This window comes from Protopterus annectens, chromosome 1.part1 (assembly GCF_019279795.1).
Source record: "Protopterus annectens isolate FY-2018-M chromosome 1.part1, PAN1.0, whole genome shotgun sequence".
Classification (NCBI taxonomy): Eukaryota; Metazoa; Chordata; order Ceratodontiformes; family Protopteridae; genus Protopterus; species Protopterus annectens.
In genome coordinates this window covers 1,691,963,315-1,692,035,403 of record NC_056726.1, presented here as the reverse complement: position 1 = coordinate 1,692,035,403, position 72,089 = coordinate 1,691,963,315, and positions in this window count along the sequence as shown.

Here is a 72,089-nt window from a genome sequence, read left to right as displayed (position 1 = left end):
TATAAGGCAGCTGTTTAATCTTAGCCTTACCACAGGATACGTGCCCAAAGAGTGGCATACGGCAACTGTGGTCCCACTCCACAAAGGCGGTACCTCTACGGACCCTGGAAATTACCGCCCCATAAGCTTAACAAGCCTGGTCTGCAAAGCTATGGAGAGGATCATAATGGAACTCATAAACAAAGACATAGGGGACTTGCAGACATTGGACCCGACCCAGTTTGGCTTTGTCAAGGGCAGATCATGCCTTTTGAACTTGGTCGACTTCTTCGAAACAGTCACCAAGGCCATTGATGAGGGAAAGGCAGTCCATACAGCCTACCTTGACCTTGCAAAGCTTGACACAATACCCCACTCGGGTATTATAGAGAAACTTACCAGCTTAAATGTAAACCCATATGTCACAAGATGGGTTGCAAACTGGCTAAAGGACAGAACCCACAGGGTTAGAGTTGCTGGCGCCATGTCAGACTCCAAGCCGGTCACAAGTGGGGTCCCACAGGGCTCAGTCCTTGGCCCCCTGTTGTTCGGCATCTGCTTCTCAGAAGTACAGGCAAACATAGGAGGACTATGGCTGACAAAGTTTGAAGATGACTGCAAACTGGGCGCCATAGTGGAAAGTACATCGGACACAGATATCCTTCAGAGGGGTCTCACGGAAACTGATAACTGGTGCCAGAGCCATGGCCTGAAGTTAAATGCCAAAAAATGTATAGTCATACCCTTCGGGGAAAACAAGGTAACCCCAAGCTACCATATAGGTGGGAATCCATTAAGCACAGAAGAGGTTATCAGGGACCTGGGGACCCAGGTTGACAGTGGCCTTTCTTTTGACACTCACATTGCTAAAGTGGTTAGAAAGACCTTCTACATTGCCCACCTGATCATGAAGGGATTCACATCCAGATCAAGTGAGGTCATTGTTCCCCTGTACTCTTCACTTATCAGACCAATGATCGAGTACAATGCCCCATTCAGGATGTATCTCACCTGACACCTGCAGCAATTGGAGAGACCCCAAAAGTTCCTCACCAAAAGGATAAAGGGACTCCAAAATCAGTCATATGCTGCCAGACTGAAGAAACTCCAGCTCTATTCAGTCGCATACCACCTGCTCAGAGGTGACCTGTGCCTGACATACAAGGCCATGTCCAACCCGGAATTAATGGACATGCTCCACCTCAAAAAATCCAAATCTACCAGATCCACTAGAGCAAGTGACTTAAACCTTAGCACGGATATAAATAGGACATGCTGGAGGGATAGATTTGTCACCCAGAGACTCCCTATGCTGTGGAATAAAATCCCAGTCCATGTGAGGCAGAGCACCTCGATGGCTCTGTTCAAGAGAAATCTTGACCGGTGGATGGGAGTTCGTAGGTTTACCCCGGGAATCATCTCTGTGTCACTGCTGGACAGAGGCACAACAAACTAATGGGCACAGTATTTTTTAACATAAGGGGTGGCGTAAGCCACAAAACTTTGGGCTAGGCTTATAAATGCCTTAGGGCAGATAGCCTAGTATAAACCTATGAACCTATGAACCTATGCTACACCTGATCATCAACAACATGTGGACTATATGCTCCAGACCAGATGTGTATCCCTCGCTGGTAAGATGACACCATAGACTACTCTCACTGTATATTCACATACCAAATGCAGCCTTTGCACAGAAAACCACCATCATAAAGTTGTGTAATGTAAATTCCATGTATTCACATGAGGCAGGCTTCAGACATGGGAACTATTTAAGGTCACAGGTACATATGTCTATGTGGCACACACATACCTCATGTGTGCATTGACATTACTGATATAATCTATGTCGTACAATATTAAGGGCAACACCCCACACACATGGACAAACTGTGTGACAAAATACACATGGCATTTGTAGGATTCAAACCCCTATCTAACTATGTTATGACACTTGAAACAGACACATTAGCAGAGTGCGCTATTTGCATTACTGGGAGGTTTTCCTTCTCCTGCTGTACTTATAGGGTGCTGACATCATCAGTGTTTAGACAGAGGAATGTGCATCATGTAGTGTGTTCTTCTAGTTGCCAAAAGGGACATTTCTTTCATACATACTAACCCCCCTCACCCAAACACACACACACTGAGCATTTGCAGAATTCAAACCCCTACCGAACTATGTTATGACACTTGAGAGAGACGCATTAGCGGAGCGCGCTATTTGCATTACTGGGTGGCTTCTTTTCTCCTGCTGTACTTATAGGGTGCTGACATCATCAGTGTTTAGACAGAGGAATGTGCATCATGTGGTGTGTTCTTCTAGTTGTCAAAAGGGACATTTCCTTCACACAGGATTGCACACACACTAACCCCCCCTAACCCACACACACACTCAGCATTTGCAGGATTCAAACCCCTACCTAACTATGATGTGACACTTGAGAGAGAGACACACTAGCAGAGCGAGCTATTTGCATTACTGGGAGGTTTCTTTTCACCTGCTGTACTTATAGAGTGCTGACATCATCAGTGTTTAGAAAGAGGAATGTGCATCATGTAGTGTGTTCTTCTAGTTGTCAAAAGGGACATTTCTTTCACATAGGATTGCACACACACTAACCCCCCTCACCCAAACACACACACACACACTGAGCATTTGCAGGATTCATCCTCTACCTAACTATGTTATGACACTTGAGAGAGATGCATTAGCAGAGCGCGCTATTCAAATTACTGAGTATCATTTCTTCTCCTGCAGTATTTATAGGGTGCTGACATCATTATTTATAAAGAGGTATGTACATCTATTACTATCCGTCAGTAAGGGGGATAGCATATATATGCATTAACTTTGCAGAGGCACAGTAGCCTACTGTACTGTGGAGGCAGACACCAATTACACTCTGGATAAGCTTATGTATTCCCTAGGGCAAACAGCCTAATATTGACCTCTACAGCCATATGTTTAATTGTCAGATGCACAATATCTGTTGCTGATAAACTGTTTGCAGTTCTTTATTGCTATAGCTTTCCCTGTTTCTATGAACAACCTGTGTATCTGTGGAAGATGTTTGAATATGAGGGATCCAGTATTTTACTTATGTCTCTGTTGTCATTTAACTGTGTGCACTGGGCAGATTGCTGTATTGTGGGAGGTTCCTGGATTAACACATACAAATGCCAGATATGTGTGGGCAACTGCTAAACTGAGACATGGCCTAAGTGTGTGAGCATGCCCAGTTCAGGCTTTACATAGCTTGTTGCCTGACATATGTCTCATTTATCAAAATGTGTGAGCATGCCCAGTGTGAGCTTTCCATATGTTGAGATCTGAGGTCCACCACATTTGTGGATGTGTGTGAGCTTCATCTATATTCCACATTTACAGTTGTGTGTTGGAAGTCATGTTGTGTTCTTACTACCCCACTGATTTGTGTGTGAACCTAACAGGGATTATGCTGTGCCTGCAGGGTTTCCATGGGATACTTTGCATACAGTTGTCAACATCCTTTCATACTGACCAAACACTGTACTATCGTATAGTGTACTGGTTCAGTTCTTTCACTGTGGTGGACAGTATCCTGGGTTTCAGTCCTATCACTGCTGTAAATATTCATAGTGAGCACACCAGACTGGTTAAGGGCCAGTTGTGCAAATATAACCATGTTGCATTTTGTTCAGATATGGACGGCTTAAACCAGGATTGTCCAACATTGGTAGTGTATTCCGCAACTTGGGTGGACATTGACAAACACTGGCTATGTGCCCTAGGCCATTTCTAATGCTAGTCAGAGAGTGTGTTTGTCCTTCAACACACATTTTAACTGGAGTTTGCCATGACATATTTCAAGGTTAGTATACTGTGCTTCTGTCTACCCGTGACATAAAAGTGATACCCAGGGTAGACCGACCATCTCCCATCCACTCATCAGGATTCCTCTTGAAGTGAGTCAATGAGGGACTCTCTGGCTAACCTGTACTGGGAGTTTACTCAAGAGTGGTGGGAGCTTCTGGGTTATGGATCAATCAGTACAGCATGTCCTATTTATGTCAGTGCTGGGGTTCAGGTCTGTGATGTGCATAGGTCACTAGCATTCAGATTTTACAAGGTGTAGCATGTTCATTGATTCCAGCTTGGACATGGCTTTATACATCAGGCACAGATCACCTCTGGGCAGGCAGTATGGCACTGTGTGGTGCTGCAGTTTGTTTAATCAGGCAACACATGGCATCTGTTAGAGCTTTTTGATCCTCCTGGTGAGGTACTTTTGGGGTCTTTCCAGTTGATGCAGGTGTCTGCTAAGGTACATCCCACAAGGGCCATTGTACTCAATCGAGAGTCTGATGACGGCTGACTGGAGAGGCACGATGACCTCCCCTGATCTAGATGTGCATACCTTCATGATTAGGTGGGTATATGGTATGTTTCTGTAAGCACTACAGCCACATGGTTGTCAAATGCAAGATATGTATCAACTTGTGTCCCCAGGTCTCTTATTACTCCTAAAGTACTTCATGGGTTAACACCTATGTAGTAATTGGTGGGCACTTACTGTTTTTCCAAAGGGGATGACTATACACTATTCTGCATTAAGCCTGTTGACATGGCTGTGGCACCAGTTGTCTGTTTCTATGTGGCCCTTTTGTAGGATGCTTGTGTCAGCTGGAGGGTCAGATATGGTGGCCAGTTTGTATTCATCTGAAAACCTGTTCAGACACAGTCCTTCCATGTTGGCCTGTACCTATGGGAAATATATACCAAACAAGAGAGGTCCCAGGACCAAGCCTTGTGGGATGCCAGTTGTAGCTGGTTTGTAGTCTGACATGGCTGCAGCATTTCTGACCATGTCAGTTCTGTCCTTGAGCTGGTTTGCAACCCATCTACTTGAATCTACTTTATATTTAAGCTGGTGAGCTTATCTGTAATGAATAACTGGCGTATTGTATGGAAGGCTTTTGCAAGGTCTAGATAGGCTGTGTGGACCACATTCCCCTCATCAATGGCCTTGGTGCCTGTTTCAAATGAGTCAAACATGTTTAAGGGGCAGGATCTGCCCTTCAGAAAGCCACACTGGGTAGGGTCCAATGTGTGTAAGTCCCCAATATCTTTATTTCTGGGGTCCATGATGATCCTTTCCATAACTTTGCAGACCAAGCTAGTCAGGATTCTGGGGTGATAGTTTGCAGTATCCATTCAGGCACCACCTTTGAGGAGAGGGACCACTGTTGCTGTACACTGCTCTGTGGGTACATATCCTGTGGTAAGACTGAGATTGAGCAGTAGTGCTATATGGTGTTCCATTCTTCTTAGAGTTCTTGTTGGACGCAACCCAGGACACCATCTTGTACCATTGATGCTGTGTGTTTTGCTTTGAAGATGTTGGCTGTTACCTCAGCATCTGCAATGTCAGGGGGCCAGCACTCTGCTGGGATAGATATTTGGCATTTTGGTGGTGGTGGGGAGTTTGCACTGAACCTGTCAGGTTGGATGTTGGCAATGTGTGTGGGTTTGGTGTATTGTTTGTGATATTTGAGTAATGCAGAGCATATCTGTGAAGTCCCACCAAGGTTACTACCATCAGTTAAGAAAGCCATGTGATTATCCTTTGTGTCCTGCACAATTTGTATCGCCGTAGGTTCATAGGTTCATACTAGGCTATCTGCCCTAGGGCATTTTTAAGCCTAGCCAGACTGTGTGTGGCTTTCACCACCCCTTGCAATGTGAATATTATGCACATTTAAGGTTTACTTTACTAGAAGTGACACAGAGATGACCCCCGGTGTAAATCTACGATCTCCCATCCACTCGTCAAGTTTCTCTTGCAGAGAGTCAGTGAGGGGCTCTGCCTAACATGGACTGGAATTCTGTTCCAGAGTGTATGGAGCCTCTGGGTTATGAATCTGTCTCTCCAGCACATCCTATTTATTTATGTGTTGAGGTTCAAATCTCTCACTCTGGTTTCTCTGATGGATGTGGATTTTCTGAAGTGGAGCATGTCCATTAATTCTGGATTGGACATGGCCTTGTACGTCAGGCATACATCGCCTCTGAGTAGGCAGTATGCAACTGAATAGAGCTGGGGTTTCTTCAGCCGGGCAGCATATGACAAATGTTTGAGACCCTTTATCCTCTTGGTGAGGTACTTTTGGGGTCTTTCTAACTGCTGCAGGTGTCGGGTAAGGTACATCCCAAATGGAGCATTGTACTCAATTATGGGCCTGATAGGAGAAGGCCACAATGACCTCTCTTAATCTAGATGTGAATACTTTCATGATAAGGTGGCCAATATAGAAGGTCTTCCTAGCCATCTTGCCAATGTGAGTGTCACATGAGAGGTTACTGTCCACTTGTGTCCCTAGGTCCCTGATTACTTGTTCTGTACGTAATGGATTACCACCTATGTGGTAATTTGTGTGTACCTTGTTTGGTATTTGGAGAGACATTCATACTCTGCAGTGTCATCAGGAAGGCTGAATGGGGTTCCTGGGTTTGGGAGGGTGGTCTGTAGCAGGCTACAAACTGGGAGGCAGTTTTAGCCGCTGTTACTTGCCCATGGATAGTCCATGCTGCTTCTTGCTGTGGTACCAACCTGGGGGTGTGGTTATCCTTGACAATTATTGATAGCCACCCACCGATTATAGTTTGTTCCATGTTTTTGGGCTGTAAAGCCTGGTATAAGGTGTAAACTGGTAGTGTTAGGGTGCTCTTGTGAGCCTTGACCCAGGTTTCTGTTACAGAACAGATATCAACATTCTCCATGCTGAGGAGAGTTTGGACTGCATGCATCTTGCAGTTTAGACTTCTGGCATTGGGTAGCATTACATCTAGGTTTGTATCCCTTGTGATACCTATGGAGGTGGGTTTGTGTTTTGAGCCTTACCTATTCAAGGCACGGTGGGGGTGACAACAGCCTTTGCCAGTATCCAAAAGGCCAGGTGTGATGGGTGCAAGCCATCCCTAGCAGGTGGAGCATCATGTCTTGCTCAGCATGTCATCCCAGGCTGACAGGCATTGGATCCCCTTTGACTAACAACAATACTTCAGCCAGTTATTGTAATTGATCATCTTGTCTTCATATTGTGGCATCATGCTTGGTGAGGGTAGGATGTTAGTCAGGGTCATCAAGTTTGCATATACTAGATGGTGTTACATTGCTTAACAAATGGCAACCATGCCTCAGGTGGTGCTGCAGGGCTGCCTATGTTGGATGCACATACTACACTCCCTGTACATGTTTGAAAGCAGGTTGTGTCAACTTAGGCATCCCTTTCACTATATGTGTGAGTCAGAGAGGTATCATTCCCAGGGTTCCTACTGAGCCAGTGTATGTGCTATGCGTTGCCTCTTTGCCAAGGCCAAGGCATACTGGGCATACCTCCTTCTGCCTACTGGGGCAGCTCAGGTTGTTCCTCCTCCAAGTCACACTCTGCCTGTGATGGCCTTGACAATGGTGGGGGGCTGTTTGGCCCGGTCCTATGCTGATCCTGCTGCAGCTGTTTTTGCAGAATCATATTATGTAGCATAGCACATACCATGACAATTTGGGTACATGTAGTTGGTGAGTACTGTAAGGCTCCATCAGATGTATCCAGGCACCGGAACCGTGACTTGAGCAGCCCAAACACATGCTCGATTACATTTCGTGTTTGTGCGTGTGCCTCATTATGGCATTCTTGTTCAGGTGTGTGTGCATTTCTGATGGGTGTCATCAGCCATGGCTCCAGTGCGTAGCCAGCACCCCCCACTAGGTGACCATGTGGGATGTCCCCACTGGCAAATGTCTGGTACAGCTGCATCAGATGCCAGATATGGGAATCATGGTAGATTCCAGGGCAGCCAGCACACACATTCAGTATTATGCCCTGGGCATCACACACGACCTGGCAGTTGATGGAGGGGAAGCCCTTGCGGTTAATGTAGGCCCTACCCCGCTCATCAGCTGGTGCTTTGATGCGTATATGCGTGCAGTCTATTTAAGAGTAACAAATAAAACTTCATAATCCAATATTTTATTATTGGACCAAACATACAGTTGTAAAAAATCATTGGAATCTAAAATAAATCTCTGTGAGAGAATTTGAGTATTTTAGTATACTTTCCAAATAAATCAAAACAAGTTCTGCAAGCCAACCCTACCCTGATCCAATAGGTCTAATGAGAGACGCACTTAGGCTCTTATGCACCTTGGGAAAACTATAATAAATAGGTGTTACGGGATCTGAAAAATGAAAGTAATTTATTAAGTCCAAAGTAAGTGTCCCATTTATATCCCTAGAGTAAATATTAACATTTAATTCATTTTTCAGGCAGTCCAGTTGTCTGATATTAATCAATGTGTATGATGTATATTTGATAATTTATTATTATATTCAATATAAATGCATTATAGCTATGGCACCCCCCTTAGCTGATTTAATTACTATTTCTTAAATTCTTAAGTGTTCTCATTTCATTTTCAGATAAATTATAATATGAATAAGACAATTTACCACCTGAAATGCTTTATATAAATCATTTTCACATGCTATTTGAAAAACTTGCATTACCATATTACTAACAGGGTTTAAAATTTGGGATTTTGTTAAAATATGACTATAATACATGGTATTAATAAAATAGTTTTTGAAATGAATGTCTGTGTGAAAGTCCTCCGTTCAGTCAGTGAATCCAAAATACTGCCATTACAGGCTTGAATAAAGGACATGTCTTTATGCAAAAAAGAAATCTCATCTAGAGATAAAACATGACTGGATAAATTTATAACTAAGTCATCCTCACACTTTGAGAGATTGTATGTTACTAGACCCTGGTGACTCCTGCTTTTGCTTCTTCTTGTGTCTTCTTGTTTTCTGACATTGCTTCATTCCTTTCTGATCAGAAGGTGTGGTCTCGCTATATCTGTTGAGGTTCCAAAAGGTCTAGTGCTGTAATGGGGTTAACACTGACAACTGTAACATGCACAATTAGTGTTTGCGTCATTTCTTTTACATCTGTCTTAGATGTGTTATTCTGTAGTGATGAAAGTGAGTCAGCCAGTGGAGGTGAAGGTTGCTGTAAAATTGTTGTTTTTTCTCTTCTAGCCCAGGAAAAGACATTTCCTTTTATAAAGTCATTCTAATCTCTCTTCAGTTTTCTCTTCTTAACCACAATGTTTTTTTTGTTCAAAATCCGTAACTTGACTAACCATATCTTCAAAGTGCTTCATATTAGTTTCAAAGATTTCATGCACCGTTAATGAATTCTGAAGTTTTTTTGTGTCATCCAGAAGTTTTTTCTATAGGTTTGAAAAATTCCATCAGTAACTTCATATACTTTTTCGCTGATAGTAAATTAAGTAGCTTCCATTTCCTCAAAAGCTCTGGGTGCTTAGTTCCATACAGTGGCATTTTCAAAATGCAAAGACTTCTTGGTGCAATGTTATATTTCAGATAAGCTTCAAAGCTATGAAATTGCCACTGTAAACATTTACATTATTGCAGTTTGCGTTCTAAGTCATTTATATGCACTTCACAATTGGAGGCATTCTTGTCATCGCTTTCATCATTAAATTGTGCCGATTCCACTAGTAAAGGGTTAATATCCATTACCAGCAATTTATGCATCTTCTATGTAATAAAGTACTCACTGACTGAGAAAATATTGAGACAAAGTGTTACCTTTGACTACTTTCATGATCTGTGAGCACTTGTATAAAAAAGTGTAAACAGACAAATGGAGACAGCTCAGATAGATGAAGATTGAGCTAAACAAAGCAAGACAATGAAACAAAGCAGTAGCTACTCAGACCACCACAGAAGCATTTTTAATAATACACAGTACACAAGCTTCACATACAATTTCAATGTGATTTCAAAAGAATGCTTCAGAAAGTGTGACAACACTCCTGTGCTCCATGCACCCAACAAAGGTAACATTTTTTTTATCTCTGACACTCCTTGCAAATTATTTTATGAATTAAGTACTCCTAGTTCATTCTAAAGTTATTCAACTTTTCACAAGTTGAAAAAAATTATCTCCAGTCCCCTTCATGGTCTTGTTCACTCCTCAAGGAACATTCTTCATAATCTAATGTGTAAAAATATTTATGGATGCACTCTCACATAAAGATTCTTTACATACTTGACTTAGTATCTATTTAAGGAGTTTTATATATTACAGTCTGGCTCCCTGTTGAAATATCAGCACTCAAAACACTGAGTGTCGAAAGACCAAAAAAAAAAAAAAGATCGGAAATGCAGAAGAGTGAATCTCAAACATCATTATTCTCTTTTAAACTGTACCCCCTAAGTGAGGGGCAAGCCTTACACACCTCATGCACTTATATATATCTACTGAGATTGCAATACCTCAACGAAAAGGGAATATTCTGTGAAATGGTCATCTTGGACTTAATATATGTAAGTACATTTTTTAAGCCATTCAGTCTTTATGTTTCACAACTCACTCTAGCCGGTCTTGACATTTCAAATGCTTACCTTAATTTCCATGTTTAAATTTTCCTGCCGTCTCAGAACATGACTTCCTTTCCTCTTCCAAATATCATTAATTAGGGCCCTGTGCATCTTGTTCAATATGTTGCTGGTTATTGCCTCCTTCATTCAATATTCTACCAATATCTTTAATATTTCTGTTTTTCCTAATGTCCTTCTACTAATCTTTGCATCATGCTTTGCCAAAATCTTGTACAACTCCCTATATCTCAGGACCTTCTGGCTGGTACATATCACATATTTCTCTCCATTCCAATCCCCCCCCCATATGCATTCCCAGTAGTGCACTCATCTCTTCCTTTCTACCATCTCCTTGTTATATCAACATTGATTGCAAATTGCCACTTGGCTAGTCCTATGGGTCACATTTCTAGCTTCCATATTTGATAATCTTTCACCTTCAAAAATGTCATTATACTGTTATACGCATTTTCTAGCTGACCCCTCGTGTCTTCCCTGGTCACTGTTTGTGACCAAATATTTATTTTTTCTACCAAGCCGTTATTTCCTGTTTGTCTTAATATCATACCTTTCCATTTTGATGTATATTTTGGGTTTTGAAAATAATATAATATTCTAATCCATGTTGCCCTAAAGTATTCATATGCATGTTGTACTGTTAACCATTTCCTAGCTGTCCCCTCTCATCTTTCCTGGCAACTGTGTGTGACCAAATATTTTTTTTTTCTACCAAGGCATTATTTTTTTTTACTTTAATATCAACCCTTTCCAGTCTGATGTATACTCTGTGTTTTAAAAATAATATATTAACTATGCTGCCCCGAAATTATTCATATACATGTGGTACTTCAAGCCCCCCCCCCCCCCCCCAATTTCTGGCAATTTAATTTTCATTTTTTTTGCCTTTTCTCTCTTGGACTTTCACCCTATATATTCATATCCTGATCGACACAGTTAGCATAAGGTTCAGTTCTAACCCCTGGTCAATGCTTGTATGGAACTTGTATGTTCCTCTTTTGTCTCTTAAGGTTTCTTCCTACCTCCCAAAAACATGCTGATGGTTTTCACCTGAAACTCACCCAAGTCTGGAGTTGTGGGAAGCAACACATACCCTAGATGTTGCCTACTGGGGGAAGAGTTGCATAGACCAATCACTTTGGGCATCAACTGTGGTGTGTATTATCTTCTAGAGAAAACACAGATCATATACTACATGGAGTGTCAGGGCTAGACACCCAATGGTGTAAAAATTGCCTCTAGGTAATTTGATTGCACTGATTAATGTAACTAAAAATGGGCATGATGGTAAGTGGGTTAAGGACCGACTTACTCCGAACTATGCCAGAGACCCATGCTAATGGTGGGTGGAGTGTATGTGCTTCTATTGACCAGTGTGTGCCTGCCATAAAGCCTAGCATCTCTGGGTCAATGCCCTGTAGGCCAGAGTCCAGTTCCTCAGCTTAGGTTAATGAGGACAGCTCTGTTGACTGAAAGTTTGATGTAAAAAACATTTTTCAGAATATTTCAATAAACATCCTCAACTTAGTATCTATTTTAGGAGTTTTACGTTTATCGTTATTGGTTTGCAGTTCATCTATAGCATTCTATATATGTATTAAAGTAACTACTGCACAAGGCAAAAGTCTGCTAATGACCAGGGAGCTGTGGATGTGCTGAAGATGATGGCTGGTTGGGAGAGTAGCTCGCACTTGAGTAAAGGATTGAGAGAGAATGGCAGTAGGATGACACAATTTGCCCTCACAGTGAAGCAGACGGTGAGTTAATATTTGTAGTCGATAGTGGGAGAATTTGGAGCTGAAAATGGATTTTAAGAAAATAATGAATAATAAAATAGAGCAGCTGAAGGGGATCTGGGAAGAAGAGTCTGTGAGCAGCAGACGACTGCCAGAGAGAAAGTAGAGTCACAATGTCTGAAAGTTTGAATAAGACACATATCTAACATTCCCTACCTGTTATAATACAAAATACTAATAATTTTTGAAAGTTTGTAAACAACTCAGAAAACATCTTAAAAGCCAGTGCAAATGTTTATTGAGAAAAGTTAATCACTTGTCCACTTCAATTGAACTATACCAGCCTAAATTCTTTCTAGAGGACTGTACTTTTGTCAGTGACTACTGCAGAAATCTTCTTAACTGCATATTGTCATAGCAGGTTTTCTTATTTGATTACATTCATGACTTTTTGGCTTTCTGTATTATATTCTTCCATGCTGTCTTGACTTCATGATTGTCTATGTAAGCTATATACGGTGTACTGTAATTCATATTGTTAAAATCCTCTAATTTTAATTAATTTATTTAAGAATATTTTTTGCCATAAGGCTCAGGCTGTGACTGAAGAGTCATTTCACCAGCCCACTCTCTCAGTAAACAAGCTAAAAGAAACAAACTACATAAACAAACAAACAAACAAAGCTGCATGCACATTACAATAATGATAGCAGCAAAAGTACAAAAAATGTTTAAATATTTCACACAGTTCATCGATATTTTTTAAAAGTATATAAATTGTCAGTATGCCTTTTAGTAAGTGTTCAAAACTGAAACTTTACCAGCCATTTTGGCTACTGAGTACAATGGCAACATGGATCGGCAAGATATTTTCAGAATGTATTTTTTGTTGTCATTAACAGTTACTAGCACCTTTTCTAATGCAGATGATTTTTTTCTTGTTTTATCACCAGGAAGACACAACTTATGTGAGATGACAGTGCCAGCTAAAAACATAATAATGAAAAGTAAACTTTTCTTATTAAATTACAAATGGGCTGTACATTTCCATACTCAGCTGTATGCATTTATGCATTCCTTTATTTTTTATTTTATTTTGTTGTTGTTGTTGTGTATACATTTATGCACTTATTTTATTTTTGTTTGTTGATGTAGTGGACTGATTCCAGTGTACTCATTTCACACACAGACTGTGGGTGATCAAATTTTAATGCATAAAGGCATATTTGCATCAAGAGTTTGTTAACTAACCCAGGATGCTAACTAGTAAATTAGAAACTACTGAGATGTTTTAGTGAATATTTTTCAAGAAATAATAAATTGACTAACCTATTAACTTCTGATTTAATAAATATTTACCGAAAAGCAATATTTACATTTTTAGCAGTGTTTGAGACTGTAATCAGAAAATTTAAGAGAAAATCAATCAATTCAGTATATAATATGACACCAGACATAGATTTAGGATACTTGGACTTCACCTGATGCTTGAACATTCACCTGATGCTTGAACATTGTTTATCAAAATTAGTTATATAATGACAGTAGAGGCAACCCACGAAGTGGGGACAGGGTGAGGTAGTTAAGCACTAGGAGTCTTGAAAACAAAAGCATATGGATGTTTCCTGAAGCTCTGATGGAGGTTTCATTTTAAATTCAGACAGGGCATAGTGCAAGTGGCTGGGAGCAGACAACTCCATAGTTTGTGTATAGCAAGGAAAAAGCCATGGTTAGAGCATATAACCCCTAATGCACGACAGTGCTTAGTAATGCTTACACAAGCTTGTTAAACACCTTTCTTAGAACAGAAAGCTGCTTTTAATACTTTGCTTTTTGTTCTTTTTAGATTTTAATTGTGGCATTTTATGCACTACAAAATCCTTCGGAATAAGCAATGATTAGAACAGAAATGCTTCTGAAGGGCAGTGCAGTGAGAAAGGGCAGCACAGTGGTACAAAGGCAGCACAGTGGTACAAAGGCAGCACAGTGGTACAAAGGCAGCACAGTGGTGCAGCAAATACTGTTGTCACCTCACAGCAAGAGTTCTCTGGCTTGATTCTCAGCTGGGCTGCTTTGTGTGTGAAGTCTGTCTGTCTTCCCTATGATAGGTAGGTTCCCTCTGGGTTCTCCAGTTTCCTCCAGCATTCCAAAGACATACATTTGGTGGGTTATGTATTCTTAACTGGCCATAGCTGTGAGTGTGTGGTGTGGAAGAATTACAGTGGAAGGGCTAGACACCTGGCAGTGTAAATTTTGGTTCTAGATGATTGTCATTGTTGAAGTGACACTCAGACTCCATGTGAAAAAATGGGAAAAGGGGGTTATGGATGGATGGAGAACAGAAATGCTTTCTGTTTTTAAATTGCAGTTTTTTATCTCTCATTTGAACATTTTGGGTTCTTATGGTATGACTTTTGCTTGATCTGGTTTGTTTTCTTTTTGCGTATAATGTATAAAATAAATAAATAATGTGCACAGTATAGCCTCTAATTTCACAAAAACTGCACTGCAGATATAAATGGTTGTTAAGTTCAATATATAATTTATTAAATAGGATCTACAGTTTATCTAGTAGGCAGATAGATAAGCAGCCTTGATAGGACAAACATTATTTATGTGAAATTATAACTGATGTTTCGACAGGATATTTCTGATGCTATTTGCTTTGTGGATGTGTAATAAATCCATCAGTGTAGGATCACAAGATGCCTTATAGCTAGGCATAGATTGCTGCACAGCAGTCTGTAGAAGACAGAGTGCAGGACAGAGCTTTATGACCGTCCATATTAAACATTGTTTACTCCATGTATTCATTTTATAAGGAACCTCTGTGGTCTCTTAAGCTGTTTCAAGTGCCTGATCAGGTACATGCCAAAGGGCGCATTATACTCAGTGACTGGGCTGATAAGAGCTGTGTACAGTGGAACAATTACCTCCTTGGACCTGCATGTCATGTACTTACTTATAAGTTGTACAGTGTAGAATGATTTTCTCACCCCAGTGAGTACATGGTGGTCAACATGTTTTCTCACATCCCTGACCACTGAGTCTACCTTTAGGGTGTATTATCAGTGTGGTAATTTACAGAGATGGTCATCTTTCCAAATGGTACTATTAAGCACTTTTTACGTTAAGTTTTAGTATATGGCTCTGAGACCAGTTGTTTGCCTGTGTGAGGCCCTGTTGAAGGATATCTGTGTCTTTAGGGAACTCAGTGACAACTCTTAGTTTGTAGTGATCTGCAGACTCGGTCAGCCACAGGCCATTGACATTTGCCTTGACTTCAGAGAAGTAGAAGCCAAAAAGGAGAGGCTCCACTATTGATCCCTGTGGGACTGCCTTCTTTTGAAGATGGATTTCCTTATCCTAACTTCTTGTATCCTATCAGTGAGCCATCTGGCTATTCATTTAGAAATATATGGGTTTATGCATAATTTTGTAAGTTTATCTACAATGCCCAAGTGAGGTATCATGGCAAATGCCTTGGCCAGTCAAAGTAGGCAGTGAGGTCTATTTTGCTCTTGTCTGTAACTTTAGTGACCTAGAAGAATTCCATCAGGTTATGAATGCATGACTTGCCTTTTACAAAACAGAACTGAGTAGGGTCCAGTGTCTGTAGGTTTCCTATATCCTTGTTATTCAGAGCTATGATAATTATTTTCATGGCCTTGCATATGAGACTAGTCATGCTTATGGATCTGTAAATCTCCAGGGTTCATGGAAGGCCCCCCTTTTTGTAGTGGGATAACAGTTACAGTTTTCCATTCATTTGGCACAAAGTCTGGCTGGAGGCTATGGTTAAAACAGAGATTCTATCAGTCCTGACAAGTCACATGGCATGCTGTTCAGGAGGTATTCTAGGATGTTATTAGAATCAATCAAAACAGTGATGTTGGCCTTAGCGAATGTAGTAAAGACCTGATACTTAGGGAAATTTGGTGGGAAAATAATCAGAGGTATTTCCTGGGGGAGAATGGGAGTGATATGGGGTAAAATTGGAGATACATTTCTCAAGAAGCAAATTTTCTATGTCTTCTGGCTCCATATAGGTGGATCCATTCACCATTATTCTGGCACATTGTTGGGTGTTGTCCTTAAGGTTGCTGACATAACTGAAAAAAACACTTGTGGTTATCATTAGCTTTGGAGGCTATTTTTGTCTCAAATTTGGCTTTGATAGACTTGATTAGATCCCTGACTTGCTTGTTCAGATTGATGAGGGAGTTTTTACCTTGCTGGGCAATGCCCTTCCTGTTTTTGGTCATGATTTTCCTTCTTTTATTATGCAACCTATTAATACTGGGATTCTACACGGGTGGCTTGTTCTTGGGGGTTGCCCTGCGTTTATTTTGGGTAGGTACAAGTTTTTCTATACAGCTATTTACATGAGTGTACAGGGTTTCTATGAATAATTCTGTATAGGTAGCTGTGTTCTCAATGTTTTTAGGAGGCTTGGAATTTTGTTAGATTGTCACCTATTAGGAGGTAGTTAGTCTTGGAATATTTTTAAAAGTTCTTGGGATAGTTGAGGTCCCAATCTTAAAATTGATTTCAAAGTAGACAGCTTTGTGCATCATTCCCTGAGGTTTGTAATGACCAGGCCAAGGATACTTGTGCCCCTGGCTAGTGTGCAGACTAGCTGCTCCAGGTTGTTTTAGTTAACAAAGTCCAGGAATCCCTGAGTCAGAGTGCTTGCGGTCATGTGTGATCCCCACTTAATGTTAGGGTAGTTAATGTCACCTATGAATATTGTGTTGGGTTGAATATGGACTGTCTACAGTATATTCAGGGCATGGTATGGGTCCTCTGGGTCATGGAGACCTACAGCTTGCAAAGATATGGTATGTTGCTTTAATTATAGTACATTGAACATGAACAAGTTCAAGTGTATAATGCTGTTTGACCAGCCCTGAGGTGTGCTATTTAGTTATTTGTTGTCTCCTTCCTGCCTATACTCATCTCCCACAATTCTCTCCTACGACATTTTACTTAGTACCCTAACTATGCATATGTAAAAATCAGGCATCCCCTAAAACTTGTTATCTCATCTATGGGTTGTGTAGTCCAGTTCTTCCTATCTGTCTGTCCTTATATCTCTAGGCAAACCTGCACACAAATCTTGCATGTGCTTCATTGCGTTGTATCCAGGTCTCATGTGATATATATTTTTTTCAGATGTACTATATGTTACAAAACAATTATATTCCCTAAGACTGACAGGCACCTTTCCACCCAACTGTCTAATAATCACAGTGCCTTTACCATCATAGCCTTTTATGTACGCTGTAATCAACAGATGGGTAAACCCTTAACTCAAGTGCTTCCCTCCTCCATCCTGAATTATTTGGTGTACAACATCCTTGAAATTATCATATCACAATAGGGTCAACACTAATTTTTTAAATAAAACTGCAGGCCAGCCTCCCCAATATACTGATCAAATTTTGCAAATTTCCTTCCAACTCATTCGCTGTATTGGTCAACTACAGGGCATGGCATGGGTTCTCTGGGTCATGGAGCGAGACCTACAGCTTGCAAGGATATGGTATGTTACTTTAATTATAGTACATTGAACATGAACAGGTCCCATACTTAAAATCTACAAATGAATAAAGGTTTCTGAAAATTTCTAGTTTGCCTTTTCCCTTGAGTCTCCTAACCCATTCTTAAACCACTATGCTAATAATACTATGACCAATACAACAAGTACGAAAGACAAATGGAAACTGTCAATGGATTCTCTCTACCCTGACCATCAAGGATGGCCTCCAATTTACCCATAGTTTTAACATTAGCAAACTATAGAGTGCAGCAAACTCAGAATAAACCTCTGTCTCTGATTTATTAGGTTTCAAATCTCGTGCAAGAATATCCAGTCTGCAAAACCAAAAGCCTATATTGAACAAAAAAAAAATCCTCATTAAACTGAGGAGCAGATCCTCTATAGCTTCTACAGTTTTCACTAATGATGATGGCCGTCAGGTGTCATCTGTTTAATAAAAGTTAACCTCTCCACACTGATTTGACAAAGTAACACTCTTTGTACTCTGTTGCCAACATCTATGAATACATTTTTATCATCAGCCTTAATAAGGGCATTAGGTTTGTGGTTCGCATGTCAAACTTCCCTTCCTTCCTTCTTTTCTTCCCTTTAAACAGACCTACCATGATATCTTTCTGTCAAGATGGCTATACTGACCCTCTTCCATTGAAATACAGTACTGAATATAAAAACTAAATCATCTGATGTAACGTACTCTACTAATTTAAACAAGTTTGCTAGGACACCTATCCCTCACAGTTGATTCGGCTTTCTGATTGCAGTGAGAACTGATCCTGAGTAATTTTCACTCTCTCCATGGCTGCTAAGGTCCTCATCCTGCTTATGATGTACTTTTCTTGTACTCATCTCTTCTGTACTGCTCACTTTATCAAACAGATCCTGATAGAAATCCATAGGTACTTCTAAGATGTTGCTACTATTTTCTTTACCCATTTTATCTACCAACACCATTAGTCATTCTTGTTATCATATCCCTAAGCTAATACGTCCGTAGTCTGGCATTTACCCTTTTCCTATCCAACTGAGCCATAACCCTTTTTGTATCATTGTTTCATCTGCATCCTCAACCAAGCCTCCTGTCACATCCAGATTGCATATTTTCTGATGTTCCTTTCTGATTAATATTTTTTTTCTAGAACAGAGGTGAAGATAGCTTTGACTTCTTTATTTTTTATTCCTTCCACCTTCCTCTGTCTAACCCTTTCTCTCATTATCCTCTTTCTAAAAAAGCTTTTATCATATCCTCAGCCAAATCTTGACTTCCTTTATCCTTGGCATATCCTCTTGTCAAATCACCACTGACATCTTTTGTTATCAAGAAACAGCTTCGATCAGCATCCATTCATATAGATTCTATCTCGAACATGCGTCTCTTCTCCTCCACTCTCACCAAAACACCATGGTCAGTCAAACCCCCTACCAGAAAGGCATGGTGAGACAAACTTCCTTCCAAAATGTCTTTAGTTGTTTCAAGTTAATCATATATTCACATTTGCCTGAATTGTTGTTTGTATTTTTGTTTACTCCTCAGTGATTTGCTAGAAAACCGCAAATTTTATGAGCGACAGGCCAAAGATATGAAGCAAAAACCTGGACATTCTACAAAAATCTGAACAGTTGTAAGGTGTGTTTTTAACTCTTACTCCTCTCTGGGATATACTAAAAGGGAACTTTGCAGTATGAGTTAAACTAAATGTTATGTCTAGTATACACCATATAGGTCCATGATGGACCTTTTTACTTTTACAAGATTTTATTTTCATTACAACATTCTATAACCTTGTAAAATAATAATTCTTAATATTTTCAGAATGTGAAAAGTGAAATGGCATGTATGTTATAAAATGTGTGGGTACAAAGGAGGTCCTTTGTATTCATTTCATATTAGGCAGTAGTCAACAGACGAATCCACAAAATCTGCAAAGACTAAATATGTAGCATGCAATTTGACAGTAATTATATTTAGTACATTACAAATCTATATTTCAACATACCTATTGCGAATATTGCTGCTCAGGGATTTCTGAGGTCATAATTATACTTATATCTGGGCTGTTGCTGCCACCATATGGAGAATTACATAAAAACATCATATGATAAAACATTTATGACAAACATTTGTTACTGATTTCACAAATTGTATACATGCCCTGCAGTAGGAATGATGTCCATTTCCCCATTGCATTACATATACTAAACATATAAAAGAAAGAACCAATTGAAAAATATATGCCTGTGAAATATTTACAAAAAAGAGTCTGTATACTACAAGTATGATGTGGCAAAACTGATGCACTGAAAAATGGAAACATTAAAAATGCAGTTTGTGAGAAGATTTAAATACATTACTGGCAAAATAAATACTAACATGGGATTGGTGCTAACATTTTGCTTCTGCTGAGGGAAGAAGCAAAGTGGCATTGTTTCCCAGCAGAGTGAAGGCTGTGGTGAGACCAGCACTAGTAGTAGCCAGGTAGTAACCATTTATGTGACTCCCCTCTTTTCATCATTCTTGACAAGCTAATTCTTTGTTTTCAGTAAGTACTGCTTGATTTTTTTCTCACTTCAGAAAATCTGCCTGAATACTTCATTCTTAAATGTTCATAGTTTACATATTAGTTTCCCCTCAAGTGTTTGGCAGTGCCCTGCACTGACCCAGACACCTTGAGTGACATTTTTCCTGTAAAAGCACAATTAAAATTTCTCCAATACTTAGTTGCACACAGGACAACTAGTTTGCAGTGACAAGCACTGTCCCCATAACTACAAGCCAGATACTCCTGACATTGCTTTATATTCTCAGTCCAACTAATTAATTAAAAAGGGTCTGTTGCCATGGATATGAAATTTCCCACTATCTCCGTTACCAGCTTGGTGGATGTGGGTATCCTGAGGCAATGTAAAATTGCCTCATGTTTACTGACAACCAGATAATTCCCAAATAAATGGATATGGTGTGTGAGGGATGTATTTACACAATGTCACTGCAGGCAAAGCTCTCACATAAAAGTACATCTAATGTCAATAAGGTTGTCAGTATTACACACACTGCACTCATCACGCACATTTCAATGCAGACATATGTTGAGGCAATTAAATGTAATATTCCTAAACTACAACCTCCTAGATGAAGTACACATAACAAATACCCTCAGCAGCCCCAAATGCACTCTTTCAAGACAACACTCGCATCAACACATAGAGCTACATCTCATAGAGCCTCTACCTCTAAGTCCATAAGGCAAGCTACCACACAATCCAGCATTCTAGTCATTGGAGACTCCAGTGTGAGACATATTGATATCCCTCTCATCAGCCTGAGTAAGGGGAAAGTCATGGTCAGTTGCTTATCAGGGGGTAGGATCCATCACATTATGCATGCACTCAAGTCATTGGACCACAAGTACCAGTATGACTCAGTCATAGTCCATGTGGGAGTAAATGACCTGAGAAGTACCTTCCTAGACTATATGAATAGAGACATTATAGAGCTCTCAGAATATGTGTCAGGCTGGTATGAGTCTAACATTGAGCAGCATTTTACCTTCTCCAAGGATGATGCCACAATATGAACAAAAGGTGACTAACTTTAATAATTGGCTTAGTTTCTGGTGTCATTCTAGGGGCATGGAAGGAGATGGTCAACAGACCATGCTGCTTTGCAAAGATGGTCTGCACCACTCCGTTTCGGGCTTTTAAATACTAGGTAAAATATTCTCTTACCCCATAGTGCCTTTTTTAGGCAATGCCAAACTGAAAGTACTTCCAACATAGCAAATAAAAACAAAAAAATCAAAAGGTATTATTTCTCAGTGCTATGAATCTAAACAAAAAACTCCACTCCATAGAAGCTCTCTGCATATTAGAGAATACTGACATCTGTGTGGTCACTGAGACATGGTTTAAAGCTACGGAAGGTATATGAACAGTGCAAGGTTATAATGCCTTCCACCCATTTAGAAAAGTTTCTACACAGCAGGGGCTAAAGGTGGTGGTGCCTCTACTTACATCAAAAATAAATATACCTCAAGGCTGGTCAAACAGGACAATGCACTTGAGCAGTCCAATGTTTAAATCACCACAGGCAAAATCTAATATGACTTCCTTGCAAGGTATAGATCTCCCTCTGTGACATAGGAAACCCATACCATGTATTTAAACTTATTAGAAGCACTAACCATCCAACCCAATACCATATTCATGAGTGACTTTAATTACATTACCTCACTATTAACTGGGAATTCTGTACAAAACCAAATGTACAGGCACAGAAATTCCTGGATTTTGTAAACGCAAACTTCCTGGACCAGATAGTCAATAAACCAACCAGGGGTGCAACCAAACTGGATCTGGTCCTCACTAATGTGGAAGAGTCCTGCACACCCCCTAGTGTAATGTCTTCCCTGGTAAGGTCAGACCACAAAATGGTCTCCTTTAAAGTAACAATAAAACTAGGACCCCCCAACTAAACCTGGAATATTCAGAAACGACTCTTAAGACAAACCTCATGCTGTTGATAACCTGGTAAAATTTCAAGCTCCCATAAATGCTGTGAACACTGCTGCCTATGCAGAACTGTTCACAGAAACTTTGTACAAGCATTTTAATAATAGTTGCATAGAGGCAGCTGTACCCAGAAGGAAGAAGTACAGATCTAACTCAAAAAACAAGCTACCTTGGTGGAATCACAAAATCAATAGGCTGTATAACAGAAGGAAGAAAATCATGGCAAAAATTAGGATATGAAGCACCCAGCAGGATAAAGCACTCTCATCAAATTAAACAAACAACCAAGAGGGCAAATAAAGTCTACTAAAGCCAAATTTGAGGTAAATTTGGCCTACTAGGCCAAGGATAACCACAAGACATTATTTAGCTATGTCCACAACCTCAAAGACAATACACATTTTTGTGCAGAGCTCATTGCAAATGAAGCCACCTATACTGAGCCAGAACATTTAGCAAGCCTACTGGCTGATAAATTCACCTCTGACTTTAGGCTCCTCTCCCCCTCAAACTTTCCACAGGAAATACCATCAAATTTAACTCCCACTGCTATCACTAAGGAACAGGTCCTTAATGTTCTCTCTAAGGCCAAGAACACTGCATCAATGGGCCCAGACAATATCCCAGGATGCCTTCTAAATAGCATGAAACATGACCTGTCAGAGCTTCTGGAATTACTATTTAACTGTAGCCTCCAAACAGGCTTTGTGCCTCATGAATGAAGAACAGCAACAGTCATCCCTCTGCACAAAGATGAGCCATCTACAGACCCTGGAAACTACAGACCTATAAGTCTCACTAGTCTTATATGTAAAGCCATGGAAATAATTACAAATGATTAACAGTGATATAGTAAATCTCCAGACAATGGACCCAACCCAGTTTGGTTTCTTCAAGGGCAGATCATGCCTACTCAACCTGATGGACTTCTTTGAGAAGGTAACGAAAGCAATGGATGAAGGCAAAATGGTTCACACTGCCTACCTTGACCTCGCCAAGGTATTTCACACAATACCCCACTTGGGCATTGTCGATAAACTCAATAGCTTAGGTAAAGACTTGTATGTCACCCAGTGGATAGTCAACTGACTCACAGACAGGACCCAGGAAGTTAGAACTGGGGGGGGGGTCTTACTCTACAAAGAGGCCAGTCACAAGTGGAGTCCCTCAGGTATCAGTCCTTGGGCCACTACTTTTTGGAATCTACTTCTCTTAGTCAAGACCAATGTCAGTGGTCTCTGGCTGACTAAATTTGCAGATGATTGCAAAGTAGGAGCTGTCTCACTGACACAAATGTTCTCCAGGAGGGGCTGACACAGCCTTGGACTAAAACTAAAAAAAGAAATGCATAATAGTATCCTTAGGAAATTCACCCACCCCTGGTAATTGTCATAGTGACAGCACACTCCTTAGAGTTGACCCAGTAACCAGGGACTTAGGGACACAAATAGACAGTAATCTAGCCTTTGACCATCATGTATATAGTAGTGAGGAAATAATTCTATGTTGTACAACTTATAAACAAAGGTATGGCATCTATGTCCAAGGAAGTTATTGTTCCACTGTATTCAGCATTCATTAGGCCTATCACTGAGTACAACACCTCCTTTGGAATGTACCTAGCAAAGCCTATACAGCAGTTGGAATATCAACAGAGATTCCTGACTAAAAGAATACAGAGCATGAGTAAAATGTCCTAGGCAGACCCTCTCAAGGCCCTATCCTTGTATTCTGACTCCTACAGACTTTTGAGGGGACATCTATGCTTGGTATACAGGGCATTGTCAGACCCCACTCTGATGGACCTCCTGCATAACCACAAAACAAACAGCACCAGAACTACCCATTCTAAAGACTTAAACCTTGATTGTCATATAAATAGGACCTGCTGGAGAGATAGGAATGTATCCCAGAGACTGCTCAGTCTATGGAACAGGCTCCCCATCTATGTGAAGCAGAGTTCCTCCCTAACTCAATTCAAGTGCATCGTGGACAGTTGGATTGGAAACAAGAATTTCATCCCTGGTTTGGCACATGTGTCTCTAATGGACATAGGCAACCTGTAAATGGTTCATCTCCCAGGACCCTGTTTGTAAATATTTCATCTCACAAGCCCCTGCTTACACTTATCAAGGGTATTTGAAATGGTCAGAGATTTGGGATGCAAGGCTAGGCTTAAAATGGCCCTTGTGGCCATTAGTTTTGTAAACACCCATGAACCTATGAAAAAAAGCAGTTATTACTTGGTACCCGCTATGCCACAGAGGTATAATTTGAGGTTACATAGTGTATAATATTTTATCATATGCCCTGGATGTCTCAGATCCTACATATCATAAATGATTTGCAGATATTCAATCCCACCCAATACTACCGGTATGGATTTACAATGATCAGTAAAGCAGGGGTCCCTATACATTGAAGTTTGCATTTTTCTTTCAGCTGTGCATACATAATGCTATTCATTTGCACTTCATGCCTGTGGATATTATTATGTTGGCCTTGTGGTTTGGATAGGTCTGGTACAGCAATCATATAAATGCTTCTGTATAAAGAACTGGGACTCCTCCTAGTTTCATCTGAGTGGATAAAATTGTTTGGTGCAATAAATATGGAAATGCTTCTGAAGACAAACAATGCAGAGATCTTGTGGTTTTGAAATGTTTGGTGCAGCAATCATTGACATGCTTGAACAGAAGGACCTGATCCTTTACCTAACTTTAGTCTGGAGTTACAAGAAGGTGTGACACTTTTCTCTGTTCAGGTACAATAACAGCTATAACATCTCAGTGTCAGACTCTATTTTATCATCAAAGATATTTTGGAATCTGGTCCATAAGTCATTCTACAAAGAAATAATGCCAAGATAAACATTGCATTCTGATTCTGTATCCAACAAAAAAATATATAGGGCAGTAATAAGAATCCAGTCATGCTATCATTTGGAGAATACATGAAGTACTGATTTATGTTTGAACACGAGTGATGTATTATTCGGTTAGAGTGTTAAAATTTGCAATCTTTTTATAGGTCCAGAATGACTAACTAAGGGTATGTCTATTATGGCTATTGCCTTCTAAAATGTTTATAGGCTTGGTTGGCTAGAAGCTGAAATGTAATTAGTTCCACAGCTTGGGCACTGTGTTAAATAATTCAATGGATGAGCATTTTAAATGATAATTAAGGTAAACTGCCAGGATTCTCTACACTGATGGTGTTTAATAAATACTTTGAATCAACATTTGCTTTTCCAACCCTTACCTATTGCCTTAGAGTTGCAGTGGGAAAAGCCCAAGGCCATGTTACCCACATATATGCATGTGCTTCCTTGTATATACACAACAGCATGTGACAAGCTATAAACTTATTGAACAGTAATGCATTATCTGTTTAAACTATTGGACAGCAACATTCAAATAATAATAATAATAATAATAATAATAATAATAATAATAATAATAATAATAATTAAGTCACTATTGTATTTTCAAACTTTATCTTCCTTGGTTATTTTATATGTTTATATTTTCTGCAGTATTGCATACCAGATAAAAAATCTTCAGAAATGAGGGAAGAACATCTCTATGGTTAAAATCACATGTGTGGATCCAGGAAAGTCCTAGGGAATTACAGCATAACCTTCTTAGTTTCATCCCATGGAAAAAAATAGAAAATATTATGGGTTAAGTGTGTTGGAATTCTGGAGCACTATGTCTCACAGATGGGCTACATTATGGGTCCATAAAGGATACTCCTTTTTCCAAGATACAAGGGGTCAGATTTCAAAATATTGTTGCACACAGTACAGTGCATTGAATGAAGACTTTGGTGATCTAGGGGTAGTTGTGATTTTGAGAAACAAAAATAAGTCAAGCCCATATGCTAATGACTGAGGAGTAGAATAACTGCAGCCCCTTTGCACTTGTGCCAGATTTCAAACCACAGTTGGTGCATCCAATGGCAATAAAATGTTACATCATAGTATGCAAATACTTTACAGTAAGCAGTTGGGGGAAATCACTTTGCATATTACTACTACATACTATTATCATTACATACTACTATTGCAAAATGTGTACTAAATTTTACTATGTTCCTGACAATTTGCCAGCAAAGTTCAGAAAAATGGAAGATTCTGTCAATGCACTCCAGGAGGCTGTGGTTTTACAGGTTGTATTTGAGGACAGTCTGCAAATACATCCTATCCACAGACAGCCAGCATGCACTATGTCTCTGACCAGGAAATAATTGATATACAGATGAGATAGAGAGTTGGTGCAGGCTGTATGTGGGATGTGTGCACCCTACATCTTCATGCAGCCTGCACACTAATCTAGCTCCAGTAGAAACAAAAATGTCCCTGAGTAGGGGTATACTGGCCTCTGGGCCACCCTAGCAGTGTAGGGGTGCCTCAAACAGCTACTAATCACATAGAACAATAGCTCCTGGCAGTTATGTGCAGCAAAACAGGTGAGCTCATGTGCTTCCCAACAATGCCAAGGGAGTGCCAGACTGCCAGTGAATGGTTCTCTGATATTGTCATCTTCCCATGTTCTTTGTGCAATTGAGTGCACCCACATTCCAATCAAAACTCCTTCAATTGACAGTGCAGAGTGTTACATTAACAGAAAGTCATGGCCATCCCTCAGTTGTCAGGTAGTGTGCATAGCAGATAGCATCATTATTAACCTGATGGCAAGACTGCCTAACAGTGTAAATGATGCAGCACTATGAAGAGAAAGTGTTGGAAAGTAGATTGCATCCCTGATAAACTACTATTTGTTAAGTCTGTGTACATGATCAATATGTTTGTCTCATGACATGGTAGTGTGAAGCAACCCATCTAATGTTCTGTCCACTTATTCCATCAGGTGATTGTCATTATTCATATGAATTCCAGTTCATGATACCATTCACAACCTCATCTATACCTGCTGGAGGATCATTCAGTAAGGCACACACTGCAACAAAAAAACACCACTGAGTGATTATTTGGAGTGTTAAAATCATGATTCAGATGTTGGGGAAATATTTGGGGTACACTGCAATGCACCCTCTAAAAGTTGTACTAATGGTTGTCATATGTACAGTTTTACACAATAAGATTACATCCAAGCACAATAGCCTGACAGCCCTAGGTGTGGTTGATCTACACCAAGAAACCCGGATGTATGAAGTGGAGCTATGAAAGTGTTTACAAGGTGATCAGAAAAACACGTGTTAGAATATCCAGGCATCAGTGATGGAAGCTGGCGGCTGCACATGCTTGCTCAGGCAGCATGGCAAAGTCTGGCCCAGAACTTTTGAGTCATGCTACAACAGCAATTTACATGTACACAGATAAGCAGGTGATGTGCTTGAAACTTGAGTTGAAACTCTTGGAAAGGTGCATCCAACATCAACTCCTACCATATCTCATAGATAACAACCTACTTTCTCTTACACAACATGGATTTCAGACCACATCACAGCACTATGACAGCTCTCCTCTCCTTTCTAGAAACTGTAAATAGCGCCCGAGACTCTGGCCAAATTGTCTCTACCCTTCTACTTGACCTCTCCAAAGCCTTTGATACTATATCACATAGTCTGCTTCTAACTAAACTCTCCAAACTTAACTTGTCTTCTTCTACTTTGAACTGGTTCTCTAGCTACCTATCTAATAGACATCAAGCAGTCAAATGGAAAAAGGTAACCTCCTCATTTCTTAACACCCCAGCTGGTGTCCCCCAAGGCTCCATATTAGGTCCCCTCCTTTTCAATATATTTATAAATGATTTCCACAAAGCTATCCCTCTTTTCAATATCATCCAATATGCAGATGATTCGACCATTATCTGCAGTGCCTCAACTATCCCTGTGCTCATAAAGCTAACTCAGGATGCTTTTTCTACCATTGAACTATGGATGAAAACAAATCACCTAGCACTCAACCCCACTAAAACCAAATTAATGATATTCACCCCTTCTAAACTCAACTCTGTCAATACAAACTCTTTCTCTATTTCTAGTGAGAATAACACTCCTCTGGAACTAGTGACAGAGACCAAATTACTTGGAGTCCAAATTGATAACCAACTAAAATTCAACTCCCATCTACAACTAAATATTAAAAAAAAACATCAAAAACTAGGGATGCTCTATCGACAAAAAAAATACCTTACAACTGCCACAAAAATCACTCTCTCTACTTCCTTTCTTATTCCCTCCCTTCTATATGGAGCTCCATTACTAACTAATCTACAAACCTCCCTGAAAAAACAACTTTCCTCCTGCTACAATAAAATCGCCAAGTTTGCTACCAACCAAAAGTCTTACACCCACCATTGCTCCTCTCTCCAACAACTAAAATGGCTAGAACTACCCCATCAGCTCTCCTATACACAACTATCCCTTGCTCATAAACTCATTTTCAACCCTCCCTCGGTCCCTCCTTCTCTTCTGTATTTAAAATGCACATACCTGATAGAATATTAAGGTCCAACAACCAAAATCTATTAGAAGTGTACAAACCAACCCGTCCTCCTGGCAAATATCTTCTCTCACATGGGTTAGCTCGCCTCTGGAACTCTCTACCTTCATCTATCTGTACTACCTCTAACCATTTTATGTTAAAAAAATCTCTACATTCACATCTACTTTCCCAGTGGGAATGCTCTTGCTCCCATCCTACTTAACTACACCAAATATACCCATTTGCTCTAAGTCCTGCTTACACCGTGGATTTCTCTTTCTCATTATCCATAACTCCCACTTCCCTGTTTATTACTACTAAATATGTAAGAATACTCTATACTCTCATATGTTGAGCTCTCTTTATGAAATGACTTTAGTAGCGTTTTGAATTTATGCATAATCCCTTATAATCTGCTATCATTTTTTTAACACTTACATTTAATTGTATTTGTTGTGCATTGCATTTGTATTTGCCTACTGTGATTTTAACAATGTATAACTATGTGTAATACCTACTGTAATCTATATTGTCTGGAGCTTTTCTCCCCAGGACTCCATTGAAAACGGGTTCTTTTTGGCCCAAATGGACTATCCTGGTAAACCAACTGCAAATAAATAAATAAATAAATAAATGTGTACCCATTGGTGTCAACATATCAGCACCACATGTAACAGTCTCAGTAATCCATCTGAAGGCTGTCCATGGAGAAAATCATACATCCCTTACAAGTATTTAAATTATCTCATGATGCAGAATAAATATAACATCAGTAACACTAGCATAGGATATATGTGAATGTTTACTGGGAAGTCTATAACTATTAGAAAGGGAAGAAAGTATCACCTACTGCAGACATACTTGTGTATGCATGACCAGCATGTGGCAATTGTCAGTGTAGCACAAATAAGGGTCAGGAATAGTCATTATATATATCTACTGCAGAATGTATGTATATAGCAGCATGCTGTGTGCAGGATGTTGGGTGTTGTGTGCATGGGGGGGTAGCACAGCACAGCACAGCACATACGTAGGGGTGCAGAATGCATGATACAGCTACAGAAATGACATGATACCTAAATAGCATGGTGTGCTTGAATGATGTCAAAATGCAAATAGTACAATGTGGACAAGGATAATATGAAAATGTGCAGACATCATGCAATTGTCCTTTATTTGGTAGAGCTGTGATAAGGGCCATACACAGCATCCTGGACATGAATGCCATGACTTATATTACAAGAGAAGACCTAACTGTAGCTAACATACCTGATCAACATTTGAAGGCACACACATAGATGTAAACAGTAGTGTAGGAATAGAAGACAAAGTTCAACTGTTGAAACAAAATATAATCTAGACAAAAATCAAAAAATTCCACTTATATAAATTGCCAGTATAGGGTAGAAAAATCATAACACTTAGGTTCCTCATAAAAAAACGTTTTAGTATATCAACAAGAACTGAAAACTGAAAAACTGAATCACTTCAAATATTTATTCATAATGAAAGCACAATCTAGGATTAGCAGGATAAAATGCATGTCTGGAAAGGTACAGAAACACATATGGATCTTACATGCATGTGATGTCATAGGTAACTGGGTGTCTGAAATGCAGAAACACAAATATGAGACTCAGAAATGCATGTGTTTTGTGCAACAGAGTCATTGACAATAATCAGAACAATGTGCTGAACAAAACACTGGTATGCTTTTATGTGTATACATGCACAACTAATATCAGCAAACAACAGAGAAAGTATTATCATGGATTATCATTAATTATCATTAATAAATGAAATCATAGCTAAAACAGCATTTGTGTAACACAGTTGTAAACATGTATGCAACATAAAAGCAGAAGTAAAACATTATAAAACGTGTCGTACACAGACAGGAAAAGTGTATAACGACATGGTAAATGTAAATATATATTCATAATGGTGACAGTGGTTTGAAAAGTCTTCAATGAAATATTACAAAATATGAATTTCTGTGGCATCAGACATATTAAACAAGATTAAAATGCACATAGTGCCATGGTCAGAATATAATTATCACTTCACATGGTCAGGGAGACACAGGGTGGGAAAACTGCCAAGGTAACACTTACTTAGATAAGGACACCCATGATGATGTCTCACACCAGAGTTCTGACTGTCCCTGCAACATGAGGAAACTTCACTGGAAGAGTTCTGTACACAGTGGTGGATTAAATGTATCTTCTGCCACAGGCTGTTTTCAAACCATGAGTCCTCACAAACATTTTAGGACCACAAATACATACCTGTGTTCTTTTGTATTCATATTCCTGATTGTAATAATTTATATTTTTATTTTAATATTTATTTATTGACATTGAACTACCAGGAATGTCTGACTTGGAAGAAGCCCACTTTCAGTGGAGTCCCAGGAGAAAAGCTCCATATTATTACAAAACATTTTAAGAACAATAATTTTGCAGTCTTCAAAAATAAAACAAAAACATCTGCAGTTTATATAATTGTAAAAAATTAGACATACGGTAACTTTTGTTAACAGCTTGTTTAAATTTGAAGTTTTGAACCTTTTTTATTTATTTATTTTATTTTCAGTTTGATTACCGGGGAAGTCCACTGGGCCACGAAGTGCCCGTTTTCAGTGGAGGCCCGGGGAGAAAAGCTCCATAAGTAATACAATACAAATGATGCAAAATACAAAATAAAGATCACACAGGAAATACAAGAGTGGGATTAATACATTCCAAATTGTAAAGAGATTATATACATTGGGAGGCAGTTTAACAACAGGGAAAAAGAAAAAAAATATATAGAAAGGTATAGATTAAAAACATTTTTTTTTTTTTTGAAACAAAATATTCAAGCTTGGAGTCAAGTAAAATCTGCTAGTTCTGGTTCATACAGGTTTATTAAGCTGTAAGAATAAGAAGAGAGTATAGTAGAGTTGGAAAGCTAGTGGGGATTCTTGGAGTTTAAGTGGGGTGAAAGCAGGAGCATTTCCATTTGGTAGATAGGTGATGCAGACGTTGGGTTTTGAAGGATTCAGCATTATATATAGTTCTAAGAGAAGGAGGCAGAGAGTTCCATTTTTTACCAAGAGAGAAGGAGAGTAAAAGCTGGCTAGCGGGACGTTTGGGCTTGTGAATGGCGATTAGGTTTTGGTGTCCCAATCTCAGAGATCTGTTTGGGATGTATGGAGGAAGGATGTTCTTTAAGGCTGGGCAATTATCAGGGGAGAATATTAGTTTGTGAGCGGTACTTCGCTGCAGATAGTCAAGGTGGTTAGGGAGTTCTAACCAGTTCAGAGATTGTAGGCTGAGACAGTGGTGAGTTGATGTTCTAGATTTGGTGACAAATTTAGAGATTTTATTATAGCAGGCTTTGAGTTTAGAGGTGTTGGTAGCAGACAAGTTGGTTAGAAGAGGGGCTCCGTATAGAAGGGAAGGTAGGAGGTAGGTGATTGCAAGGGTATGCCTAGTGGAGTTGGAAAGAAAGAGATTATTCCTATAAAGCATACCTAGCTTTTGGTGAGTTTTCTTTATGTTTTGTTGTATGTGAAGATCAAACTTGAGGTTTTCATCTATGATAATGCCAAGGAGTTTTGTGGAGGGGACCACTTTCAATGGCAGTGTTACTTTGGCTTATGACATTGAAAGTGTTTTTGTCTAAGGTGGTTACTTTGGAGGGGAGGAAAATTAGTATTTTAGACTTATTGGAGTTGAGTGAGAGGTGGTTTTGGTGCATCTAGTTCTCAGTAGTGGAAAAGGCTTTCTTTGAGTAAGGGATGAAAAAATGTGTTAACCAATAATGACAAAAAGTACCTGTTTCAGAACAGTTCAACCATAAAACTCCATCCAATATGGTGTCATTATAATCCACCAAATATCTGTACTATTCAATTATGGGCTCTTTCTTGACTGTGTATACATTATATGTCTGATTGTGATAAAAACAGTCGCAGAACTATATTTCAATTTGTTTTCCTCAAATAAACACTGGTCCTGATAAAAAAGACTAATTACTTTTTTAACTTTAGCAACTACACACGGTCAGGCATTTTTAACCACAAACATCCCCAAACCTAGCAATTATAGTTACATTGTTGACTGCATCCTTCTCAGAAGTCTTTACCAAAAATTAAAAACAATAATATTGTCCAAAGTAACAAAGATCATATATTTTTCATACAAACACACAGTAGCCATAGTAAAGTTTTCCAACTTAAACACAAGCAGACATGCACACTAGTTTTGCAAAGCCAGATTGAAGACTGTTGATGATAAGAGCATAAACTACTTTCATCCATAGATACCCCCCATCTGAAGAAATACATTGCATGTATTTTATTACTAGCTTTGGCTGGATTACATGAAACTGTATACGTTTTACTAGCATCACATAATAAGACTCAGCCATGTATAGCACAGTCTAAACAGAAGAGTATTTATAATACTGTCTTCCCCTCATCCATGGCTTTGGTGGCTAACTCAAAAAACTCAACCAGATTTAACAGACATGACCTCCCCTTGACAAAGCCAAACTGTGTGAGATTGAGTGTTTGGAGGTTGCAAATGTCCTTCTTAATGAGGTCCATGATAATCCTTTCCATGGCCCTGCAGATCAGGCTAGTTAAGCTGATGAGTCTATAATTTCTCGGATCAGTGGACGCTCCACCTTTGTGCAAAGGGATGACAGTGGCTGTCTGCCACTCAGCTGGGATGAAGCTGGTACTCAGGCTTTGGTTGAATAGGGCATCTAATGGTCCTGCAAGCTCCTGCCTGAGTTCACATAGGATGCAGCCTGGGATGTTATCAGGTCCCATGGAGGCTGTATTTTTTGCCTTTGAGAGAGCAGTGAGGACCTGTTCCCTAGATATAAGGGGAAAGGGGCAGGTACTGGGGATGTCCTGATTTACTAATGGGGGAAAAGAGGAGTGAGGTGTTTGCTGAATCTGTCAGCCAGTAAGTTTGCTGTATCTACTGCATGTGCATATGTGGTATCCTTGACCAACAGTTCTGAACAGATCTGGGTGCTTCTTTTGAGGTTGCAGACAAATGTAAAGAAGGCCTTATGATTGTCTCTTGTAGATGTGGCCAATTTGGACTCAAAGTTTGCTTTGGAGGATTTCACTAGTACTCTTTTTTCAGCCTAAGGAGACATTGCTTCCAATTGGGCACCTGCTCCTTCATGGTCTTGGACAGCAATTTTTTCCTTTTGTTATAGAGTTTATTTATTGCAGATGTCCACCAGACAGGTTAACTCTTCCTTGTGGATGATAATTTAGTCCTGTTGGGTATTCCTGATTCCATGCATCTATATAAATGCTCGTATAGTGCTTTGGTGTAGTTTTGGATATTGGTGCCTTTTCCTACAGAGGGGGAGGGGGCTGTGAAGCTGTTTATACCATCCCTCAGGAAGCTGTAATCAGCTTTGGAGAAGTTTCTATGTCTGATCCTAGCTAGAGGGGGTTGGAGGGAGATGGTGACTTTGAAAATGACCATTTTATAGTCGGCTCTTACCAGGAAGGATGATACTACAGGGATGCTGCAGTGGTTGCTCATGTTGGTTAATACCAAGTTAAATATATTATCACCTCTTTTGGGGGTATCAACTAGCTGTTCCAAGGCATTTGCATTGACAAAATCAAGGAATCTCTGAACATATGTGTTCTCGCCTGAGTAGTATTAAAGTCACCCAGGATCAGGGTAAAGGGATGAATTGTGATAGATTTGAACAGGTCCAAATAGGCAGATTGGGCATCTTAAGTCAGATTTGGGGGCCGGTAGCTAGCTATAATTTGAATAGGTGTCTTGCCAATGGTTAACTGCATCTCGAGTGCCTCCTGTGCATCATATTCTTTGACCAGCCTGGAGGCGTGTATGTCTTTAATGTATATTGAAACTCCACCTCCTTTGGCTTTACTGCCTACAGTTTGGAGTCTGAATATATGACAGGATGAGTAACCAGGTAAGGCTGGGGTGCTCTCCACAGCTTTGAACCAGGTTTCTGTGACTGCACAGATGTCAGCATTTTCCAGGGTTAACAATGCTTGCAATGAGTACAGTATCATGTTGTGCACACCGCCTACCGTGACCTGGCCAAAGCCTTTGATACTACCCTTCACTCAGGCATAATAGATAACCTTTCTCAACTATGCATCAATCCGGATCTACTTTGTTTCGTTGAATCACATTTCACTGAATTTCATTTCACCCGGACCACATTACTGAAAATTTAAATTACTGAAACCTCATTTCACTGAATCTCATTTCACTGAACTGCACTGTGTAGAGTACTGTAAGGCAAGTAAAAGGTATATGCCCTTTTCCCCACTGTAGTGCAATGCTGGAGTTAGTATATATAGTTAAGGGGGTGTGGGGGGCACAACCCCCCACATCGGGGTCTGTGGTGGGCGTAGCCCCCCACCTTGTTTGTTTTATATTGTATTCTACCAAAAAGTTCAAAACAATGCATTTTGAACAACAGACATGCATAGTTACAACACCAATGACTAACTGTCTCTGGAATACAATTGTTTGTTTGTGTCTTTCGGCTTTTCCCGGTTAGGGGTCGCCACAGCGGAACTCCGGTCCGCTAATAATTGGTAGTAGATTTTTACGTGCTGGCTTACCGGGCCTAATGCACAACCTTCAACGAAGGAATGCCCATTCACGTATGTCGCCATGCAGAAGACGCTCTATCTGAGAATCGAACGGGCAACGTCTAACTGTGAGGCGACAACGCTACCACAGCACCACCAGCACAGTGTCTCTGGAATACAATATGTACTCAAAATAAGTGGGTGGCTATGCCCACCACACCCTACAATGTTGGGGCTGAGCCCCACCCCCTAACTATATATACTAACTCTAGGATTGCACTACACTGAGGAAAAGGGCATATACCTTTTACTTGCCATACGGTACTCTACACAGTGCTATATATACTAACTGCAGTTCAGTGAAATGAGATTCAGTGAAATGAGCTTTCAGTTATTTGTGTTTTCAGCAATGGGGTCGGGGTGAAATGAAATTCAATGAAATGAGATTCAACGAAATAAAGTAGACCCATCAATCCATATGTTACCAGATGGGTAGCAAACTAACTCACTGATATAACCTATCTAGTCAAAACAGGGGAAGCCACCTCAAGCAGTAGACTCGTAACAAGCGGCATACCCCAGAGTTTGGTCCTTGGGCCTCTGTTACATAGGATATACTTTTCTGAGCTGCAGGCCTAAACCAGTGAGCTATGATTGACCAAGTTTGCAGATGACTGCAAGCTGGGTGCTGTCATCAATTCCCCTAGTAATGTGGACATCCTCCAAGAGGGGTCTCACTCAGACAAATGACTGGTGCCAGAAACATCGCCTCAAGCTGAATACCAGAAAATGCATCATAATCCCCTTTGGGGAGAATGACATCCCCTCAAATTATCACATTAATAACAATGTCTTAAGCATGCAATCAATCGTGAGGGATTTGGACACCCAGGTTGATAACAACCTGGGGGTTACCAGCCTGGGTGCCCAGGTTGATAACAAACGGAATTTTGACCACCATGTCACTTCTGTTGTACGGAAAGCCTTCTACATGGCCCACCTCATAAGTAAGGGTATCTTAACCAGGGACAAGGAGGTCAGAACATTCCTGTATTGTTCCCTTATAATGCCCATTATAGAGTACAACTCCCCTTTCAGTATTTATCTTGCAAAGTACATGCAGCAGCAGGAGAGACCACAGAGGTTCCTCAGCAGGAGAATTCAGGCCCTCAAACATCTACCACACACAGATAGGCTAAAAGCCCTATCCCTCTACTCAGTCTCATACAGACTCCTCAGAGGTGAGCTCTGTCTGGCATACAAGGTGATCACAGACCCCACCTTGATGGGACTGCTGCATATCTGCAAGTCAAGCTCCACTCGAGTAACTCACATGGCCGGCCTCATCCTGGTCTGTGACATCAACAAGACTTACTGGCGGGACTGATTTGTGTCCTAGAGACTACCCCATCTTTGAAACAGACTCCCTTTCCACGACAAGCAGAGTACCTCTTTACCCTTTTTTACCGCAACCGGGATAACTGGATGAGAAACAGAAAATGCACCCCTAGGATTCCACCTGTGTCCCTGCTGGATAGGGGCATCAGGTGCTGACTTGTCTAAACATGGGCTAAACTCTTGGCTAGGCTTATAAGGGCCTCAGAGCCAATAGCCTAGTAACCTCCTATGATCCCATGACCCTATATAAATATATATATATATATATATATATATATATATATATATATATATATATATATATATATATATATATATATGGATCTACCTCACTTGGTCGACATTTCATATGGTCGAATATTCATTTGGTCGACAGTTCATTTGATCGACAAGCATTTTAAGTGGGGGGCCCCCCACACCCCCCTAACTATATATATCAACTCCAGGGTTGCACAACATTGGGGAAGGGGGCAAATGCTTGTCGATCAAATGAAATGTCGACCAAATGAACTGTCAATCAAATGAAATGTCGACCAAGTCAGGTAGACCCATATATATATATATATATATATATATATATATATATAGTATAAGAAATATTAGCCACCTGAAAAGATATGCTAAGTCAATATGTACAAACTCTGCAAAAGTGTAAGTCATCTGACTAATTCTACATTAACAAATGCAGATGATGCTTTTGACAAATGACTTTGCATTTCAGTGCTCCATCTATAAATGCACTGTCTGCTGCATCTGAAGAATAATTTGCTTATATTGCATTAAAACGTAGGGTGCTGATGATAGTGACATAACATTTCCTGAGCTAGATCAATTAAGTATTTGAGAAATGCTGAAAAAAACAACAACCATAGGTTCATAGTTACAAGGCAAGCACTCCAGGTGACCATTAAGGAGCCTAGCCTAAATTCCTAACTGACCTAATGTGCTGTCTGGTAAAGTAACTTGGTCAAGGTCACACAATAGATACAAAGGTGGAGAGATTCAAACCATGCACCTTTGGCACAGGAAGCAGCTCATTAACAAGTCAGCACTTAAGTCCTCTGCACTTACCACTAGAAAAAGTAACAAGTTTTAACTACATGCATAAATCCTTTGCAATCTGCTCTTCTAGACAAGACTATCACAGTATTAAGTAATAGCAACTGCATAATTTATGATGAAGATCAGATCATTTTAATGATTACTCCAAATAATACAAACTATATGAACTGATAAATGTCACTTCTTCACAGTTGATCAAGGCTGTAAAGAAGTAACTGTAAAATATATGACAAAAATGCAAAGTGTTTAGACTATTAATTAGTTAATTCATTCTTTATTGCAATGAGTAAAGCAAAACAATTAAAGATAATGTAGATTCTACAGCTAGATTTTGATCAGCAACTCACAATTCATACAAAAATCAGAACTATTACTGCATAGAACATATGTTTTCTAAACAAAACAAAACATTCTCACATTGAAAACATAATGAGAAACAGTAAACCTCTCTTCCTTTGAAACTCACATTTAGTGAAAATGCGTATGCAAATCCATTAAAATACAGAAGATGTGCTGTGACTCATTGCAACATTGTGAGGTATTGCCAGCTGCACGAGGAGAAGTAAGATAGTGCATGTGTGGCCTATGCCAGCATGGCTGGTTGATGTTTTGTAAATAATCTTATGTCATTTGACTTTCATAATGATTTAAACAAATGTTTGTATGAAAAATGTATTTGTAAAAGTTGCTTATGTTAAAAATGTTACAACAGAATCTTAACAGAGTTCTGAAGGTGAATTGTGCCAGAGTCAGGTGACTAGATGTGATGTCATTCTATAACCAGCTAAAGGAAGGAAGTCTGCCAGCAGCAGTTTGTTGTTTGTTTTTGTTTTTCTTTGTAATTGGATGTACAAGATCTATATCAGTAATCACAGTTCTAGTTCGTTAATTCTGGCAGTGTGTAGTATCTCAGCTTGCCTTGTGGAAATGAGCATCTCAGCAGTACATCTTGCCTCACAATACTAAGTGAGTTAACTAAGGACAGCTACTTTTAGTTCAGTTAGGAAAAGTACAGTGAGATTAGTTTACTATTATTTCTTTTTCTACATCTGTATGATTCTATACAACTGTGTTATTTTTATATTTCCTTGATTGAAAACTCTGATATTTATTGTAACTAAATATTAAATATTCTCCTGTTTTTCAATTTTATTATCTATTATTAAATATTTTATACCTTTCTACTGTGGCTGGTCTTTTAGAGAATACTTTTAACATCTTGGATGCACTTGTGCTCATTTTAGTGACACTGTGGCCACTCCGAAAAGCCTTACTGCATCAGTCACACTCTACACTCTACCATTTATAGCAGTATCAATTTGACACAATATAATTGATTACCCTTTGTAAGAGTCTTAGAATATCTGGCTGGTGGCAGCATTCTACATTGTAGCCTAGAGAAAGGGGACACAGCTTTTAATCTAAGCACTTTCATCAGTGGTCTGTCTGACTTCATCAAAGATAAAAGCTATAGAACAACACGGCTCTTAAATAGTCACAAAACATCACATGAACAAATTCCTCATTAACACTATGACAAATTAAAACACAGATCATAAAGTAAATAAACCCTGTTTTTAAAAATCATATATCCTTTTAAAAAAACATTATTTATAAAATGTATTAAAACAGTTGAAATAATTACAACACTAGTTCAGTTTTTAATTTTAGCGCACTACTTATAGAAATCATTTCATTGAGGCCCGGGGAGGGTTCCCAACATTATATCTTAATTGCCACCTTAGTTCTTTATATTCAAAGTAAAGATCTGTTGGGCCACCCCCAGGCCTCAAATTAACTATATCAATAGCTATAAGTGTATATTTTTGGGTAGGAATTTTTTAGTCTGTTTTGCTAAAGCATTTCTCTTTTCACCCTTTTGGCTATCATATTGATGTTGGTAGATCCTTCCCCTAAGTTTCTTTTTAGTTTTTCCAATGTAAAAGCTTTCACATTCTTGGCACTTGGCCATATAAACCACCCCCATACTATAACAGTAACATTTTAGGGCAAGCTTTATTATCCCTCAGTGCTGCTTAGAAACCTCAGTACCTTCTAAAATTAAACTGCATTGAGGGCATTGCCAACATTTACCTTTCCCCTACTCTTTTCCCTGATGGTAACCTTTTTCAAAAGAGATTTAAGAGACAAATCTTTCTTATAAACTATGGTGGGGGATGGCCCTGTCTTTTCTACCAGATCTGGTTCAACCCTAAATATGTTCCAGTTGTGACTGATGACCTCTTTTATGCCTAAAGAATGCAGATTATAAGGCAAAATGAATGACCTCTGGAAGTTTCCATTGTCTCTAAATTGCCATTCCTTAACATCAAATCTCCACCTAAACTCTCCAACAGGGAAACAAAATGTCCACCATCTCTCTTCATCTTGACTTCATTAAATATATTCCTGAGAAAATGGCCAGGATGGCCTCTTTTTTTCTAGCATCCTCCACAATGTAAGGCATTCACTTAAAAATATGTTGTCATCACTAACCATTCAAGCCAGTCTCACCAATTGTCCCTTGATCAGTGATCTTTTTTGATGAAGGGGTGGCAACTATCAAAATGGAGTAAAGAATTAGAGTATGTTGGCTTATGATAAATAAAGGATTCAAATCTCCTATGAACCTTGTCCTTAATGGTAGTAGCATCCAAGCAGTGTACCATCTCTTCCTGCATATCCATTATAAACTTCAAAAAATTGGTACTGGTGTTTAAGTAAAGAAAGAACCGATCCAGTCTTTCCTTACTGTCGGTCTAAAAGATAATAATGTCATCAAGAAAATGACTATATAGGGACCAACTATTTCCAAATTCAGATTTTAACACTGCCAAGGTCTCCTATTGTACCAGTACTATGTTAGGAAATACTGGAGCACACGCAGCTCCCATGGCCGTCTCCTTCTTTTTCCAAAAGAGATGATTTTCAAAAATTAAAAAAATTTTTTCAAGAATAGCTTCCATAAGAGCTCTAATCATAAGGACTTTATCATACTCAAACCCAGAGTTGGCAACAAAAATCCATAAAATAACTCCAACCCTTCATCATGCAGGATAACTGAAAATAAATCACAACTAAAACTGCCACTGATTCTAAAGACAACCACAAAGCATTCTATAGCTAGGTCAAGAATTTCAATGGCAACACTCAGATCTGCTCTGCGTTACAGCACAATGGCACTAAATATACAGAACCAACTGATATTGCCAACATCCTTACAGATAGTTTAGTGCTAACTTTACCCCCTTCTCACCCCCTAAAGGGCCCGTCTCAGTTCAGACAGGATGGTGTGCATTTGTCTAGATCAGGGAAGATAATTTTTGCAGCAGATATTTTGCAATATTTCACAAACACTAGCTAGGGATTTTGCCAGGTCAAAAATGTAACAGTTCACAGAGAGCAACATTTGATGCATCTCTGATGGTTGTCAATGCTCGGAGCATTAATAATATTTTTTTTTATTAGAAAATGTACTACGTTCCCACAAGAGTGATGTTGTTATAGTTTGTGAAACATGGTTAAAGAACATTGACTGGAAACCAGTTCTGTCAGGGTATAAATATTTTTACTGTAACAGACATTCTAACAAAAAATCAGGTGGAGGTGTTATGATAGGGATTAAAGATAGCTATGAGACCTGTGATTATTACATGTTTAATGATAACACCAATACTATAGACTGTGTAACTGTGACAATAAAGACAGCCCTGGAACATATAACAATTGTTGGAGTATAGAGACCACCAAAGTCAAGTGTAGATGACCTAGAGGAATTTATATATTTCTTACATGAAACACAGCAGGGAAGAATAATATTAGCTGGGGACTTAAATTTACCAGAAACAAACTGGAATAATATTGATTCAACAATGTTAGTAAATAAATTATTCACAGAGTATATTCAGGAACAACAAATGCTTCAGATTGTAAAAAAAAAAAAACCTACCAGGGGACGGAATATACTAGATATTGTTTGTGTTCCCAAATAAATTACTGTAACTTCAAGTAAAGTTTTACCACCATGTGCAGTGATCATGGGGTTATAATGGTTAATTTGTTGCTAGATAATTCTGCCAAACTGAAATCTAAGCCAATGCACAGAGGTTAATTATAGATTGTAGGGAAGCAAAACAGTTACTATATAAAACTAATTGGAGTGAGGTGTTCAGTGGAAAAACTACAGATGGAATGTGGAAAGTTTTGAAAGAGAAATTGTTTGTGTGCAAAAAGTAAAAAAAAAATGTTTAACATCAGGATCTAGGCACACACCATTAGGGGGTATATTTCCATAAGAACAAGATACCTGATTATGGTGAGAGACAAAAAATATAAGAAATGGAATAGACGTGGAACTACAACTTTGAAAACTGAAATAAATGAGCTGGACAAACAGATTAAGCATAGTGTTAGACAAGATCAAGAAAAATTTGAAGAAAATGTATATAAAGATATTAAGCATAATAGGAAACCTTTTTATAGATACATAAAATGTGAAAGGAGTAAAGATATACAAATTGATAAACTGTGTGCATATTCTAAAATTTATTCTCAGACATAACAGATTATAGATATATTTACAAAATCTTATGCAAAACAGTTTGGCTCCAAAAAAGGGGTGGTACGTTGTCCTAGTGACATCCAGGTAACCCCAGATACTGGAATCAAATTAGATTATATTGAAAAATAACTGTCTAAACTGGATCCAAACAAAGCACAGGGAGGAGATGGAATACGTAACAATGACCTGAGAACACTTAAGCAAGAACTAACACTGCTGTTACATCTATTATTCACTAGGTCATATAAATATGGGAAGATTCCTCAAGATTGGAGACATGCACTTATTAAACCTATCTTTAAGGGAAAGGAGAGTAGGACAAACAAGGAATCATATAGACCCTTAAGTCTACGTTCATGTTGTAGAAAAATAATGGAGAAGGTAATAATGGATAAATTATTGTCATAACTGGATAGGTTGGAACTTGAAACCATATATCAGCATGCATATGTTGAAAATAGATCTATTACCACCTGTAACATGATGTTCTATAACAATGTAATAACAGCTATGAATGAAAACTTGTGCTGTGATGTGATTTATATAGATTTAACTTCAACATTTGACAGGGTCATGAACAAAACACTGATCAATAAATTAGTACAATTAGGTATTGATGTACTGTTGATAATGGATAGCTGCATGGCTTACAAATAGGACATGGCAAGTATCACACACCAGCTGAACAGGTGAAATCTTTGGTTACAGTCAAGGTGTCCCACAGGGCTCTGTACTAGGCCCTTACTTGTTTAGATTGTATCTTTCAGACCTTACTTTTTCATCTGAGGTGTTCTACAGTCTATATGCTGATTACCTGAAATTGAGTAAACTGATTACAAGTGTTACAGATAAAGCATGTCTGCAATATAATTTGACTAAATTGACCATTTGGGCACAGGAGAATGATATGTTGATAAATACATCAAAAACTAAGCATATGAGATTTGGGAGACATAAACTGAAAGGTGAATATTTAATACAGCACACAGTGATTGAAACTGTAGACTCATTTAAGGACCTGGGTATATGGGTAGATTCAGCTATGAGTTTTTCTAATCATATCAACCAATTGATAGTTATAAAACTATAGGTTGTATAAAAATGTATAAAGTCTTGGAAATCAAACATAATGAAGTAATTGTTTGTTAGTTACACTAGACCCAGACTTGAGTATGGAATAACAATATGGAAACTCTATAGGAAAACAAGCATGAATAAACTGGAAATAGTACAACAGAAATATACTAAGGCCATCCATGGATGTGAATATCTACGTTATTATGAAAGGCTAAAATATCTGAACTTGTACAGTGTCTCTTACAGACATTTAAGAGGAGATCTTATTCAGGTATATAGGGCATTTAGGGACAACTGTCTCTGGGAATATTTGGGGTTATCAAAAAGTACTAGAGAATTGTCAGATAACCTATGTAGAAGATTCTATAGGAATGAGAAGTGTACTAATTGGTTCTCTGACAGAGTAGCTGATGCTTGGACCAGACTACCTAATTACATTAAAGCGAGTACTAGTTTAGATATTTTTAAGAACAGCCTGAATATATATTATGGGAACAAGTGTTTTGGTATATTGGCAAGCTAGAAGGGCTTAATGCCCGTGTTTGAAACATTTGTATGTATGTATGTATGTATGTATGTATGTATGTATCTCTATCCCAGAAGAATGCAAAGTTCCTGTAATCACAGCTGCACAGGTAAAAACTACATTCTCCAAAGCCAAGAACATACCATCCATAGGACCTGACAACATCCCAGGCTACATTCTACATGAACTACAGAATGAACTGGCACCCCACCTAAGTACCATGTTCAGTCATAGCCTCACCTCAGGCTTTGTGCCAACTGAATGGCACACAGTGATGGATATCCCACTCCACAAAGGGGGAGCCAACACAGACCCAGGGAACTACAGCCCCATTAGCCTGATGAGCCTGGTCTGCAAGGCCATGGAACATATCATCATGGAACTTATAAACAAAGACAGTGGTAATCTCCAAACTCTGGACCCCACCCAGTTCTGGTTTGTAAAAGGCAGATCATGTCTCCTAAACCTGATAGACGTCTTTGAAGCAGTCACCAAAGCCGTAGATGAGGGTAAGGTGTGTCCACACAGCCTATCTAGATCTCGCCAAGGCTTTTGACACTATCCCCCACTCTGGAATTATAGATAAACTCACTAAACTAGGTATAAATCCCTATGTCACAAGATGGGTTGCCATCTGACTCACTGAAAGAACCCACACTGTGAAAGTAGCAGACTCCAAATCTGACTTCAGACCAGTGACAAGTGGAGTACCACAGTGTTCAGTCTTGGGTCCTCTCCTGTTTGGTATCTACTTCTCTGACGTACAGGCTAACAGAGAAGGTCTTTAGCTAATGAAGTGCAGATGACTGCAAACTAGGAGCCATAAGCAAAACTCCTAATGATGTGGACATCCTACAAAAGGGCCTCACTGAGACAGATGTCTGGTGTGAAAGCCATGGCCTCAAGCTCAATGCCAAAAAGTGCATTGTCATCCCCTTTGGTAAAAACTCTCTACCCATGAACTACCACATAGGCAGTAGTCTACTTAACACTGAAAGTATGATAAGAGACTTTGGGACAGAGGTGGACTGTAGTATCTCCATTGATCATCACATCACCATAGTAGTCAGGAAATCCTTCTACGTGGCACACCTCATCACAAAAGGTTTCTCATCCAGGAAAAAAGAGGTCATTGTTCCTCTCTACTCGTCACTCATTAGACCCATTATAGAGAACATCGCCCCTTTTGGTATGTACCTTACAAGACATCTACAACAACTAGAAAGGCTGCAGAAATACCTCACAAGGAGGATTACTGACCTCAAACATATGGCCTATGCAGACCATTTAAAAAAACTCCAGCTTTACTCCGTTGTATATCGCCTACTCAGAGGTGATCTCTGCCTAACATACAAAACTATGTCAAACCCAGAGCTGTTGGACATGCTCCACTTAAAGAAATCCCAGTCCCTCTTTGCTACATGCTCTAGGGACCTAAACCTTGTCACCACAATAAACAGATCATGCTAGAGGGATAGATTCCTGTCCCAGAGACTTCTCTTACTCTGGAACAAACTACCTATCTAAATCAAACAAAGCTCCTCATTAGCACTCTTCAAGAAAAATCTGGATGATTGGATGGGAAATAGGAAATGCATCCTGGGGATCACTTCTGTGGCTCTGCTCAACAGGGCACAGGAAAATAACTTTCTTGGGTGGTGAAAGACAGGGTACCTTTTTGGTATGACCCCACCTTTATCTGGCTTCATTATTCTTATCTGTCTCATACCAATGATATCCTTCTATAAACGTACCTGTCTCTTGTCTAGGTTAGGGCATATTCTTTCCCTCCCAGAGAGCAAGTTTCTGATGTCATTCTTACAATTTTTTCACAAATATTCACCAGTGGGTGCAATGGGGGGGGGGGTTGAAGGTACTTGGACATCTACAGAGGGTAAAAAACATTCTTGTTACATTGTCAAAATACATACTTAAATTAATGTATCTAACAATTTTAGTTGTATCAAAATATTATCAATCCTTCCTTGTCTAACTGGGACAAAGGTGAGTCCTTTTTCAAAAAAATCATCCCATTCGGTAGTGACTTCACTTCCACTTAAACTGAAAATTTTAAAATCATCCTTGGTGTCAAATACAGTGTTTACTCTACCTTCAAATGGAAGTACCAAGCTCTCCTCCTCCCTCTGCCTCTCCCCCTGGGTCTCACTGTCCCAGACAGGGACTTTTCTTGGTTCCCAAATCTTGTTTCTGAGGCCATTTTCTGAGGCCATTTGCCCCCCCCCCCAGCCTCTGGTTCATCAATCTTGCTGACCTGCTCAGAGGGGGGGGGTTCCTAAAGGGACTTGATCATTATGTACCCCATCTCCATCATGAATACCTCTTACTTGTTCACAAAAATAGTTTTTCTTGTACCTGTCACCATAATCATTTTGATTTTGGGCCCCATGGCCACTCTCTGGTGGGGGGTGGGTAGACCTACCCTGCCTCATAATCAATTTTTATCCCATGAAAGTTTTTTCATTTTTTTTTATTTTTTAGAGGTCCAGCATGACAATGGTGACTTCCAGAGGGCATGAATTTTACCTTATAATCAACATTTTTTAGGTATTAAAGAGATCATCAATCCCAATTGGAACATATTTAGGGTTGAACCAGATCTGGTAGAGAAGACAGGGCCAACCTCCACCATAGTTTATAGGAAAGATTTGTCTCTTAAATCTCTTTTAGAAAGGGCTACCATCAGGGAAACGAGTGTACGAATGATAAAGTGTGGGCAATGCCCTCAATGCAGTTTAATTTTGGAAGGTACTGAGGTTTCTAACCAGAATTGGGGGTAATTAATCTCCCACACAAATTTTACTGTTATAGTACGAGTGTGGTTTATATGGCCAATTGCCAAGAATTTGAACGTTTTTACATTAGAAAAACTGAAAAGAAACCTAGGGAAAGGATCTACCAACACCAATACAATATCCAAAAGGGTGACAAGGGAACACAAATTAAAAAAAATTCCTACCCATAAATTTAAATTTATAGCTATTGACAAGGATAATTTGGGACCTAGGGGTGGCTCAACAGATCTTTGCCTTGAATGTAAAGAACTAAGGTGGCAATTAAGATGTAATGCTGGGAACCCCCCCCCCCCCGCCCAGGTCTCATTGAAACAATTTCTATAAGTAGTGTGCTAAAATTAAAAGCTAAACTAGTGTTGCAATTATTTCAACTGTTTTAATACATTTTATAAATAATGTTTTTTTAAAGGATGTATGATTTTTAAAAACAGGAGTTATTTACTTTATGATCTGTGTTTTAATTATTTCATGCTGTTAATGAGGAATTTGATCATGTGATTTTTTGTGAATATTTAAGAGCTGTGTTGTTCTATGTTTTTTATCTCTGATGAAGCAAGACAGACCAATGACGAAAGCACTTAGATCAATAAAATTATTTTTGCATTTAAGGGATTTCCATAAGTTCCGTTGTTTGTTTTGTTCTGTTTAACTAGTTTATGTTTGTTTTGGAGTTCAATAAATAGATAACTAAATAGATTAACACAATGTGCTAGCTGATAAGTTAATGCTGCAGTGTTTTTTCTAACACATGTTGAGGATCTCAGGCTTTATTCAATGCCTGCAGCAGTTTGTGAGTTACAAAGGGAAAATAAAGTGTACCTTTCTACCTCATAGCACATTGAAATGTACATAAATGCAAAGTAATTTTGGGACACAGGCACAGGGATCATCTTTGAAAGTCACTAGGATAACAGCATTTGCACTCACATGCATTTACTGAAGGGTATAAAGTGTGAAACTCTAATGTCTGTGATTAATGACTGACTATAATCATTAGTGATTTATCAGGGAGTGATTTATCAGGTCAGGAGAAAGGAGACATCAATGATGTATAATCATTAGTGATTTATCAGGGAGTGATTTATCAGGTCAGGAGAAAGGAGACATCAATGCTGTATAATCATTAGTGATTTATCAGGGAGTGATTTATCAGGTTAGGAGAAAGGAGACATCAATGATGTATAATCATTAGTGATTTATCAGGGAATGATTTATCAGGTCAGGAGAAAGGACACATCAATGATGTTCTCACAGCATAGAGACAGGTATGAGGTATATGGTCTGTAAGTCTGTTTATGTGTTTGAATGTGCATATTGTATGTGAGAGAGTGTATGACAAGGGGTGCCTGTGCTCATACAATGCATCAGTCGTCAGCATTAACTACCACAGGAAAGTGATGATCTGAACTTGTAGTAGCTGAGAGCAGTTCAAAGACATGCAAATTAACTGATAATGAGGTATTTCCTCATTGTGGCTAATAAGTCTCTGAATTTAAGTTCTGTGTATCATTGAAAATGGGTCTTTTTACCACAGCCCTTACCATGAATATTGGGATTCTTTTTGAAAGCCCGTGTCTGTCTCTTGTTTGTTCCAAAGATATGATCTTCACTTTATCTATAACATAATGTCTGATCTGCTTACATTTGAAAGTCTGACTGAACACATCACTGGGGCACCTAATACGTAGCTGGGGAACATCATACTGGAACTAAATATTAATAACAGAAGAATGTATAAGAGATGCATTACAAACTCCCTACAAAGTTATGGAATAGGCTTCCCCTTACAATCAGAAGAAATCTGTCATTAAATTACTTCAGAACTAATAATGGCATGAATATGGGATGCAGAAAGTATCATGGTGTCACAGTAATGAAGCGTCTTAAAGGTTGATAGCTTATAAACTGCACAATTTAACTTATGGATCTGAAAATAAACACAGCAAAATATTAAATAAGAGTAAGTGACTGTTAAAACATAAGAGTGTTCATATCAAACAGCCATTTATGTTTAAGTAATCTGTTATATAAAAAAAATTAAAATGAAAAAAAAAAATACATGTAATAACCTCTGACAAAATAATGCCATAGTCCATTTAGGTATAGTCTTCAGACTTCAGCATCAAATTTGAAGAAGTATAAAACAAATATGGCTTAACATATGGAGGAGGTATATTTAAAGTTCAGGTACAAAGGTATGAAATGAACTGCAGCATTCAAATCACATTCCATTTTGAACTTTAATACATTACCTACTACAAGTATTCACATGTTATTAGCTTATGACACACTTTCTCACTGCCACTTGTTTGAAAAGGTGAGTGCTTTAACTCCCTCTGCCTTGATCTTACCTAAATATTTAGCCATCCAAAGAGGTAACTCTATTTAACTGAATAGCTCTACAAGAGCACTAATTCTAACCCTGAAACTCCCAGCCTGATTCCTCATTCTCTGACTCTAAAACTCCACTCTCTCAAGCCTAAAATCCCTTCTTGCTCCCTGCCCCTAAATTCCCCCTCCCACTCTCTAACCCTAAAATCTGCCACCTGCTCCCTAACCCCAAATCCCCCTTCTGCTTCCTTCATATATCTGACACACTTACCTCACTCAAGCTCACATAACATGTTCAGGTAAGGTGTGACATCTGTTGAGTATGAGTGCAAGTGGCAGCCTGTATGAGCCAGAAGACATTCGGGTATCCAGCTTTGAGACAGTGGTCTTTGAGTGCTTGAGACTCAAGCTCTTGTAGTAGAATCTTTAGCACACCATGGTTGGGTTGCTGTTGAGAGATGTTTTTTTTTCCATGTAAAATGTGATTTCAAGTGAAAAAAGGAGCATTAAAAATCCTACCATGTCAGCCATGATGTTAGCACATTTTTGGGAAAAGTGCATTCAAAAGCTGGAACATTAGAGAACTCGGTTCATTTTTCCAGTTCCTCAATGTGCCTGTACTGCAGATCATGTGACTTTGTTTTTTGTTCTAGAGTATATGAAAAGTTTTGTATATGGCATTAAACCCTTGCAATTTACTGTTTTTTTTTTTTTTTTTCGCCTTTATGTTTTGCTGTTCGATTATTTTGCTTTTGCTGATGATGATATGCACCACATGGAAGCCTTCTGCATGTTTGACATTAATATTCAGAATGCAGGTATGCCTGACATTCTACCCTTGTCAATTTTAGTGTATCATGGCACTGAAACTCACTACACAACTTTACATTTTTTCTCATGTTAAAGCTGGAAAAGATATGTTGTTAACAAACTATCTGTCAAAGGTAACCAGGGGAAATGTCAGCTGCAAATCATAAGAAAATGACAGGGTCATGCAGGTAAAGCAGACTTCACACAACTACAAGCTACAGAATGAATGAATGAATGAATGAATGAATGAATGAATGAATGAATGAATGAATTAGTGCCCACTCACTCTATTACAACTTGCACCATGCAGTCAGATCTACAAAAAATATATGTTTAGTTTGTTCAAGTAATCAGTAGATACAAACATAAACTCTGCAAATATGATCCCTTAGACCAACAGTGAAGAACACAATATACTGAAGTCAGTTACCATCATATTAAGTCATAGCAGTAATTCTGTGGGTTTATAATGGAGTCACGTATAGGTTTCCCTAATCCCTCTGATTCCACACCTAAATCAAATTAAATTTAAAATTCAGAGAAGAAAGACCAATATACATCCTCATCACTCTGCATGGTCAAGCAAGTTAAGGTTTTAGGCTTTCAAAGTCTTGGCTGCAAACAGCTTCACTTTAGGGCCTGGCTTTTATCCTAGGTCCACCATTGCATAGTCCTGACCTTCTGACCAAAGTCTTAGAGGTGACTGTAGCTTGAAAACAGCCTTCTCTCATCAGATATAGTCTACCATGTAGAAGTGGTTCTCCAGTTGGGCAGAAAGGTATCATGTTTTGCCTCAGATGGTCAGTTTGCAATTGATCTTGGCCTATTCCTAGTACCTCTGACAGCCATAACATAGTAGAGAAAAGAAATGTTGCCCAGCATCTACTGATAAAGCATGTGACGCCCATGCACTGGCCCAGCAAGCAAAGATCCTCAATCCTCACCACTAACACAAGTGAGGGGCGTCCATATAGGGAAAGGATAATAAATACATACACAGTAAAGTACAATTTCCATTAAGAGCACACAGAGATCACAGTCAGTCTGGGGCTGGTTTCTCCCTTTCTCTCCAGGTGTAACGTTAATAAAAGAATATTTTTGATTGAGGAGTACGCTCTCTGCCTTGGACTTGAGTTGTTTGCCTTATTGTGGAGTTTGGTTATCCCTGGTGGTTCTCCGTGCCTGCTTGCTGTGGTCTTTACGTGGTTTCTCTCCAGGTCCCCAATAAGACTCCCCACTGGCACAGCTATAGGATCCAGATCTCATCCTAATGGGCACGCTAAAACCTCCAGCATCCTCTCTGTCCAACCAGTGGTTTGTATCCCTGCGCAAGTAGCTGACAAGCACACGCTTTGAGATAAGAGTTATATACAACCACACAGACACTCCTGGGGAAGGCTGGTACAGATTCTCCACCTGTGCCCCTTGTCTGCCCAGTTTAAAAGGTAGTACCGGCTGCCACCATCCATTAATATTTATCAACTACTCAAAGGCCCTTAAAAGGGTGTCTAATTATTACTGTGCAATATTATTATCTAAATGGTAAGTGCAACCTAACAGTCAAGACTTATTTGGAGTGACTTAGCATCACTATATACATGCAATGCATTCTTAGAGCTTAAATTATCTCATTACAAAACAGCCAGAGTTGAAAGGTTTAAAAATATTTAATAATAAATACTAAAAACACAAGACGATACTTCTTACTACACAGTGCTAGTCAAGAGTTCAGAGATGACAGAGAAATTCTTAAAATAATACTGTAGAAAAGTTCTGAAATCAATACAGAAAAAAGACTAATTTAATCTTTCTACTTCAAAGCTAGTTTTAAGGGAAACACTAAAGTTTAAGATTCTACTTACATATAGAAAACAGGCAGAGTGGTGAGTTGGATGTTCTCAAGACAAATGTTCTGAACTCTCTGATTATCTCTCTTTAAATTGATAACACAGAGCTGCTTCACATGACATCGTTCTTCACACCTCTCTGGTGTTCCCATGCTAACAGAAATTACATTTACATTCTTTACACCTGATCAGAAACAAGAGCAATTAAGGACATTTATGCATGCAAATTCTAGTCATTAACTCTAGTCTTAAAACAATAGGCATGATGCCTCCCTCTTGACATATCGGCTCCGAATTTTGACATCAAAGACAGTCATAAAATGCTTGACTTAGCTTTCTTACAGCAGAGAGCATTGTTGTTACATTTTTGCAGTTCAATATCCAATGCAGTCTTTTTACATTTAAGAGAACAAGCTTGTGGCTTACATTAATATTTACAAATGACAGAATTATCTACAAAAGTCTATCTGGCTAGGCTGGGAGCCTTTACCTATCTTCACACATATCTCCCCCTGGAGACCTCAAGCTAGTTTTTCAAGTGACCCTTGAGAAATGTTGCTTGAGAGGGTTAGGTCTATCTGAGTATACTTTACTCCCTTCCTTGTCTTGAGAGCCCATCTGCAATGGCATTGCTAATTCCACTGCGGTGCTGCACTGACATATCATAAGCTTGCAACACTAGGTTCCATCTTAACAACTTGGCATTTTGCTGGCTGGCTCTGTTCTTTCTTCTCAGGTCTTTTCAGGGGAGCAGCTATGGTACTATAACTGGGAATGAACTTTCTGTAGTACCCTGCTGTCCCTAAGAATGCCCTCAACTGCTTTTTGGTAACAGGTGCAGGCGATGCCTGAATGGCTTCTATTTTGGCAGGTTCTGGCCTGATTTTACCACTCCCCACTCTATGTCCAAGGTAGGAGACCTCTGCCATACCCACCTGCCATTTGCTCAGAATAATGGTCAACCCTGCCCTCTGTAGTCTGCCCAGCATCTCCCTGACATGATGAAGGTGCTCTTGCTAGGAATGGCTGTAGATGGCAATATCATCTAGATAAGCAAGGGCAAACCCTCCTGCTCTTGCTAGGGTATAATCTTCCAACCTCTGGAAAGTTGCTGGGGCAATTTTCATCCCAAAGGCCATCTTTGTGAACTCATACAAGCCAAAAGGAATCACAAAGGCTGACCTCTCTTGAGCACTGGGAGACAGGGGCACCTGCCAGTAACCCTTGGTAAGATCAATGGTTGTAAGATACTTAGCCCCACCCAGCTGCTCTAGGGCCTCATCTGTCCTAGGCATAAGGTAAGCATCTGACTCTGTATGACTATTTAATTCCATGTAGTCCACACAGAAACTGGTGCTGTCCTCCTTCTTTGGCACCAGCACCACTGGAGTGGCCCAGGGACTGTTGGACTCTTGAATCACCCATAGTTCCAACATCTCCTGTATCTCCTCCCTCAGAGTCTGTTTGACTCTCTCAGGCACCCTATAATGGGCCTGCCTAATAAGCCTTTGGGGTCCTGTATCCACCTGATGCTGCACCAGGTGAGTGTACCCTGGTTTCCCAGTGAAAATGTCCCCCTGGTTTCCCAGTGAACATGTCCCCAAACTCCTGTAGCACTGCTCGGATTTCTCGAACTTGGGTAGGAGATAGCTGCTGGAACATTGCTACCCCTTCCACTGAGGTGCCAGTCTGAGCCTCACTGAGGAGATCAGTCACTAGATCTCTCTCAGACTCCTCCTGCAATCCACTGCAAATGGTCAGCACAAGTGCCTCCCTATCATGGTAAGGTTTCATCATGTTAACATGGTACAATTTGTGCCCCTGCCTCCTGCCTAGCAGTTCCACCATGTAGTTAACATCACTTACCTCTTTTACCACCTTGTAGAGTCCCTCTCAAGCTGCTTGCAGCTTGTTGTGTCTGACAGGAATGAGAACCATTACCTGCTGCCCTACAGCATACTCTCTAGCTCGAGCATTCATGTCATACCATACCTTTTTCTGTTGTTAGGCTTCTGCCAGGTTCTCCTGGGCCAAGCTCATGAGTTCCCAGAGCCTTGTCCTGAGGTTTAGGACATATGCCACAACAGACTCCTTGTGAGATTCCCACTCACCTTCCCATTCATCTCAAATTAAATTTAGAGGTCCCCTCACCCTATGCCCATACAGCAACTCAAAGGGTGAAAAACCTGTGGTTTCCTGGGGAGCCTCTCTGTAAGCAAACAACAGATGGTGCAAATATTTGTCTCACTCCCTCTTAAACTGGTCTGCAAATGCCCATAGCATGGACTTGAGTGTATAGTTTAACCTTTCAACAAGACCATTAGTCTGGGGATGGTAGGGGATGGTCTTCAGGTGCTTCACTCCACAGTATTTCCACAGACAAGCCAGCAGGTCTGACATGAAATTGGCACCTCTGTCAGTAAGTATTTCTTTTGAGAAACCTACCCTGCTGAAAATCTCTAACAAAGCATTTGCCACCTTTTCTGCCTCAATGGAGGAGAGAGCCAATGCCTCAGGGTATTATGTAGCATAATCCACTACCACTAGGATATACTTTTTCCCTGTGGAATTTGGTGTACTCAGGGGCCCCACAATATCCATAGCTACTCTCTGAAATGGCTTCTCAATCGCAGGCAAAGGTGTCAAAGGAGCTCTCACCTTGTCTCCTGCCTTGCCTACCTTTTGGCACTGCCCACAGGTCCTGCAGTACCCTGTTACATTTCTGGGAATTCCAGGCCAACAGAAGTTCTTCATAATACATCTCTTTGTATGTTTTATGCCCATATGACCTGCAGAGGGAATATCATGGGCTACGGCTAGAAGCACCAGATGGTAGGGTCTACGCATTACCAACTGCTGTACCCACTCATCTTCTAGCTCTCCCTCAGGAGTCCACTCTCTATACAGTAACCCTTTGTGCCAGTGTACAGAATCCCCCTTCCTTTGAGAATCAGGTGCCTCTCTAGCTATCTGCCTCAGGCCTTGTAATGTAGGGTCTGAGAGCTGAGCCTGTCTCATCTCTCTCTTTGTAACCCTTCCCAGCTCCCCTGTCACAGGAAGTCTGGCACACTCTGACAATGGTGCCTCACTTTCAGCCTGGGTGCTACTGCTCACCTCTACCTTTGCAGTCACTCTGTCCAAGGGAACATCAGTAGCCACAAGTAGCTGTGGCTCACCTTCAGTCTCACTGCTACAGAGTAGCTCTCTCCCTGAAGTAACCACCTCACTAGTCCTGATTGCAAGTATGCAGCATGTCTGGGTCTCCCCCAGGCTACTAGACCATCAGGCTTGTCTCCTACCTTGACTGTGTGTAATTGCATAAGCACATAGTACTGCCTCATCCAAATCCTTCCCTATCAGGACATCTGCAGCATGGTAGTTCAGTACCCCTGTTGTTTCAGGACAACCTACTATTGGCATTTTTTCTTCCCCACTTACTGGCTGTCTCAACTTTTGTTTCCCGACTTGCCTTCATGGACATTTGTATGCCACATGGCCCCACTGGTAGCATTCAAAACATTTAACCCTAGGTCCTGGACATGTACCTGGACTAGTGGCTTCCCCTGCTACTGGCAGATTCTGTTGGGGCAGTCTGTGCTGCCCACCATGAGTTCATTTAGACTCATGAGCAGTACTGGGGGTCCCTTTCCTGTGCAGGGATGCCCTGCTTGCTGGGTATAGGTCCTCCTTCTTCCCCAATGTATCTGAAGTAACACATTGTCTATCAGCTAACCAGATCCTCATGTCCTCAGGGAAAGTGCTAAGCGCTTGTTCCCTCACCAAAAGGTCTGCCAGCCCTTGAAAAGTAGTGACCTGACACCTACTCACCCACCTATATAAATAAGTGCTCAGTTCAGCAACATATTCACACACACTTTTATCTGCTTTGTGTCTATGCTCACAAAACTTTTTCCTATAAGTTTCAGGTGTTAGCGTAAAACATTCTAACAAGTGATGTTTAACAGCAGTATAATCAAAATATTCACAATCAGCAAGTTTAGACAACACAGTTACAGTTTTACCATGGAGTAAGGGCTTCAGGAATCATACCCAGAGCCTTTGGTCAACATCATACTGTGTACATACCCTCTCAAACATATGAATGAAACTATCAAAATTACCCCCCTCTTTAAAATGCGTAAGAAATTTACTGACCTTTTGTGCTTCTGGGGTCCAGTTACTCCCTTCCCCATTACCTCCATGACTCTGGCAAAGAGTCAGCATCTCCTTCTCATGTTGCCTCTGCCTCTCCTTTTCCTCATCTTCCAGGCATAGCAGTTTCTCATTCTCCTCACTCTCTAGATGCCTCAGTCTCTCAGCTGCTTCTATTTCCAAACTCCTGGCCTCCAACTCAAGTCTCTTTAACTCCAGATGGAGTTTTACGTCCTCTGCAGAAAGGTTGAGCTGTCCATTCTTTGATGGTGGTACATCTCCACTGCCAGTCTGATCATCCTCCTGGTTGCTGTTTTCTGATGCAGCTGTGACCAAAGCTGCAATCATGTCTGCCTTAGTCAGGTTTCCATGCACTAGTCCCCTAGCCTGGCACATCTCAGCCAGCTGGCTCCTTGTCAGCTTTCTGTACTCCTCTGCTGACATACTGCCTGCTCTTCCTGACTAAGTTAACAAAAGAAATAAAACAATCATGATCTGAACTCTGAGTATTCACTGCATGGTTGATTTAGAGTACAAAACACCTTCAGTGACCACTGTACACAAGCTACAGGAATTCACTCTACCCACACTACTACAAGCCATTTATTATTTGCCAACCAATTAATATGTGATGTGGATATCCCACCACTGCCAAACAATATGTGATACCCGTGTATTGGCCCAGCAATCAAGGAGCCTCAATCCTCACCACTAACACCAGTGAGAGGCATCCATATAGGGAAAGGATAATAAATACACACACAGTAAAGTACAATTTCCCTTAAGAACACACGGAGATCACAGTAAGTCTGGGGCTGGCTTCTCCCTTTCTGTCCAGGTCCCCAATAAGACTCCCCACTGGCACAGCTATAGGGTTCAGATCTCAGCCTAGTGGTCAAGCTAAAACCTCCATCACCCTCTCTGTCCAACCAGTGCCTCATGTCCCTGCCCAAGTAGTTGACACACACACGCACTTTGAGATAAGAGTTTATGCAACCACACAGACACTCCTGGGGAAGGCTGGCCCAGGTTCTCCAGCTGTGCCCCTTTTACGCAGACTATATGGTAGAAATCACTGCCACCACCCAGCTAATATTTATCAGCTACTCAAAGGCCCTTATTAAAGGGTGTCCATTTATTACTGTGCAATATTATTATCCAAATGGTAAGTGTGACTGAACAGCAAAGTTTATTTGGAGTGACTTGGTACAGCATCACTACATACATGCAATGTACTCTTAGAGATTAAATTATCTCTACATAAAACAGCCACAGTTGAAAGGTTTAAAAATATTTAATAATAAATAAAAAAAAAACAGAAGACGATACTTCTTACTACACAGTGCCAGTCAAGAGTTCTTACATCACAGGGAAATGTTTAAAATAATACAGTAGGAAAGTTTTGACATCACAGAAAAATACTTAGTCTAATCTTCCTAATTCGTAGCTATTTCTAAGAGAAACACTAACGTCTAAGATCCTACTTACATATAGATACAGGCAGTGCTGGTGATGTTGGATGTTCTCAAGACAAAATGCTCTAATGCTCTCATTCTTTCTGTCCTTAAATTGATAACCCAGTACCATTCATTTATTTCAGATTACATCATTTTTTTCTGGTTCCCAGGCTAACAGACTGTCAGAGGTTAATAGCCCCTTTCATCTTGCAGCTGGTCAGGAACCAGAGCAATAAAATTAATTATACATGCAAATTCTAGCCTCAAAACAATAGGCAGAATTCCTTCATCCAGACATATTGGCTCCGAGTTTTGACATCAAAGAATTGACTTGTCAGCTTGTAGCGTATATCAATATTTACAAATGACAGAATTATCTGCAAAATTATATCTAGCTTGGCTGGCAGCCTTCACCTATCTTCACACTAACGTTTTGCACAAAGTAAAAGCACATGTATATCAATTAACTCTTGAGATGTTTTTTGTTTCATTCATTTCCTGTGGTTGTGCTTTGTGTGATTTTTTTTTTTCTTAATCATTTATGAACAAAGCAAAAGTTTGAAAATGAGATCATCTGCACAATGTTAAATAATTAGTTCCAAATATAAATCAGTAGCTTTCTTTTCATCAGTTACGAAGACAATTAGCTTTTGTCTGAAATTCATTTAGGTTACCAAATGGAACTTTAATATTTCATGGAACTTGGTCTAAGATTAATGGTATATAATGCTACCAAAAGAGATATTGCAGCTGTTCTGAAACAGAATTTCTGCATATCAGCAACTAATGAAATGTACACAGTAGCAGGTTAAGTAAAATTAGATGAAATTATGTGAGTACAGGAATGGACAAAGTCAAATACAGGGAATTATTTGAAAGTATTTTAGGCAAGCATTGCAAAAACTTTATTCTTAAATGATGTGAATACTAGCAAAGGAACACAAAATGATGTTTGTCTTATAAAATTTACAGAACTAAAACAATGGTTTGGCCAAAATACTGTACATTAAAATTAAAGCTGTAATGCACAGTTATGCTGCTACAGAAATGGCATTTTCTCACTTAATGGTTTTCCAATTGTGTTTGATTCGAATACATGGATTTAGACATCATCCAGAAAGTTTGCCATTATTGGCATGTTTTGAAGATAAAACTAATCAGCCTCTAATTGCAGTTGAGGAAATTAGGTTTGTCTGGTTAGAAGCCAGCATGCATTAGAGTTTTTTTCTGTTGTGTGGCAGTGGGTGAAGTCTGGCCAAATCCAGTACATCTACCATGTAAGGGACTTTACTGGGAAGAGCCATGCTAGCTAATATACTCAAATCTGAGGCACATAAATTTGGATAAAAGAAAGGTAAAAACTCTAGCCTCTAGTGATGTCAGAAGGAAAGAGTTATTTTGCCACTGGTTTCTGTGAACTGATCTGTTTCTCACATTAGAATAAATAGTTAGAATGCAGACATAACAATGAGTGCACTCCCTTAACAAACACAATATATTAAATCATCTGCCTTTGTACGGTGTGATCAGTGCAATTTATTAACTCTGGCTATCATAGCAACTATTCATACTGCCTTAAAGCTCAAAACAAAATACAGCTGAAAAAAAAATGACTATTGGTTGTTCTAACAATGCTTACTTAGAATACTCACTTCTATTTCTGTTTTTTATCTTTGCTGAAACTGAGAAATATATATAAATTACATACATGCACACGCACACATATGCATGCACGCACGCATATACAAACATCAATATAAAATGGAAAAAAGAGAAAGAAAATTACCAAAAAAACACACTGTTTTGTATTTTTTGAACAACTTATGTAAAAACTGAATTTCCAGATAGAAGATACTCAGAAGGGTTAATAGCGAAATTAGAACAAAGAAAAATACACAAGAAAAACTGTCAAAAGCTTCAAATGCAAATTTGCATTTATTAATACAACAGACTCAAGCAAAACAATACAAAGATAAAGACGCCTTGGGTTGGCTGGAAAAAGAAGCAACAGTGGAAGTGTTAAAAAATAAAGATCAATATCCAGAGATTTTTGAATGGTATGAAAAAACAACATGAACATGGGAAATAAAAAGAGATCTGATACGGTGCAATATTTATGCAAAGAAGGAAGCCAAACTAATCAATACAAAAAAGCAGCTTCAAAGATACCTGAAGAGAAATAGAAGCAAATGCACCTAGATATGGAAAACTTCACAATATAAAAAAAATAATATCTCAAAGGGGAATGTAAAACAGAAGATTAGTAAAGGAGAAGTGAAACAAATAAAAGGTGAAGTTGTGGAATAACTGAGAAGAGAAGAATTTAGTGTAGAAGTTCTAACATGGGTTATGTCACAGGCTAAAGGCACAATGAGTCCCCAAACTAAGGCAAAACAGGTTCAGTGTGAAGGCAGTGCAATGGTGTAGCAGTAAGCATTGTTGCCTAATGGCAAGAGGTTCTCCAGTTCGATTCTTGGCTGGGGTGCCTTCTTTGCAGAGTCTGCCTGTCCTCTCTGCATTCGTGTGGATTTCCTCTGGGTGCTCTGGTTTCCTCCCACATTTCAGAGACATGCAGTAGGTGGATTGTCACTCTGAACTGGCCTTAGGTGTGAGTGTGCTCATGCGTATGTGTGTGGTGCACCCTCTGAGGAGGGTTGGGCCTTAGTCTAGCAACCCGAGCCCATAAAACCTGCAACTGCTACAGAAACAATGAGCGCTGAAAGGTGCTTGTTGCCCAATGTTCCTCATGGTGCATAAATGGGAGAAAGAGAGAAAGAGGTTCAGTGTGAGACATCTGAAGAAGAAATATGGACATGGGAAAGAAAAAGAGATTTGATACAGTGCAGCATCTACGCAAAGGAGAACAAAACTAATCACTACAAAAAAGCAACACCAAACATATTTGAAGAGAAATACAAGCAAAGGCATCTGGAAATGGAAATTTTCACAATACAAAAAATAAGAAAACAAAAGGTGAAAGTAGAAAAGCGGACTACTAATGAAAACTTATGGATTACTTGGGAAGCAATGGATTTTGTGTAGAAAATCTGGCTCAGGTAATGTCACAACATGATGGAACAATGAGTTCCCAAACAGGAAGCAACTGATCACTTGGCACATGAAGATGTTCTGGAGTCTTCAAAACTTCAGTTGGAGTTGCACAGCAAGGAAAGGAGCAGGAAACAGTAATAATCCTGATGCAGACAATGTTGAGTGATGGGCTAATAAGTTCCCATAGCAACAGATGACACTGGATGCAGCAGAAGAGGGTTTATCATAGGAAGATGTGCGGGAACTTTCTGTAGAATAGGGAACAAATTAACAATAATACTTAGAATGATAGAAGTGATATATGCTATGCACAGTATTGGAACAGACTGTCAGACACTATTACAAATTATAAAGATATCAGCACAGGTAGAAAAAATTATAAGATACACAGATAAACAGTAAAAAAAGTGCAAAATAAGCAATTCATGAATAAGCAAAAAAAAAAAAAGGTTTATAGAGAACTGGGAACCAAAGCAAAATGAATAGACACACCACCAAAAAAAGAAGGAATAGACACATTTTGCAAAAATATTTATGAAGACCCTATGGAGTATAAAAAAGATGCTGAATGGATAGAAACATTGTAAAAAACAATAAGGAGTTCAAACAAAACTAAGAGATGATCCTAAATGGAAAACCCCAAGCTCAGATGTATTAACTAACTTCTGGCTAAAAGTATTGACATCTTTACATGATGATGTAGCCCTGAATAAGAACTATTTCTGTGCACACCCCAAAGAGACACCAGTCTGGCCAACAACAGAAAAATCAATATTCCTCCTTAATGATGTATAAACGATATATTGGAACTGATGCCAACAGAGTTTATAGTCATTCATAAAACTGAATTATGGCACTAGAACAAATGGTTAACAAACGAAAGTCATATGGACCAAAGGATCATTTGTTGTTAAATAAAGTGTTAACAGTGAATTGTTAAAAGGGGACAAATCTAAGTATGGCATGGATAGATTACTAAAAGCATTTGACATCGTCCTACATTCATGGATAAAGAAGAGCTTACAGATGTAAAACATGCATCACACATCGATCAATTACATTACAATGGCCATGAAACAGAGGCAAACCACTTCGCAGCTAAGCCATGATAAAGGGCACATTATTATCCCAAGGATAAAAATTCGGATGGGGGATAGTCCAGGATGGCCCTTTGTCATGGATGCTTCTTTGTCTTGTCTTTAACCTATTAAGCTGTCTATTTAACAGATGAGGTCATGGTTCCAAAGTGTAAAGACTTCTCATCTTCTTTCCATTCATGATTCACAACTGTATAGTTCATCAGATGAAGAGCACACCTGGAAGTTGTTAAAACTTTCACCAGAAGAAATGTGAGCAATTTACTATATGACTGCAAAGTCTGCCTTGACCATCCATGTGAATGACCAGCTACAACATGAAGATAACTGGTGTCACATTTGTACAATGCTGATCATTGTGCAATGATGGTTAGTGATGGCCTGTATACAAGCAAATGTTTAAAGTCTCAGTTTCCCTATAAAACACCAACTTGAGCTTCTGAGTATGAAATTTCCCAGCAAACACCAGATGTAAGCAAAAGGGTACATTACTCCACAAGATTAGGCTAGCATCACAGTTCTTACACAGATAGCATCAAAATCAATTGGTTATATTCTCAATTAATTGCCAGATACAGCAGTTATACACAAGTGAAGCACAAACAAGTTTGCCAATAATCACAGTCTTACTTAAATGCACTCTTGGTTCCACTCACATGGAAGCCCAATATATAAATACCCAAAACCATTGATCCTGACTCCTGTCTCTGTAAACATCTTGGCAGTCTTGGGCATCCTGAGACACTGAAGAGACTGTCTAATGTTCTCTGACATCCACTTAATTCTCAAAAATTCTGATACTATATGTAGCAGATATAAGTATAGACTGTCTCTGGAGATAATACTCTCACATAAAAACACTACAACTACCAAAGAGTCTATCAGAAGCACACAGTACCACACATCACCTGCTACACTCACCAAAGAGCAAGTACTTACAGCAACATATCCAGAGGCCATTAAAAGTAAGCTTCCCAATCTTCATAGGCTTCCCAGATGCAGAAATGATGGGAACTATCTTCAGAAACTTCAAAACCACATGACTGCAGAAGCACCCAGCAAGACACCTTCATACTGAACTCAGAGTGTTACAGCATCTAGGCCCATAAAGCAGACAAACCCATAATCCATATCTTGGTCATAGGAAACTCCATTGTGATTCACATGGATGTCATGCTCCTCAGGCTGAGCAAAGCAAAGAGAGGGTTATGGTCAGTTGCCTATCAGGGGCCAGGATCTGCCATATGAAGAAAGACATGATGGAGCTCACAGACTATGTATCCCAGGCCAGTGTTAGCCCAACATTGATCAGCATTCTATCTTACCCAAGGATGATGCCACAGTATGAACGGAAGATGATGTTGTTGTTTGTCTCTCGGCTTTTCCCAGTTAGGGGTCACCACAGCGGAACTCCAGCCCGCTAATGATTAGCAGTTGTTTTTATGGTGTCAAGTTGCCAGCCCAATGCCCAACCTTCAATGAAGGCATGCCCATTCAACACGTGTCTTTCAAATGCCCACTCGACCACGGGGAGGACATGCAGACTCTGCACAGAAGACACTCCCAACCTAAGCCGAGAATTGAACAGGAGAACCTCTTGCTGTGAGGCAACAACACTACCGTTGCACCACCACGGAAAAGAAGATAATCAACTTTAACAATTGACTTAGTTTTTGGTGTCATTTGAAGTTGGTACAAAATCTGTCATCCTAGGATGACATGGTTGACAGACCATGCTGCTTTGCCATGTATGGTCTGCACCTGTCCCCACTAGGCTTCCAAATATTGGCTACTACTTTGTCTACCCCCATAGTGCCTTTTTTAGAGATTGTCAACCAGTTAATCCATCCAGCACAGCAAAAACAATCCCTAATAATCTAAAGGTGATACTTTTCAAGCAAACAAATTCTATTCCCTGCAATCTCTTCTCATCCTGGAAAATACAAATGACTCTGTAGTTACTGAGATCTGGTTTAAAGTACCAGAAGGTTCTCCATTAGTGCAAGGCCATATTGCCTTCCACATATGTAGACCCGTAACTACTCAGAAAGAAGCAATCTGTGGAGGTGTTTCAGTTTACATAAAAATAATCCCACTCAAGGTTGGTCAAGCAGAATGATGCCTTTGAGTTTCTCCATGTACAACTCACCATAAGCAAAGACTCATGTCATATCCTTGAGGACTACAGAACCTCCATTATGGCCCAGGAAATCTACACCACTTACATAAATGAATTGGAGTCACTAGCCGTTCTACTCAATATCATACTCATGAGAAACTTCAACCACCCTTATTACCCTAAACATGTTGACCCAAAGATTTCTGGACTTTGTCTACATGAACACACTGGACCAACTAGTCCATACAATCTCTAGGGGCACAACCATCCTTGGCCTGGTTGTCAGAAACTTGGAGAAATGCTGCAAGTCTCCTGAGTGTAACATTCTCACTTGTCAGGTTGGACCGCAAAGCTCTCTCCTTCAAATAAAAATAAAGTTTGGTACACCACCGCAACCTGGAACTTTTATGTGAATTATTCCAAGGCAAACGTCCTGCTCTTAAGTGCCATCCTGGAGAATTTTCAAGCTGCCCCCCCCAAACCCAAGTAACACTGCTTCCTATGTGAAGTCATTCACAAAGTTCCTGTACCACAACCCATAGAGGCAGGTGTACAGGTCTGAAATAAGCACAAAAAACTAGCCAATCTGGTGGAATCTCAAAATAACTTGGTTGTATAGCAAAAGAAAAAAGACCCAGTAAGATAAGAATTCCCTTGGCAAACTTAATAAACATCTCAGGTTAAATCTAGCAAAGTTAAAATTGATGTAAAAGAAGCCACCCAGGCTAGGCACATTCATAAGGCATTTCTTAATTATGTCCACAATCTCAAAAAGCAATACACAAAAATGTGTCAAACTAATTGTAAATGAAGCCACCAATACAGAGCCTGAGAAAATATGTAGTCTACTGGCCAATAAGTTTAGCTCCAGTTTTGCCCCACTTTCACCATTGGTTACCGCTAAAGAAATGCCCCCAACTATAAATCCCCCAACTACTACTAGGGAGCACATCCTAAAAAGCACTGTCCAAGGCCACTGAATCCATGGGATCTGATCATATTCCTGGTTGCTTCCTTATAATAGGAATCATGACGTATTGGACTTACTGGAATTCCTATTCATCTGGAACCTCCAAACAGGCTTTATGCCAAATAAATGGAGGACTACAACTAATCCTCTGTACAATGTTGGGCCATCTATGGACCCAGAAAACTTTAGACCCATAAGCCTGTCTAGTCAAATATGTAAAGCCATGGAAGGAATAATAATGGATATGATAAATGATGACACAGGTACACTTCAGACAATGGATCCAACTCAGATGGGATTTATTAAGGGTAGGTCATGCCTACTCAACATGATAGACTTCCTTGAGAAAGTTGCTAAAGCAATGGATGAGGGCAAATCAGTGCATACTCTCTTCTTCAAACTTGCCAAAGCATTTAACACAATTGTCCATTTGGGAGTCATAAATAAGCTCACAAAATGAAGTATAAACCCCTGTGTCACCTGCTGGATAACTATCTGACTCACAGATAGAACCCAAGAAGTCAAGGATAGGGAAGTCTACTAAATGTCAGGTCATTAATGGGGTCCCTCAGGGCATAGTGTTGGCAGTGCTCCTCTTTGGCATCCACTTCTCTAACATCAGAGACCTCTGGCTGACTAAATTTGCAATTTTACAGGGGGATGGGATTATAATAAAGGGAGATGGGGGTTCATATAATGGAGAGTTGGGGGTTGCTATAACGGTTAAGGTGTTTGTCTCACCGTCACAAGGTACAGGGTTTGATTCTCACATTTAAAAGGAAATTGACTACACTTAAAATGGCCCATGAGACAACTAGCCTAGTATTATCTATGAACCTATGATTGTATGCTAGGTAAAATCATAGAATCTCCTAGTGACACAAATATTCTCAAAGAAAGCCTGACACAGACTAACATCGGTTGACAGAGTCATGGTCTAAAACTCAATGTCAAAAAATGCATAGCTGTGTCTTGGAAAGACAGCCAACCCTGCAAATTTCTCATTGTTAACACGCCCTTAAGGGTAAAACCAGTGGTCAGAAATTGAGAGCACGTATAGATAGTGACTTGACCTTTGACCACCATATGTCTACTGTAGTGAGGAAATCATTCTATGTTACTAAACTTATAAGGAAGGGCTTGACATCCAGGTCCAAAGATATCATTGTTTCATTGTATTCAGCCTTCATTAGACCAGTCGTTGAGTTCAATGCCCCCTTCAGTATGTACCTGACCAGGCATATGCAATAACTGAAACATCTGTAAAAATCAATCACAAAAGGAATACATGCTGTAGTCAAGATGTCCTATGTGAAGCACCTCAACGTCTTAACTTTTTACTCAGTTTTCTATAGACTACAAACAGGCAATCTATGCCTGACCTACAAAGCATCTTCTGATCTAGTCTTCGACCTATTATGTATTTGCAAACCAAATAGTATTAGAAACACTCACTCTAGGGATGTCAGTCTTGCCTGCAACATAAATAAGCTATGTTGGTGAGACAGGTATGTGTCTCTGAGTCTGCTCCTTCTCTAAAAGAGGCTTCTCATTCAAACGAGGCAAAGTTCTTCCCTACATTTATTCAAGGGCAACCTGGATCAGTGGATGGAGAATTGTAAGTTTACTCTGGCCTGGCACCTATGTCCTTATTTGAAATAGGGAGCTTGTAAATGCTCAACCACCTATGCCAAAGTTATGTATACCCTACATAAAACCTATAGGGTCCAAATCAGTCCATTACATTTCAGTAGCATAGCTAGGCTTAAAAACGCCCTTTAGGGTCATTAGCCTAGTAATCATTATGGTCCTATGATATTTGGATGAGCCATGTCTTACACTAATCAGACTTGCTATTATAGCTGCCCACACTATGATTAGCAATTTTAGAAACATAAAGATAGGCTGATTATGTCTAGGGAAAACAAGCAAAGTTGATTGATGACCTGTGGTCCTCTCAATTTCAAACAAAATTCAGAAATAGTTTCCTACTTGTTCTTCTAGACTGAATGATGGAACAAGCAGAGTGCTAAGGCTCTCTGATATGAAACATCCTTTATAGTGGAAAGATGTGTCAAGTAAGTTTACTGTACTGGAGGATTAGGCAGACAGATAGTAAGCATGCTGACTGAAGCAAGTTCAATATTCCCAAGTCTGCACTTGCTGACATGACACAGAGAAAATCAGTAAAAATACTAACAATGCATATGGCATGGCAGGGATAAAGGGAAGTAAAAACTTTGGGGCAAAGCAAGGGAAATCCAGGCTAAGATTGGAAGATAAGAAACCGGGGCAAACCAAAGCAACCTATGCCCTGTGCCAGTCCCATGAACTAGCACCCCCACCCCCTCAGCTCTTCAAGTGAAGGGCAGAAAAAAAAGTGTATATCCTAGTAATCACAACCCAACCAAGTGGCCAGGTGCATGGCACACCCCTCCCTCCATCTATTCTGCCCCAGCCATTCTGTTTACATTTCTGTGCCCTGTCTCCAACCTTCATCCCTCACACTTTAGTAACAAACAAAAAATAATTTATTTTAAACAGTTAACAAACCACTGCTACAGATGCAGCAAACAGTTGCTACAGTTTATACCCTGCCTGCATGGAGTGCTATTGTTCTCATGTTTTAGTTTAAAAATATATATATATATATATATATATTTTAAACTGTATCATACTACTTGCTACAAATGTAGAAAAACAGATGCTACAGTTTACACTCAGGTCTATGGCAGACTGTCAAGTGGTCACATTGTCAAATGTCATTTTGTCGACAATGCAGGATGTTTATTGCACCCCCCCACACCCATGTATACCAACTCCAAGATAACCCTACAGTGAGGAAAAGGGCAAATTTTATGATCCCCACTGTAACATGATCTCAGTCAGAACAGTTTGTTACCCTGCATTGTCAAAGAGATAATACGTTCGACAATATGGCTTTTCTAAGATATGGCATAGATCCATTTACACTCTGCCTGCATAGAATACAACAATATTCAGTTTTTGTAAAAAAAAAAAAAAACATTCAGGTTTTAATTTAAAAAAAAAATTCTTTCTTCTTTCACCTTAAACTGTAGCAAACTTTATAGCAAGCAATTGCTGTAGTTTATGTCCTTCCTGCAATGAGTGCTATGGCACTCAGGTTTTAGTTAAAAAAATATATTTTTTTTCTTTAAACTGTAGCGAACTGCTTTCCACCTTTAATCATGCGCGATATTCAGAACAGAACTGCCAGCATTCACATTGCTTTCCACCATTTTGGACCTCTTCTCCCAACAGCCTTTGCATTGAGAAAAGTAAAGGAGAGTCTCCCCAGTGATGAGGCCAACATCAGTATGAACATAGCTGGCTTTAGGCACCAGTGCACCCTGTGGTCACTGTGGGCCCACTGGTTCAGAGTTGGCCACAACCAAAGCAAGTTATCTTATTCTGATATGTTGTTACATATTTGTAAAACCAATAAACTAATAAAAGCTAGTACTGCAGTCTTGGGTACATAATACATCAGATAGGAACCTACATGGAAAAAATGTCCTGTTTTAAAAAATATAAATCTGTAGAGCATCCAAGCTTAGTTTGGGCACACATATTCAGGCAGGATAGGTTCATAGGTTCATAGGTTCATACTAGGCTATCTGCCCTAGGGTATTTATAAGCCTAGCCAGAGTGTGTTTGGCTTTCGCCACCTATTTTAAATTAATTTTGCTATGCCCTTTTTCGAGGTTAGTATACTGTGCCTCTGTCTAACAGTGACACAGAAGTGATACCCAGGGTAAACTTACAATCTCCCATCCACTCATCAAGATTCCTCTTGAAGAGAGTCAATGAGGGACTCTGCCTAACCTGGGCTGGGATTTTATTCCAGAGTGAAGGGAGCCTCTGGGTTATGAATCTGTCCTCCAGCATGTCCTAATTATTTCAGTGCTGAGGTTCAAGTCTCTCGAGCGCGTATCTTGATGGGATTTGGATTTTCTGAGGTGCAGCATGTCCATTAATTCCGGGTTGGACATAGCTTTATACGTCAGGCACAGATCACCTCTGAGCAGGCGGTATGCCACTGAGTAGAACTGGAGTTTCTTTAACTGGGCAGCATATGGCATCTGTTTGAGCCCTTTGATCCTCTTGGTGAGGTACTTTTGGGGTCTTTCCAGTTGTTGCAGGTGTCTGGTAAGGTACATCCCAAAAGGGACACTGTACTCAATTATGGGCCTGATGAGGGATGAGTAAAGAGGCACGATGACCTCCCCTGATCTAGATGTGAATTCCTTTATGATTAGGTGGGCTATATAAAATGTTTTTCTAACCACTTTGGCCACGTGGTTGTCAAATGAGAGATTGCTATCAGCTTGGGTCCCCAGGTCCCTAATTACGTCTTCTGTACTTAATGGATTACCACCTATGTGGTAATTTGTGGGCACTTTGTTTTTGCCAAAGGGGATGACTATACACTTTTGGCATTTAGCTTAAGGCCATGGCTCTGGCACCAGTTGTCTGTTTCTATGAGGCCCTTTTGGAGGATGCTTGTGTCGGCTGGAGAGTTGATTATGGTGCCCAGTTTGCAGTCATCTGCGAACTTGGTCAGCCACAGTCCTTCCATGTTGGCCTGTACCTCCGAAAAATATATACCGAACAAGAGAGGTCCCAGGACTGAGCCTTGTGGGATGCCACTTGTAACTGGTTTGGAATCTGACATGGCTCCAGCAATTCTAACCATGTGAGTTCTTTACTTGAGCCAGTTTGCAACCCATCTAGTGACATAGGGGTTTATATTTAAGCTGGTGAGCTTATCTATAATGCCCGAGTGGGGCCAGGTAGGCTGTGTGGACCACCTTCCCCTCATCAATGGCCTTGGGGACTGTTTCAAAGAAATCAACCAGGTTTAAGAGGCAGGATCTGCCCTTAATAAAGCCGAACTGGGTAGGATCCAGTGTCTGTAGGTCCCCAATATCTTTATTTATGATGTCCATGATGATCCTTTCCATAGCTTTGCAGACCAAGCTAGTCAGGCTTATAGGGCGATAGTTTCCAGGATCCGTTGAGGCACCACCTTTGTGGAGAGGGACCACTGTTGCTGTACGCCACTCTTTGGGTACATATCCTGTAGCAAGGCTGAGATTGAACAGTAGTTTTATGTTTGGGTTTAGCTCTTCTTGGAATTCATGTAGGACGCAGCCCGGGACACCGTCTCGTCCCATTGATGCTGTGTTTTTTGCTTTGGAGAGGGCAGCTCTTACCTGAGTATTTGAGATGTCAGGGAGGCAGCACTCTGCTGGGATAGATATTTGCCCTTTTGGTGGGGAGGGGGGGGGGTTTGTGCTGAACCTGTCAGCTAGGATGTTGGCAATGTCTGTGGGTTCGGTGTACTTTTTGTCATTTTGGACTAATTCTGAACATATATGGGAATTTCCACCTAGGTTCCTAACATAACTAAAGAAAGCCTTGTGATTTTCCTTAGTGTCCTGTGCAGTTTGTCTCTCGAAGCTGGCCTTAGATGATTTTATGAGTGCCCGTAGTTTTTTGCTAATACTGATCAGAGATGCCTTCCCTTTTTGGGATTTTGCTCTATCATGTAGTAGCTTCCACCTTCTATTGTATAGTTTGTTTATGGCTGGGGTCCACCAGACAGGACGTCTGCCTTTGGAGGATTGGGTCTTGGTTTTATTTGGGATTGCATAATCCATGCATTCCTGAAGGTGTTCATAGAATGCATTTATAAAGGATTCTGCGGGTGTGCATTTGTCAAGATTAGGGAAGAGAATGTTTGCAACAGATATTTTGCAATATTTAACAAACACTAGGCAAGATTTCTGCCGGGTCAAAAATTTAACAGTTCACAGTTAGCAACATTTGATGCATCTCTGATGGTTGTTAATGCTAGGAGCATTAATAATAAAGTTTTTTTTTTTTTTTTTTTTTTTTTTATTCATAGGACCATAGGATCATAGGAGATTACTAGGCAAATAACCCTGAGGCCCTTACAAGCCTAGCTAAGAGTTTATCCCCAAAGAAGAAACCTTAATCAGCACCAGTCTCCCCTGTCAATAAGGGACCCAGGTGGAATCCCTGGGACAAATTGGTGGTTTCCCATTCACTCATCAAGGTTCTGCTTATAGAAGGCAGTGACATACTTTGTTTGATGTGTATGGGGAGTCTATTCCAGAGACAGGGCTGCCTCTGGTAGACAAACCTGTCTCTCCAGCAGGTTTTGTTAATGTTACATATCAGATTTAATCCTTTCTATTGGGTAATGCGTGAAGAGTTAGTTTTATGGATATGGAGCATCTCTAGTAGAGCAGGGTCTGAGATTGCCTTGTAGGCAAGACACAGATCACCTCTAAGCAATCTGTATCATACTGAGTAGAGTGATAGTGATTTGAGCCTGTCCACATAGGACAGGTGTTGGAGGCCATGGATTCTCTTTACAAGGTACTTCTGTGGCCTTTCAGTTGGTGCAGGTGTTTGGAGAGGTATATACCAAACAGTTATTTGCCTAATGGGGGAGGAGTACAGAGAGGTAATAACCTCCTTTTTTTCTGGATGCAATCCCTTTACTTATGAGATGAATGAAGTAAAAGGCTTATCGGACCACTGCTGCTACATGATGGTCAAATGTGAAATTGTTGTCAAGCTGTATACCCAGGTCTCTCACCACAGGTTGTGTGCTTAGGAGGTTGCCATTGATGTGCTAATCAGTAGGGGCCATGTTTTTGCTGAATGGTATGATAATACATTTTTTTGCAATTAACTTAAGGCCATGACTTTGGCACCATTGATTGATTGCTGTGAGACCTCTTGAAGTATTTAAACATCATTTGGAGAGTCAGTGACAGCACCCAACTTACAGTTGTCTGCAAATGGTCAGTCACAGGCCTTTTGTCTTTGCCTGGACCTCTGAGAAGTAGATGCCCAACAATAGGGGTCCCAGGACTGATCCCTGAGGAACACCACTAGTGACATTTCTGCTGTTGTGACGGCACCTATTTTGACCTTCTGGGTCCTATCAGTGAGCCATTTGGCCACCCACCTGATGAGATAGGTATTTACAGCAAGTTGTATTAGCTTTTTAATGATGCCCGAGTAGGGGATTGTGTCAAAGGCTTTGGCCAAGTCAAGGTAAGCTGTATGTACTGACTTTCCCTCATCCAGTGCCTTGGTGACAGTATCAAAAAAATCAACCAGGTTCAACAGGCAAGATTTACTTTTGACAAATCCAAACTGGGTGGGGTCAATTGCTTGGAGATTGCCTATGTCCTTGTTTATGAGGTCCATAATAATACACTCCATGGCCTTACAGATCAGACTTGTCAACCTAATGGAGCAAGAGTTTGCAGGGTCAGTAGTGACACCACCTTTCTGCAAAGGGATGACAATGGCAATTCTCCACTCTGCTGGAATGAAGCCTATAGTTAGGTTATTGTTGAATAGGGTACTCAATGGTGAGGCTAGTTCTTGCTGGAGATGTTGCAGAATACAATCTGGGATACTATCAGGTCCCATGGAAGC